We start from the raw sequence: 71,175 nt of genomic DNA, 5'->3' as shown, positions 1-71,175 counted from the left end.
CATTCCTTTGCTGACAAAGGTCTATCTAGTCAAGGCTATGGTTTTTCCAGTAGTCTTGTATGGATGTGAGAGTTGGACTGTAAACAAAGGTGAATGCTGAGGGATTGATGCTTTTGAACTGTGGTGTTGGAGAAGACTCTTGAGAGTCCCTTGGGCTGCCAGGAGATGCAATCGGTCCATCCTAAAGTAATCAGTCCTGAATATTCACTGGAAGGACTGATGCTGAAACTCCCATTCTTTGGCCATCTGATGTTAAGAACTGACTCACAGGAAAAGACTGGATGCTGGGAAAGATGGAAGGCTGGAGAAGAAGGGGACGACAGACGATGATATGGTTGGATGGCATCACTGACTCAATCGACATGAGTTTGAGTAAGCTCCCAGAGGTGAAGATGGACAGGGAAGCCTGGTGTGCTGCACTCCACGGGGTTCAAAAGAATCATACATGATGGAGCGACTGAACTGAACTGCCCAGACATTTCTATATTCTCCTCTGATTACTGACACACAGATTAGGACCCAGACTAACATGCATTTGGATTTGCATCCTCAGAAGACTAAATTTAGAGATTTGGGTTACATGTATCACAATCTAGGAGATAAAAGATCTGCCCCCATGTACACAAACATTTGTGCTAGGGGGGAGCTACACTTAATATTGAGGAATAGGCATTTGAAAATCAAAAATAAGTGCGATTATTTGGAAAACTGGGCTCTCCCATTTGACATCAGGGAAGGCAATTTTCAAGTACAAACTCACTTCAAATTATCTTCCTCTCTACTAGCTTAGATGATTCACGGCTGAGGGTCTGTTTCCTGGAACTTTTGTCCTCAGCGTCTCATTTGTACCTAGCTCATGTGAAATACATGTTTCAACTAAGGATGAACAAATAATGTTTTTGGATTTCAATAGTATGCATATTCAATGGAAATCGAATCAGCCAGACAAAGAAAAACAGTTGAGATGTTATTATTCTCCAGAACATGGAGAGACCTTAGTGCTATGATGCTGATGAATTAAGTCAGAGGCTGAAAGCAAAGACAAGAGGACTTCCCTCCTGGGTAGAAGAGTGAGAGCAAACAAAGAAGGAACAAACCAGAACAGTGACAAACACAGCAGAGACAAAGGTAACACACAGATGTGAGAACAGGCAGCGCACAGTAGGGAGGATGCTTACAGCATCCACTGGATCACCATAAAAGCAAGAGAGTTGCAGAAAACATCCACTTTTGCTTTATTGACTATGTCAAAGCCCTTTGATGGTGTGGATCACAACAAACTCTGGAAAATTCTGAAGAGGTGGGAATACCAGACCACCTGTACTGCCTCCTGAGAAATCTATATGCAGGTCATGAAGCAACAGTTAGAACCGGACATGGAACAATAGACTTGTTCCAAACCAGGAAAGGAGTATGTCAAGACTGTATATTGTCACCCTGCTTATTTAACATACATGCAGAGTGCATCATGAGAAACGCTGGGCTGCATGAAGCACAAGCTGGGATGACGATTGCCGGGAGAAATATTGATAACCTCAGATATACAGATGACACCACACTTATGGCAGAAATTGAAGAACTAAAGAGCCTCTTGATGAAAGTGAAAGGGGAGAGTGAAAAAGTTGGCTTAAACCTCAACATTCAGAAAACGAAGATCTTGGCATCTGGTCCCATCACTTCAAGGCAAATAGATGGGCAAACAGTGGAAACAGTGGTAGACTTTATTTTTGGGGGCTCCCAAATCCCTGCAGATGGTGACTGTAACCATGAAATTAAAAGACAATTGGTCCTTGGAAGAAAAGTTATGACCAAGCTAGACAGCATATTCAAAAGCAGAGACATTACTTTGCCAACAAAGGACCATCTAGTCAAAGCTATGGTTTTTCCAGTAGTCATGTATGGTTGTGAGAGTTGGACTCTCAAGAAAGCTGAGCACTGAAAAATTGATGCTTTTGAAATGTGGTGTTGGAGAAAACTCTTGAGAGACTCTTGGACGGCAAGGAGATCCAACCAGTCTATCCTAAAGGCGATCAGTCCTGGGTGTTCCTTGGAAGGACTGATGCTGAGGCTGAAATTCCAATCTTTTGGCTACCTCATGTGAAGAAGTGACTAACTTGAAAAGACCCTGATGCTGGACAAGATTGAAGTCAGGAGGAGAAGGGGATGACAGAGGATGAGATGGTTGGATGGCATCACAGACTCAATGGACATACACTTGTGTGCTGGGAGCTGGCATATTGCATAATGAGTGCAGCACTTTCACAGCATAATCTTTCAGGATCTGGAATAGCTCAACTGGAAGTCTATCACTGCCGGGAGCCAGCGTGAGGAACTCCGCCCATGGCAAAGGTCATGAGGAAGGAGGCTCGGCATACACAAAGGCGGGATCGAGCCTCAGGAGTCCCCCTGGAAATTCTCGAGCATCTACCCCCAAAACCAGAGTCTGCCTACTTTCTGCTTTGTGCTCTCACCTACACCTCTGACTTTACGGGGGGCTGTCCCCCACTACCTCTCTCTGAAAAAAAGAGTTAACTTACAGCTCCAGTTAATAAAGTTCCTGGGTGTGATAGTGTTTCAACCTACAAACTCCTTTGGAAGTCCTCTAGCCTGCCTGAATAGGTTGTTCCGGCCACATGTGATTGCTCAGAGCCTCCCAACTGTGAGAGGCAGGAGATGTTCTAAACTGTCTAAATACAGACTCCTTTGAGCAGTTAAAAGATTGATTAGAAATTGTATTGGTGAAGGGTTTTTCACTTGTTGGGCCAATGTTTGCTGCTAAGTCTCCATATCCCTTACCTGCTGTGTCCCTGGCAGTGTTTGTAACCTTGGACCCTTGAGTTAATTCTTTGTCTTGTTATAGCCCATCACACCTTTGCTCTGTAGGAATGCAACTTTATCTAATGCTTTTGGAGGGTGGCGCTTGACTAATCACCTTTAGAGAAAAATAAGTTTTCTGAAGAAAGGGTCTTAAAATGTTAACAGGCCTCCGGGCCAGAAGATGATGCAAATCACCTAAACTTTTGCATATGATAAGTTTGCAGGAAGAAAGCCTGGCTTACTGCATGACTCTTCCCCTTCCCCCATTATCCTCTATGCATAACTTAAGGTATAAAAACTACTTTGGAAAATAAAGTGCGGGCCTTGTTCACTGAAGCTTGGTCTCCCCATGTCGTTCTTTCTCTCACTTTCTGGCTGAATTATCCAGCCTCTTTTCTCCACTGAATTTCTTCACTGAGCTATCCTCATTCTATTACTCTTAATATCTTTGATGAATATTTAAATAAATAGGTCGCCGATGCCGTCTCTCCTTTGAATACCCTGGATCAGCCAAGGCTGGACCCCGGCACTTGTGGAAACTCCAGGAGTTGGTGATGGACAGGGAAGCCTGTCGTTCTGCAGTCCATGGGGTCACAAAGAGTCGGACATGACTGAGTTACTGAACTGAACTGAGGGAGGAAGCTTCAGGGAAGAAGGCAGGAGAGTCACGGCAGTCAAATGTGTAGTGTCAGTGAGAGAGGATAATCTGGGTGGTGAACATGAATAAGGTTCCAAAAGCTGAAATATAATAATGTACAAAAGGGCAGAGTCACTGCAGTCAGCATGACACGAGGTAGCCAGCAGGAACTTGCCCGCCAGAAGAATAAGAAAAGGCAGAGCAGCTCGGTTAAGGGAAAGCACTGAGCTGCTGGGACGATTGTTCCCCAAGCACAGGGACATGCAGATCACGCAGCAGAAGCTGAAAAAGGCAAAAGGGAAGGGGGAAGCCAAGTAGCTTTGGAGCTTTGTGTGCAACCCTCTTGCCCTTGGCCTGTGCACCTGAAGCCAGTGCCCCCACGCTGGGGTTTCCTGCCGCAGGGCTCCGGGCCCAGGACTGATGGCGTTCCCTTTGCCATGAGTCTGCAGTGAGTCCCTTTTGTGCTTCCTTCCCCTCAGGTAGCCTCTCTCCCTTTCAGCCACTCTCAGAGGGTGAGGGGGTTATACTTTCCCAGTCTTTTTTTTTTTTTTTTCCTGTGGAGGTCACCCCAAAGTTTTAAAATTAGCTTTGTAATTGCAAAAAAAAAAAAAAAGTACAAATGAAACATCTAATATTAACATCAATGTTTACTCAGTTTAAAAAATGAACCTTTAAAGTTCAAGACACCTTCCGCTCTTGCCAGGCCACACCACTACATAAGTTTACTATGGACTTTTTTCTGAACAATATGCTGAACACCAGCTTTAAAAAGCAAACCATCCTAAAATCCAGCTGTGCCCCTCCTCTCTGTAGAAGATGATCATAGAGGTGGGGGAGGAATGCTCTCACTGAGGGAGATGCAGCTTTGATGGTGGCTGAGACCAGTCAAGAAGGAAGGTCCCTTTCCCAGCTGACCTGAGGCTGCTCCAAGGTTGCATGAGCTTGTCGAGAGTTTCTTAGCCAAGTGACATCATCTATTCCCTTTGGTCTAACCACATCTGAAGACATGTGAAGAGAAAGAAATAATTCACAATCTCACTCAGGTGTGGAACACAAAAGACAAACAAAAAGAAAATAAGGAAAAAGAATTTTAAAGAAGACAACATGGATATGATAGCAAATACAAAGATACACAGACCTGAGTAAAGGAAATCAGAAGACAAGCCTCAAAGGAAATGGGGCAGCAGATACTAACAGAGGAAAACTGCAGTTTTTGGTGCTGAGAAGGTGTGTAGTTCACAGAAGCTGAAATGTATGGCGATGCACCTAAAACTTCACTAAAATTATATTGGAATAATACCAAAACTTAAAACAATTAAAATAAAATTCTAAAGAAACTAGAGAATCCGTCCCCGGCTGCCTAAAGCCACATCACTACATGATTTTACTCTTGTCCCATTTCCCTGAGGGACTAGCCAAACACGAAATTTAAACCACACAACCTGAAATTCAGCTGTGAGCCTCTGTCTGTCAGCAGATGCTCAGAATCATGAGTTCTGGACACTCCAGCTGAGGAGATGCAGCTTCCAGGGTGGCTGAGGAGGGTCAGAGGGGAAATTCCCCTTTCCCCCTGACTTGATACTCCCCTAAGGTCACATGACATTGATGAGGTTTTTCTTTCCTTTTTTTTTTTTTTTTTCTTTTTTGATGAGGTTTTCTTAACCAATCAACGTTATGTAGGCTGCAGCCCAGGTGGTCACAGGGAGTCAGACACAACTGAGTGACTGAACAACAATACTCACCCTGTATCTCTCAGTGTCTTGAAGACCCATTTAGAAAAGAGAAATACCTTGTGAATTCACTTTGATGTGGAACACTAAACAAAAATTTCAAAAGCAAATAATTCAAAACAAAAAGAAAGGAAAGCAAATGACACAAAAGCAAACATTCTCACAGAACAGAGCAGGGCATGTCAGACGATAGTGGCAAGGGGACGGCCAGCGAGTGAAACGGGTCCACAGGATGGTAACAAAACTCCCAAGTTGTTGGTGCTCACCAGTTTTATGATCTACTGGAATTGGAATATATTTTTTGTACACATAACGTTTAATCTAACAAATTCAATGAATCAGTCCAGTTCAGTCGCTCATTGGTGTCTGACTCTTTGTGACCCCATGAATCACAGCACCAGGCCAGGCCTCCATGTCCATCACCAACTCTCTGAGTTCACTCAAGCTCATGTCCATCAAGTCGGGATTGCGATGCAGCCTGCTCATCCTCTGTCTTCCCCTTCTCCTCCTACCCCCAATCCCTCCCGGCATCAGGGTTTTTTCCAATGAGTCAACTCTTTGCATGACATGGCCAAAGATTGGAGTTTCAGCCTCAGCATCAGTCCTTCCAATGAACACCCAGGACTGATCTCCTTTAGGATGGACTGGTTGGATCTCCTTGCAGTCCAAGAGTCTCTAAAGAGTCTTCTCCAACACCACAGTTCAAAAGCATCAATTCTTTGGGGCTCAGCTTTCTTCACAGTCCAACTCTCACATCCATACTTGACGACTGGAAAAACCATAGCCTTGACTAGACGGACCTTTGCTGGCAAACTGATATCTCTGCTTTTCAATATGCTATCAAGGTTAGTCCTAACTTTCCTTCCAAGGAGTAAGCGTCTTTTACTTTCATGGCTGCTGTCACCATCTGCAGTGATTTTGGAGACCCCCAAAATAAAGTCTGCCACTGTTTCCCCACCTATTTGCCATGAAGTAATGGGACCAGATGCCATGATCTTCGTTTTCTGAATGTTGAGCTTTAAGCCAACTTTTTCACTCTCCTCTTTCACTTTCATCAAGACGCTTTTTAGTTCCTCTTCACTTTCTGCCATAAAGCTGGTGTCATCTGCATATCTGAGGTTGTTGATATTTCTCTCGGCAATCTTGATTCTAGCTTGTGCTTCTTCCAGCCCAGCATTTCTCATGATGTACTCTGCATAGAAGTTAAATAAGCAGGGTGACCACAGACAGCCTTGATGTATTCCTTTTCCTATTTGGAGCCAGTCTCTTGTTCCATGTTCAGTTCTGTTACTTCCTGACCTGCATGCAGGTTTCTCAAGAGGCAGGTCAGGTGGTCTGGTATTCCCATCTCTTTCAGAATTTTCCACACTTTAATGTGATCCACACAGTCAAAGGTTGTGGCAGAGTCAATTAAACAGAAATAGATGTTCTTCTGGAACTCTCTTGCTTTTTCAGTGATCCAGCAGATGTTGGCAATCTGATCTCTCCTTACTCTGCCTTTTCTGAAACCAGCTTGAACATTTGGAAGTTCACAGTTTACGTACTGCTGAAGCCTGTCTTGGAGAATTTTGAGCATTACTTTACTGGCATGTGAGATGGGTACAATTGTGTTTGAGAATTCTTTGGCATTGCCTTTCTTTGGGATTGGAATGAAAACTGACCTTTTCCAGTCCCGCGGTCACTGCTGAGTTTTCCACATTTGCTGGCATATTGAGTGCAGCACTTTCACAGCATCATCTTTCAGGATTTGAAATAGTTCAACTGGAATTCCATTACTTCCACTAGCTTTGTCTGTAATGATGCTTTCTAAGACATACTTGACTTCACATTCCAAGATGTCTGGCTTTAGGTGAGTGATCACACCATCGGTGGCCCAGAGGAGCTACCCAACAGCCAAGGAGTGGTGGCTGCGTGGGTGCAGGAGGGCCGAGAGGAGGTACTCCACCTTCAAGGTCAGGGGGGCGGCTCTGAGGAGATAGCCCTCATCCAAGGTAAGGAGCAGCAGCTGCAATTTCTGGAGCAGCTGTGAAGTCATACCCCATGTCCAAGGTAAGAGAAACCCAAGGAAGACAGTAGGTGTTGCGAGAGGTCATGAGAGGGCAGACACACAGAAACCACAATCACAGAAAACTAGCCAATCTGATCACATGGACCACAGACTTGTCTAAATCGGTGAAAATAAGTCATGCCCTGTGGGGCCACCCAAGACCGGAGGGTCATGGTAGAGAGCTCTGACGGAATGTGGTCCACTGGAGAAGGGAATGGCAAACCACTTCAGTATTCTTGCCTTGAGAACCCAGTGAACAGTACAAAAGGCAAAATGATAGGACACTGAAAGGGGAACTCCCCAGGCTGGTAGGTGCCCAATATGCTACTGGAGATCCATGGAGAAATAACTCCAGAAAGAATGAAAGGATGGAGCCAAAGCAAAAATAATACCCAGTTGTGGATGTGACTGGTGATAGAAGCAAGGTCCGATGCTGTAAAGAGCAATATTGCATAGGAGCCTGGAACGTCAGGTCCATGAATCAAGGCAAATTGGAAGTGGTCAAACAGGAGATGGCAGGAATGAACGTCAACATTCTAGAAATCAGCGAACTAAAATGGACTGGAATGGGTGAATTTAATTCAAATGACCATTGTATCTACTCCTGTGGGCAGGAATCCCTTAGAAGAAATTGAGTAGCCATCATGGTCAACCAAAGAGTCCAAAATGCAGTACTTGGATGCAATCTCAAAAATCACAGAATGATCTCTATTTGTTTCCAAGGCAAACCTTTCAATATCACGGTAATCCAAGCCTATGCCCCAACCAGTAACACTGAGGAAGCTGAAGTTGAATGGTTCTATGAAGAACTACAAGACCTTTTAGAACCAACACCCAAAAAACATGTCCTTTTCATTAGGGGACTGGAATGCAGAAGTCGGAAGTCAAGAAACACCTGGAGTAACAGGCAAATTTGGCCTTGGAGTACAGAATGAAGCAGGGCAAATGCTGATAGAGTTTTGCCAAGAGAATGCACTGGTCATAGCAAACACTCTCTTCCAACAGCACAAGAGAAGACTCTACACATGGACATCACCAGATGGTCAACACTGAAATCAGAATGATTCTATTCTTTGCAGCCAAAAATGCAGACACTCTTTACAGTCAGCAAAAACAAGACTGGGAGCAGACTGTGGCTCAGATCATGAACTCCTTATTGCCAAATTCAGACTTAAAGTGAAGAAAGTGGGGGAAACCTCTAGACCATTCAGGTATGACCTCAATCAAATCCCTTATGGTTATACAGTGGAAGGGAGAAATAGATTTCAGGGACTAGATCTGATAGGCAGAGTGCCTGAGGAACTATGGACGGAGGTTCGTGACATTATACAGGAGACAGGGATCAAGACCATCCACATGGAAAAGAAATGCAAGAAAGCAAAATGGCTGTCAGAGGAGGCTTTACAAATAGCTGTGAAAAGAAGAGAAGCCAAAAGCAAAGGAGAAAAGGAAAGATATAAGCATCTGAATGCAGAGTTCCAGAGAATAGCAAGGAGAGATAAGAAAGCCTTCCTCAGCGATCAATGCAAAGAAAGAGAGGAAAGCAACCGAATGGGAGACTAGAGATCTCTTCAAGAAAATCACCCTACAAAAATCATGAAATGTAAACATTAAAGTATCCATACCCCATCGCCTAGACCACATGGGTACCTCTTTTGTCTACTGTTCCATTTCTCCTATGTACACACACCACCAAATTTAAATCAGCCTAAATCCCAGCCGCATACCTCTTACCTGTCAGTAAATGCTCAGAATGTTGGTGCTGGACACTCTGTGCACATTTGAAGGTGGCTAAGGAGGGTCAGAGGGGTCCTTTCCCTTTCCTGCTGCCTTTGAGTCTGCTCCCACATCACTTGACCTTGATGAGGTTGTATTAATCCAATCAAGGTTAAGTATCACTTTTGATCTAAAAACATCTTGCAGACATTTTCCGAAAAGAGATATACCTTATAAATTCACGCATATTTGGTGCAAAAGATTATTAATAGACAGCAAACAACACAAGAATAAACACAAATTCACAGAACAGAGCAGCGGGTGTCAGAGGGTGGCAGTAAAAGAGGCCCACAGGATGGTAAAAGAAAAATCCAGTTTTTGGTGCTGGTCAGTTTTATAGCATGCCAGAGTTGAAATCTATTTTTATAGAAATAAAACATGTACTATTGTAACCCAAAGATACCCTAGAAAAGAAGTACTTAAAAATGACATTATCCATGCCTCAGTGCATCCCTTGTGACTTAGTGGGTAAAGAATCTGCCTGCAATGCAGGAGACCTGGGTTCGATCCCTGGGTTGGGAAGATTCCTTGGAGAAGAGAAAGGCTACCCACTCCAATATTCTTGCCTGGAGAATTCCACGGACTATATAGTCCATGGGATCGCAAAGAGTCAGGCAGGACTGAACGACTTTCACAGTGCATAAAGCCACCTGTGTACATATTTTATTTTATTTTCTCTAATTTTATTTTATTTTTAAACTTTACATAATTGTATTAGTTTTGCCAAATATTACATATTTTATTTACGTCTCGTTTCTCTGGGGGATAAACTGAACACCAAATAAAAACAAACAACCTGAAATCCAGCTGGGTACTTCCCATCTGTCAGTAGATACTCAGAATGGTGAGCACCGGACTCTGTGCACTGGAGGAGATGCAGCCTTGGAGGTGGCTGAGGGTCCGTGGTGGAATTTCCCTTTCTTAGCTAACTTGTTACTGCTCCCAGGTCGTGTGACCTTGTTAAGATTTTCCTGACCAATCCAAGTCATATATTAGCTTTGTTCCTTCCATGTCTGAAAACAGATTAAGAGAGGAGAAACACCTATTGACTCTACTCATGTGTGAAGCAGGAAGAAACCAAGAAACAGAAAGAAAACAAGTGAAAAAAATCAAGGAACAAAACAAATCACACAAGAACACATACCAGATACTTGGAACTGAGTAGTGGATGCAGCGGGGAATTGGCAGGTGGGAGGGCCCAAGGGTAACACAGTCACGGAGAGTAAAGGAGGGAAGATAACGTGTTGGTGCCGAGCAGGTGCACGGTATGCAGGAGCTGAAATATATTGTTGCAAACCTAAAACTCATCTAATATTATAACAGAATACCTCAGAAAAATTAAAATTAAAAAAAAAATTAAAGAATCTTCACCCCATTGTCACCCACATCACTACATATTTTGACTGCTGTTCCATTTCTCTGGGGGTGTAGCTGAACACCACATATATTTCAAAGCAACCTGAAATCCAGGTGCACTCCTCCTATCTGTTCAGTAGAATCTCAGAAAAATGGGTGCTGGACAAACTTCACTGGATGACATGAAGCTACTCAGGAGGCCGAGGATGTGTCCATGGGGAAAGTTGTCTTTGCAAACTGACCTTCATGCTACTCCAAGGTCACACGACCTTGTTGAGCCATTTGTACCCAAGGAATTAAATGCATGACAATAGACAGGCAAGACAATTGGTTGCCCCTTACCCTTGCTCAGTTTTACCACCTGACTGTCCCCAGAATTCCTCGTGGAGATTTTGAAAGCTAATGATGGAGTCTCCCTGGTAGTTCAGAGGACAGGACTCCACCTGCCAGTGCAGGAGACATGGGTTCGATCCCTGGTGTGGGGAGATCACACATGTTACAGAGCAACTAAGCCCATGTGCCACTATTGAGCCTGCATTCTAGCACCCGGGAGACACAACTACTGAGTCCACGCACCATAGAGCCTGTGCCCTGCAGCAAGAGAAGCGATTGCAAGGAGAAGCCTGCACAGTGCAACCAGAGAGTAGCCCTGGCTCACTACAACTAGAGAAAAAGGCCTCATAGCAAAAATACCCAGCATAGCTAAAATTAAATAAATAACTAAGAAAAAAAGAAAAGTAGTGAGGTATCAGTACCATCCTTGTGTGTGTTTCTGTGATGGACTTGGGCCTTCTTGGGGAATTGTGCTGCTCTGGCAGGAACACACCTCATCCGAGTGGATATCTGGGAAGACTCTCCCAGGAGATATGGGTTCAGGATGGATATGTGTCAGAAGATAACTTTCCAAGTCCTACAGACAAGAGGGGCGATTTGCTTTGTGGTGACATTCATTTCTTTCTTTGGAAAAGGACATTGCACTAATTCTTTTAAAAACCTGCTTGTGCGATGGGTGATAGTTTTAGATATTTTATATTCTTGCAGATTTATCCCATGAGCTTATGTGAGGGTAACACGACTGGGTTTCTGTTGAGACTGCTGTGTGCATAATTCAGGAATCAGCTGAATAAGATAAAGAGTACAATCATGGAAGGAACTCTTCATCCACTTGGCTCAGTTCAGAGATTTGGGGACAAAATAACAAAGATTTCTGAGGTCCGGGAGGGTAGAGATCAGATTTCTGTCTCTTGAGCCCCAGGTGGTTTCCATCTGCTGACATAGGTTGAAGGCCCTCAAATAATATAAGACCAGATGTCTCTGAGACTCCTCCCAAGTCCTTGCTTGAGCAGGTCATGACATTCTGGGAAACCTTGCCAGTGGAGCTGAAGATCAGAGCTGTGTCACCCCAGGGCCTGAAGGGGTAGATAGGGTGGGGAGATGTTGAAATGAGTGGAGCTGAGATGTGTGTAAAGAGCAGTGGAGAAAGGGGGACTCAGAGAATGGGGCTGAGTCTCTGCCCACTTTCTCAGAGTGCAGACCTGCATCCTTGTGTTTACAGGGGCCCAAAGAAACCAGACTTCCCAGGTGGCACAACTGATAAAAACCCACGTGCCAGTTCAGGAGACATAAACAGACGTGAACTTGATCCCTGAGTTGGGAAGATCCCCTGGTGGAAGGCATGGGAACGCACTCCAGTATTCTTGCCTAGAGAATCCTATGGACAGAGGAGCCTGACAGGCTCTGGTCCATGGGATCAAAGAGAGCTGGCCATGACTGAAGCGATCAGCATGCCCACAGACAAAGCAACCAGACAGCAATACTGAGCTCCTTTGGCCACAAACGATTGTTTAAATATTTACAACTATTATTGTACACACAAATTTTAACTTCTTACAGAATTTTACATCCACGTCACCAGGTCTCTTCATTCTCCATTTCATGCCACGTTTTCATGAATAGGTCTTTCCCCAAATCACAATCTACTCACGTGTTTGCTGTTGTTGTTGTTCCACTGCTAGATTGTGACTAATTCTGCAACCCCATGGACTGTACCCACCCAGGTTCTTTTTTCCATGGGGTTCTCTAGGCAGGAATACTGGAGTGGGTTGCCATTTCCTTTTCCAGGGGATCTCCTGGACCCAGGGATCAAACCCATGTCTCCTGCATTGCAGGTGGATTTTTTTACCACTGAGCCACCAGGGAGACCTGATTGTATGTTACAGGATTTTTTAGGGGCTTGCACAAAGGATTTTTCAGGGGTTTGCCCTGCTACACAAAGAACCTGCCTGTAATGCAGGAGACCTGGGTTCGATCCCTGGGTTAGGAAGATCCTCTGAAGAAGGTAATGGCAACTCACTCCACTATTCTTGCCTGCAGAATTCCTTGGACAGAGGAGCCTGGTGGGCGACAGTTCGTGGGGTCACAAAGAGTCTGACACAACTGAGTGACTAACACTACACCTCTTACACAGGATTTTTTTTTTTTTTCTGATATGAAATCTAGCTGTAACTCCACTGTGATTTTAGGATTTCTGCATCCTCAGTGCAATAAGTTTGTGCTGACTGAGAAATAAGTGATCACCGAAAACTTCCCTTCCTTCATGACACTGACAGTATGTTGTATAGTCTGAGTACATGTGGACCAGAGGGGTTGCTCTATGGAGAGAGAATTTCTTAGAACCTTCTGTGAGTCATTTCTCTAGAATAAATTGTTCAGAAGTATGCTTTGGTGCTGCTTAATACATTTTAGTATTTCTCAAAGGTCTTCATCTTTGTTCTTGTTTTAGTGCTTATTTTTTTCATGGAATTTCTTGTGCACATCAAGCCTGGGGCTTGGACAAATGTTTGTTGACAGTTATCAAAGTCCTAGTGGTTCTCCACATGGAGTTGGCTCACGTTGAACAGTAATTATGAAAGAAAAACTAGGCATTCTTATCCTCTGCTCACATCCTCTAGGGTCTTTAAGAGTTGGGAGTTGATGTTGAAAACACCCATATTGTATTTATAGGGAGTTCTGCTAAGTTGGAGAAGGCAATGGCACCCCACTCCAGTACTCTTGCCTGGAAAATCCCATGGATGGAGGAGCCTGGTAGGCTGCAGTCCATGGGGTCTCACAGAGTCAGACACAACTGAAGAGACTTAGTAGCAGCAGCAGCTGCTAAGTTACCTGAGGTCAGGCCAACGACTAAAGGCTTTGCCACAGAGATAGTGCACATGTGGATCCATGTCCACAGGTGATTCGTGTCTGGACCGGGGAGTGTGATGCCTGAAGGAGCCTCCATATTGATTACAGACAGTTACTTCAGTGAGTGTGAACTTGATGAGTTTAAATGCTAATGCTATGGCTGCTGTTCCTCCCACATTCCTCATGTGTGGAATGTGGAAGGAACAGCATGTCACCTCAGGTGAGAAAGTCTACTGAGAGCCTTCCTGGTTTTCTCTCTGGTGCTGGGTTCCCTCATGTTGTCTAAGGAAAGAGCCATGACTAAAGCATTTCCCACAGAGCTGACACTCATAGGGTTGTTCACCCGTGTGTGTTCTCTCTTGCCTTCTCAGGTTTGCATATTGACTGAAGGTGCTCCCACACCCCTGACATGTATAGGGTTTCTCTCCTGTGTGGGTTCTTTTGTGCAGAGTCAATCCAGAACACTGACTGAAGGCCTTCCCACACACAAGACACACGTGAGGTTTCTCTCCAGCATGGATTCTCTTGTGCTGACTAAGGCCAGAGGTTTGGCTAAAGACTCCCACACTGACAACATTCATAGTGCTTCTCTTTGGGATTGTTTGTCTCATGTTTTCTAAGGTAAGAGATTTGATGAAAACTTTTCTCACACAGGTGAAATTTATAGGGCTTCTCTCCTGTGTGTTTTCTCATGTTTCAGGTAGGAACTTTGAAGAGTTTCCCACACAAGTGGCATTCGAATCATTTCTCTCCAGTGTGGACCCGGTTGTGGTTTCTCAGAAAATAGCCGTTTCCACAGAGACTGCATTTGTTTGGTTTCTCTCCCATGTGAATCATCCTGTGTCATCTGAGGTTAAAGTAATTATTAAAGACTTTTCTACATAGAGGACATTCACATGATTTTCCTCTAGTGTGAATAGGACCCTATGCATTAAGAAATGATCCTTGACTACATGATTTTCCACACTGTTTGCTGACATGTTACCTTCTTAAGTGAATTGATGAATGTTGAAGTGAAGATCTAGAAGCTAATTCATCTCTCAAATTAGTGCATGCAGCAGGATCCCCTTGCTGGTGAGAAACCTGTTTTGGGAAAGGAGATATGAGGCTGTTGCTGGTTTGCCCAGGTCTAGGCAGACACTTATTCTTCTACATGTTCACCCTAGAGCATCAACCAGGAATAGTCTCCTGGTAAAATGTCTCCCGTGTTAGTTGCAATCATGTTGTGGTACTCCCCTTCAGGCACAAACATTCTGTTTTATAGTTTCCAAACCCCAGATATCAGATTAATTTTGAAAACTTCAGTGTGTTCTAAAGACTAGGAGATGAACAATGTTCATGCTATTGACTTTTTTCCTTACATTAGTTTTAAGCTCATAATCAGTTAACCAATTTCAGACTATCCAAAAATTTGCTCTGAAAGAGCTTTATCTCAACTTACACATAGGCAACTGTGCTCAATTACCAACTTATCACACTGCTGGGTCTTTCATTTGGATGACTGAGGTTCCCACCCCTGAAACTTACTACTGACGTAGTAGAGGATATGTGCTTTCTGGAGACACTTCACATGAATATAATTTCTTGTTGTTTAAGGGATCGTTCACTGCCTAAAGAATGGAAAAAATATAGATTTTAGAATGGCATTAGGGAAATAAAATGTAGACAACCACTAAGATCATTGAGTATGTTTCAAATATTGGCACTCAGTTGGAGAAACTGTATATAGCAAGGAATTACTCAATGTAGTATTTGAAACAAATATTTTAAAAATCATTGTCTATTAGAAAATAAAAACAGAATGAAAATATAACAATGTAATGTGGGCAGGTGACATTGGGTCAGAAAATGGTGGAAAAAACATGAAATGGAAGGTTCAAGACAAGAATCACTATGTGAAAATTTAAGTGCAATAACTCCATAAGAAACCTCTTCCTTAAATACGAGAAAATGGCAGGAAGTAATATGAATTGTGATGATAGGGGCCCAGAATGATGACAACACGAGGAATATGCCCCAATGTCCTCACTTCCACTTTGGAATATATCCCTGCCTTCATCAGACTTTCATCTTGTATCTCCAAGAACTTAACACACCAGCTGAAACTGTTTTGCCCTGAAGCCCAGGCCCCTGACGCTCACCTGGACTCTGACCTTGGAGACCTCCTGCTCCTTCAGTCCACAGCTCTGTTCCTTGTTTCAGCTATGAAATCATATCTGATTTGCTAATTTGATATCCTGTTTGATTAAAAAAAAAAAACAAATGTGGATTTTGAGTGTGGACTAATTACCCTTTGCTATGCTCAAGTCATGGGTAAGGTAGTGAAGACAATAAAGAGATAATTGAAGGTTAGTGCAGGTAACATCTTCACCGGACAGAACAGTGAAGGTCCTTCAGCAGACCAGGAGGAAACCCAGAGCAGCAGCAAAAACAGTGAGGCTGTCTAAGGCTGATGCCCGTGCACCAGTTCAGAGAGAGGCCACAGAATCCTCATTCTTTTCCAAATGGGAAAGATCAAAAGACTCTACAGTGGGCTGAATATTCCTGTCAAACAGGATCCAGTAGTGATTCACCTTATAGGAAGAATCGAAATTATGTCATATACAGGACTCCGGTGGTAAGTCTTCATGGAGTGATTCGAACAGAAGAATTATTATTTTAAATATGTGATCCTTTTATTTATGCATTAAAATGTCCATTGAATCCCCAGTCCTGTTCTGAATGTTGAGACTAAGTACCAATAAAGATATGAAAGCGGGGGCTGGGCAGGGAGGTGCGGCACAGGCTGCATTGCTTAGAGTAAGGATCTGGCCTGAATACCCAGAGTGCTATCTGAGCGAAATAATTTAGGCTAGCAAACCAGACTGTGGGATATCTACCACGTGAAAAGCCAGCCCTAACCTAAGACACTGCCAGGCCCGCACATGGAACAAAGAACTAAACAGAGATAGCTGGCTGCAGACCATCCCCTTCTGGTGACAGGCAGCCAGAGCCAGAAGGGGGCAATTGCAGCCCCACAGAGACATTATCTATAAAACTGTAAGCAGGCTTTTTTGCTAACTAAAACTTCTTGGGGGTCTGGACAGTCAACATCCGCCTGAGAAGGTGCGCCAGTTGTACACCTAGATAACCGAGCAGCGGGGAGGCGATAAGTCGCAGCAATAGTGCTCGCCAAACACCTCATCACCTGAGCTGCTCGGACCTGGGAAGGGCACAAAAAGCAGGCCTAACCGAGTCTGCGCCTCTGAAGACTACCCAAGTGCCTGAACCTGAGCGGCTTGGAGCCGGGAGGTGCAAGCAGCCCAGGGCCAGCCACGGATGGTTCTGGGGGAACAACCTAGAGCCTGAGCAGTGTGGGCAGGGAGGCTACACGCGCCATGACTGGGGGCAGACCCAGTGTGGCTGAGGCACTGTGAGCACACGCCAGTGTTATTTGTTTGCAGCGTCCCTCCCTCCCCACCGCTTGACTGAACAAGTGAGCCTAAAAAAAAATAAAAGTGTCCACCACCGTTCCCTTTGTGTCCGGGCGGAAACCAGACACCAAAGAGACCAGCAAACAGAAGAAGCTATAACAGAGGGAATCGCCTTGCAAGCTACAGGCCATAGATTAAAACCTGTGGTTAGTACCGACTACATAGGAAGGGGCCTATAGATCTTGAGAAATATAAGTCGGACCAAGGAACTAGCCAAAAGTGAACTGACCCCACAATACTCACAACAAAACCAGAGAAAGTCCTAGATACATTTTTATATTTTTACGATCATTCTTTCTTTCTTTATTTTTTAATTAAAAAAATTTAAGTCCTCTATTATTCCTTTAATTTTCACTTTTATAACCTACTATTACTTTGCAAAAAAAAAGACCCTATTTTTTAAAGCAAACTTCATATATTTTTTTTTATAATTTTTGTGACTTTTTTTTAATTTTCTTTTCTTTAACATTGTATTTTTGAAATTCCAATCTCTACTCTAGATTTTTAATTTTAGATTTTTGGTATTTGTTATCAATTTTGTACCTATATTTTCGTTATAATTTTTGTGACTTTGTTTTTGTTTGTTTGTTTTCTCTTTTTCTTTTCCTTCTTCTTTTCTTTAACATTGTATTTTTGAAATTCCAAACTCTACTCTAGATTTTTAACTTTTGCTTTTATGTATTTGTTACCAATTTTGTACCTTTAAGAACCCAATCTTCAGTACCCATTTTTCACTAGGGAGCGAGATTACTGGCTTGACTGCTCTCTCTCCCTTTGGACTCTCCTTTTTCTCCACCGGGTTGCCTGTGTCTCCTCCCTAACCTCTCTCTACTCTACCCAACTCTGTGAATTTCTGTGTTTTCCAGACGGTGGAGAACACTTAGGGAACTGATTACTGGCTGGATCTGTCTCCCTCTTTTTCATTTCCCCCTTTTATCCTCCTGGCCACCTCTGTCTCCTTCCTCCTTCTTCTCTTCTCTGTATAACTCCATGAACATCTCTGAGTGGTCCAGTTGTGGAGTGCACATAAGGAAGCGATTACTGGCTAGCCCACTCTCTCCTCTATTGATTCCACCTCATCTCATTCGGGTCACCTCTAACTCCCTCCTCCCTCTTCTCCATGTAACACTGTGAACCTCTCTGGGTGACCCTCATGGTGGAGAAACTTTTCATCTTTAATGTAGATGTTTTATCAATGGTGTTGTATAGAAGGAGAAGTTTTGAAACTACTGTAAATATAAGACCGATAACTGGAAGCAGGAGGCTTAAGTCCAAACCCTGACTCCAGGGAACTCCTCACTCCAGGGATCATTAATTGACAGGAGCTCATCAAACGCCTCCATACATACACTGAAACCAAGCACCACACAAGAGACAACAAGTTCCAGGGCAAGACATACCAGGCAAATTCTCCAGCAACACAGGAACACAGCCCTGAGCTCCAAGACACAGGCTGCCCAAAGTCACCCCAAAACCATAGACATCTCATAACTCACGACTGGACACTTCATTGCACTCCAGAGAGAAGAAATCCAGCTCCACCCACCAGAACACCGACACAAGCTTCCCTAACCAAGAAACCTTGACAAGCCACCTGTACAACCCCACCCACAGTGAGGAAATTCCACAATAAAGAGAATTCCACAAACTGCCAGAATACAGAAAGGACACCCCAAACTCAGCAATTTAAACAAGATGAAGAGACAGAGGAATACCCAGCAGGTAAAGGAACAGGATAAATGCCCACCAAATCAAACAAAAGCCAAAGAGATAGGGAATCTACCTGATAAAGAATTCCGAATAATGATAGTGAAATTGATCCAAAATCTTGAAATTAAAATGGAATCACAGATAAATAGCCTGGAGACAAGGATTGAGAAGATGCAAGAAAGGTTTAACAAGGACCTAGAAGAAATAAAAAAGAGTCAATATATAATGAATAATGCAATAAATGAGATAAAAAAACACTCTGGAGGCAACAAATAGTAGAATAACAGAGGCAGAAGACAGGATTAGTGAATTAGAAGATAGAATGGTAGAAATAAATGAATCAGAGAGGATAAAAGAAAAACAAATTAAAAGAAATGAGGACAATCTCAGAGAACTCCAGGACAATATTAAACGCTACAACATTCGAATCATAGGGGTCCCAGAAGAAGAAGACAAAAAGAAAGACCATGAGAAAATACTTGAGGAGATAATAGTTGAAAACTTCCCTAAAATGGGGAAGGAAATAATGACCCAAGTCCGAGAAACCCAGAGAGTCCCAAACAGGATAAACCCAAAGTGAAACACCCCAAGACACATATTAATCAAATTAACAAAGACCAAACACAAAGATCAAATATTAAAAGCAGCAAGGGAAAAACAACAAATAACACACAAGGGAATTCCCATAAGGATAACAGCTGATTTTTCCATAGAAACTCTTCAAGCCAGGAGGGAATGTCAAGACATATTTTAAGTGATGAAAGAAAATAACCTACAGCCCAGATTATTGTACCCAGCAAGGATCTCATTCAAATATGAAGGAGAAATCAAAAGCTTTACAGACAAGCAAAAGCTGAGAGAATTCAGCACCACCAAACCAGCTATCCAACAAACACTAAAGGATATTCTCTAGACCAGAAACACAAAAACAGTGTATCAACAATAAAGTAAATGGCAATGGGATCATACTTACCAACAATTACCTTAAACGTAAATGGGTTGAATGCCCCAACCAAAAGACAAAGACTGGCTGAGTGGATACAAAAACAAGACCCCTACATATGCTGTCTACAAGAGACCCACCTCAAAACAGGGGACACATACAGACTGAAAGTGAAGGGCTGGAAAAAGAATTTCCATGCAAATAAGGACCAAGAGAAAGCAGGAGTAGCAATACTCGTATCAGATAAAATAGACTTTAAAACAAAGGCTGTGAAAAGAGACAAAGACGGTCACTACATAATGATCAAAGGATCAATCCAAGAAGAAGATATAACAATTATAAATATATATGCACCCAACACGGGAGCACCGCAATATGTAAGACAAATGCTAACAAGTATGAAAGGAGAAATTAACAAGAACACAATAAAAGTGGGAGACTTTAATACCCCACTCACACCAATGGACAGATCAGTTAAACAGAAAATTAACAAGGAAACACAAACTGTAAATGATACAATAGACCACTTAGACCTAATTGATATCTATAGGACATTTCATCCCAAAACAATGAATTTCACCTATTTCTCAAAAACACATGGAACCTTCTCCAGGATAGATCACATCCTGGGCCATAAATCTAGCCTTGGTAAATCAAAAACATTGAAATCATTCCAAGCATCTTTCTGACCACAGTGCAGTAAGATTAGATCTCAATTACAGAAGAAAAACTATTAAAAATTCCAACATATGGAGGCTGAACAACACGCTGCTGAATAACCAACAAATCACAGAAGAAATCAAAATTTGCATAGAAACGAATGAAAATGAAAACACAACAACCCAAAACCTGTGCGACACTGTAAAAGCAGTCCTAAGGGGGAAGTTCGTAGCAATACACGCATACCTCAAGAAACAAGAAAAACGTCAAATAAATAACCTAACTCTATACCTAAAGCAACTAGAAAAGGAAGAAATGAAGAACCCCAGGGTTAGTAGAAGGAATGAAATCTTAAAAATTAGGGCAGAAATAAATGCAAAAGAAACAAAAGAGACCATAGCAAAAACCAACAAAGCCAAAAGCTGGTTCTTTGAAAGGATAAATAAAATTGACAAACCATTAGCCAGACTCATCAAGAAACAAAGGGAGAAAAATCAAATCCATAAAATTAGAAATGGAAATGGAGAGATCACAACAGACAACACAGAAATACAAAGGATCATAAGAGACTACTATCAACAATTATATGCCAATACAATGGGCAACGTGGAAGAAATGGACAAATTCTTAGAAAAGTACAACTTTCCAAAGCTGGACCAGGAAGAAGTAGAAAATCTTAACAGATGCATCACAAGCACGGAAATTGAAACTGTAATCAGAAATCTTCCAGGAAACAAAAGCCCAGGTCCAGATGGCTTCACAGCTGAATTCTTCCAAAAATTTAGAAAAGAGCTAACACCTATCCTACTCAAACTCTTCCAGAAAATTGCAGAGGAAGATAAACTTCCAAACTCATTCTATGAGGCCACCATCACCCTAACACCAAAACCTCACAAAGATCCCACAAAAAAAGAAAACTACAGGCCAATATCACTGATGAACATAGATGCAAAAATCCTTAACAAAATTTTAGCAATCAGAATCCAACAACACATTAAAAACATCATACACCATGACCAAATGGGCTTTATCCCAGGGATGCAAGGATTCTTCAATATCTGCAAATCAATCAATGTTATACACCACATTAACAAATTGAAAAATAAAAACCATATGATTATCTCAATAGATGCAGAGAAAGCCTTTGATGAAATTCAACATCCATTTATGATAAAAACTCTCCAGAAATCAGAAATAGAAGGAACATACCTCAACATAATAAAACTATATATGACAAACCCACAGCAAACATTATCCTCAGTGGTGAAAAATTGAAAGCATTTCCTCTAAAGTCAGGAACAAGACAAGGGTGCCCACTTTCACCATTACTATTCAGCATAGTTTTGGAAATTTTGGCCACAGCAATCAGAGCAGAAAAAGAAATAAAAGGAATCCAAATTGGAAAAGAAGAAGTAAAACTCTCACTGTTTGCAGATAACATGATCCTCTACATAGAAAACCCTAAAGACTCCACCAGAAAATTACTAGAACTAATCAATGAATATAGTAAAGTTGCAGGATATAAAATCAACACACAGAAATCCCTTGCATTCCTATACACTAATAATGAGAAAACAGAAAGAGAAATTAAGGAAATAATTCCATTCACCATTGCAATGGAAAGAATAAAATACTCAGAACTATATCTACCTAAAGAAACTAAAGACCTATATATAGAAAACTATAAAACACTGGTGAAAGAAATCAAAGAGGACACTAATAGATGGAGAAATATACAATGTTCATGGATTGGAAGAATCAATATAGTGAAAATGAGTATACTACCCAAAGCAATTTATAGATTCAATGCAATCCCTATCAAGCTACCAACGGTATTCTTCACAGAGCTAGAACAAATAATTTCACAATTTGTATGGAAATACAAAAAACCTCGAATAGCCAAACCTATCTTGAGAAAGAAGAATGGAACTGGAGGAATCAACCAACCTGACCTCAGGCTCTACTACAAAGCCACAGACATTAAGACAGTATGGTACTGGCACAAAGACGGAAATATCGATCAATGGAACAAAATAGAAAGCCCAGAGATAAATCCACGTGCATATGGACACCTTATCTTTGACAAAGGAGGCAAGAATATACAATGGATTAAAGACAATCTCCTGAACAAGTGGTGCTGGGAAAACTGGTCAACCATTTGTAAAAGAATGAAACTAGAACACTTTCTAACACAATACACAAAAATAAACTCAAAATGGATTAAAGATCTAAACCTAAGACCAGAAACTATAAAACTCCTAGAGGAGAACATAGGCAAAACACTCTCCGACATACATCACAGCAGGATCCTCTATGACCCACCTCCCAGAATATTGGAAATAAAAGCCAAAATAAACAAATGGGACCTAATTAAACTTAAAAACTTCTGCACATCAAAGGAAACTATAAGCAAGGTGAAAAGACAGCCTTCAGAATGGGAGAAAATAATAGCAAATGAAGCAACGGACAAACAACTAATCTCAAAAATATACAAGCAACTCCTACAGCTCAATTCCAGAAAAATAAATGACCCAATCAAAAAATGAGCCAAAGAACTAAATAGACATTTCTCCAAAGAAGACATACAGATGGCTAACAAACACATGAAAAGATGCTCAACATCACTCATTATCAGAGAAATGCAAATCAAAACCACTATGAGGTACCATTTCACGGCAGTTAGAATGGCTGCGATCCAGAAGTCTACAAGCAATAAATGCTGGAGAGGGTGTGGAGCAAAGGGAACCCTCTTACACTGTCGGTGGGAATGCAAACTAGTACAGCCACTATGGAGAACAGTGTGGAGGTTCCTTAAAAAACTGGAAATAGCACTGCCTTATGATCCAGCAATCCCACTGCTGGGCATACACACTGAGGAAACCAGAAGGGAAAGAGACACGTGTACCACTATATTCATCGCAGCACTGTTTATAATAGCCAGGACATGGAAGCAACCTAGATGTCCATCATCAGATGAATGGATAAGAAAGCTGTTGTACAGGTACACAACGGAGTATTACTCAGCCATTAAAAAGAAAACATTTGAAAGAGTTCTAATGAGGTGGATGAAACTGGAGCCTACTATACAGAGTGAAGTAAGGCAGAAAGAAAAACACCAATACAGTATAGTAACGCATATATATGGAATTTAGAAAGATGGTAAAAATAACCCTGTATGCGAGACAGCAAAAGAGACACTGATGTATAGAACAGTCTTTTGGACTCTGTGGGAGAGGGAGAGGGTGGGATGATTTGGGAGAATGGCATTGAAATAGGTATAATGTCATATATGGAACAAGTCGCCAGTCCAGGTTTGATGCATGATACTGGATGCTTGGGGCTGGTGCACTGGGACGACCCAGAGGGATGGTATGGGGAGGGTGGAAGGAGGAGGGTTCAGGATGGGGACCACTTGTATACCTGTGGTGGATTCATTTTGATATTTGGCAAAACCAGTACAATATTGTAAAGTTTAAAAATTAAATAAATTTAAAAAAATAAAAATATGAAACCTGGCCAAGATAACCTTTCAGTGTGGTAATGAAAAGTGCCATGAAAAGGAATGTCTTCCTTTAAGTAATTATGAAGACTATCAGAGAATCAGGAAGCAGCAGGAGTAGGACACAGGGAAGCTGTTCTAAATGCTTGTTCAGTGAGTGATTGAACAGAATGGACACAGGTGCAGGCACATCCCTGTTGACAGACTCACCTACAGAGACCAGGTGGGTGACAGTTTCCAGCATCACATTTCTGAACAGGTTTTTCCGGGACTTGTCTAGCAGGCTCCACTCTTCCTGGGTGAAGTTGACTGCTACATCTTTATATGTCACCAATTCCTAAAAAACTGGATGTTCTGGTTCAGACAGAGCAGCCCTACCACTGTCCAGAATGGGCGGCTGAGCTGAGGAAGGATGGGGACTGGGTGCAGCTTCAGGAGGAAGCATCACTACTCACCAGGGGCTCCATCCTTAAGCTCAGTCACCGGGAGCCTTTCTCAGGATCTCACTCACAGCCGATCATGCACTAGGCAGGCCAACCTGAGGATGGAGAAGCCATGAGACCCCAGTCCTGTGCTTCCACACCCACCTGAATTCAAGCCCCAACCTTCACCTGGGTGTAGCTCCAGCCCAGCACTCAGAAACCGGTGGTGAGTCCAGGGAATACTATGCAGCTTCTTCTCTTCCAGATCCCATGTGAAGAGCTAGAGCTGCGGTTGCTAACAAAGAAAGTCAGAGTCTGCAAATAAGAACGTGCTAAGCGTTGACTTTGTTTTCATCAGCCCGTGGCACCCAGAATCGCTCAGTGTCCTCCTGGGTTCCCACCCTCGGGGACCCTGACTCTCGCCAGAGTGGATGATGGTTTACTGCTGTAGGTAAACACTCTGGAAGCCCCCAGATCATCTCCTGCCTTATGCGCCCACAGTGCTTCTCCAACAGCCCTGGCAGTCCTCAGGAAACACACTGCCTTCCAGCTCCCCTCAGCCCTGACATTAGTTCTGTCCCACAGGCACATGAGTATCAGTCCCCTCCAGTACTTTGGCCTCCTCATGCGAAGAGTTGACTCTTTGGAAAAGACTCTGATGCTGGGAGGGATTTGGGGCAGGAGGAGAAGGGGACGACAGAGAATGAGATGGCTGGATGGTATCACTGACTCGATGGACACAAGTCTGAGTGAACTGTGGGAGTTGGTGATGGACAGGGAGGCCTGGCGTGCTGTGATTCACAGGGTCGCAAAGAGTCAGACACGACTGAGTGACTGAACTGAACTGAACTGAAGGACCTATTTTAGATGGAGTTGATTCGAGGACTTATTCCATTTGGAGAAACCATAGCACCTATCTGGCCAGCCTCATCCTTAACATCCTCCGAACCAGAAGGTAGCCGGCACCTAGGAGTCACAGTGTTACTGTCATAGACTGTTGCAGTTCTCTAGATCAAGGATGTTAAAAAATATGGAAAAACAGGTTTGGGAAGAAATTGCTTTATTTGCCAATTTACCAATGACACCCAAAGATTCCAAAAACTTTAATATGACAGAGTTACACTAGAGGAAGGAGCAGCTGTCATTTAATTTTGCTCAGTCAGTGTTCTGTGATCAAATTACTTTAGGGTAACAAAGGTCTCCCTGGTTTTACTTGTAATATGACCTCTAACATTAGCAATCAGAAGAAGCTCCCTGTAATCTCTCTTCATGTTTATCACCCAGTTTGGGAGGAACCTCTCCATATATCCACAGTCGATCCCTTCATCACATCCCCTCTGTCTTGAAACAGAAATCTCCCTAAAGATATTTGCTCTCAGGCTCCTGCTCGCCAGTCCTCCATTCACAATCAAAATGAAAGCCTAGGGATCATTTCCTATCAGAAATGAATTCCTGGATCCATGCCTCTGCTAACTGTGGAGAGGAATCAAGTGTCTAGGACAAAGCACAAACCCCAAAATCCACTCAAGGAAGTGATTGAATCACTGATTGGATTACCCGTGGGATGGACTGTGTGTGCTTGCTAAGTCACTTTGCTGCTGCTGCTGCTAAGTCCCTTCAGTCGTGTCCGACTCTGTGCGACCCCATAGATGGCAGCCCACCAGGCTCCACCATCCCAGGGATTCTCACTTTAGTCGTGTCCAATTCTGCAACCCCATGGATCATGAGGGGCTGTCCAGGAAAACCGATCAAGATTTGCCTTTCATTTTGACTTAAAGATAATTTCAGAGTGAAGTGACATGTTCTTTTTCACTCTTAGAATTTTCCTTCTACTGATAAGAGGAACAGGTAAATTCCTATGATATGGAAGGAAGCCCCAGTCATATGCAAAAGGGCAGTCACACCAGTGGACACATTTCAAGAGACCTTCCATCTTGAAATAATTATGTCAACATAAAAATCTATCTCAAGTCACATAAGAAAGGAAGAAAATTGCTTGATGAAACCCATAAAAGGAGAGTAATTCAGAGAGGCAGAAAATGAAGTATTTAGAAACAAATTAGTAAAAACATCAGATGGAGATCAACAGCCAGTAGAACTTTCCAAGATGAAGGGCATGCTCTATACCAGCGTTGTATGATACAGAAACTGCTGTGCCACATGTGTATCATGACAAGAGACTTGAAATCTGGATGGCACTACCAACGATGTGAAAGTTAGCTATTCGGTTGCAGGAATTTAAATATTCCAGCCACATGGGGCTGTATTGGAGAGCACATGGCTAGGATCTTCGGTTAGGCAGATGAAATAATTAAATAGATTTAAGACAACAGTGTTGGAGTTGAAAAAAAGGGATGTGACCAGTCAAAATTTGGAAATGAGAATGGCAAAGAAAATGTTGACACAGTATGAGTCAGAGACCATAAAAGGCTGCTTTGACACCAGTGTCTAGAGACAGATAAGAAATAACATTTAAGGGAAAGGAACACACTCCTATCTCAGTTTGGAGGACTCACCAAAACCCCAAATTGCAGGAGCTGATGAAGCCAAGCGGATTCTGAGGGCTCCACAGCAAGCAGCTGATTTCTCTTTCTTCAAGGTCCCAAGCAGTGCAGCTTCTTCTTCTCTGAACAGATGCATCCCTCTGTTTGACTTCCTTTTATACCTGAATAACGGCCTATAATCCAATGTAGGCTATGGTTCACCTTATCAGGAACCCTCTTCAATTTGATTATTGCTTTTGCTTTGCCTTGACTCAGTCCTGTCCGACTCTTTTCGACCCCATGGACTGTAGCCTACCAGGCTCCTGTGTCCATGGGATTTTCCAGGCAATAGTACTGGAGTGGATTGCCATTTCCTTCTCCAGGGCATCTTCCCGACCCAGGGATTGAACCCAGGTCTCCCGAATTGTAGACAGATGCTTTACCATCTGAGGCACCAGATTAGGTTTCCCAAACTAATAGGAAAGTATAACCCTCAAGCATGTTGAAGAACAAGGATGTAATGACATTGTCCAGGGACAGTGAGATGATCCATTATTTCCTTCTTCATCCATAAATATTTTGAGTGCATTTTCTGCACCATGAACCATACTATGTCTTCAAAACAAGCAGGACATCAGATACACTGGGATTCTGGGAAAACGAAGCTGGGGTTCTCTAGGAGAAATTAAAAATAAAATGCAAAATGAAGAACTGAACACTTGAAAGATAAATACTGAGGTGACCATATAGGACCTACTGCTGGACTGCAGAGCATGACTCATTAAAGCACTGGCCACACAGGGCCTTTAAGAACATGTTAAAAATTTATTAACTGTGCACAGAAAATGGGAAGACAATTTTATCCTCTATTTGTTGGTTAGTGGGGAAATCAACAAAAAATTTTCCTACATAGTAAACTATTGTAATTTATTTTACTTCCATGCCATGCACAGTTGATTTCTATATTGGAGTAGAAATATTACCTGTATGGCAATGGTTCTTTAAGCTAAAAGTTCCTGGTTCCCAAATGGAAAAAATTACACCAGAGGACATAGTGAGTATTTCATTGTATCTGAGGACATTTTGCTTATACCCCATATAATGCCTGGGAATCCTATTATTTCATGCGTTTCAGTTCTATCTCCCATGTTCATTAAAGAAATTTCATCTGGGTTGCTTCCATGTCCTGGCTATTAAAAGCAGTGCTGTGATGAATATTGGGGTACACGTGTCTCTTTCCCTTCTGGTTTCCTCAGTGTGTATGCCCAGCAGTGGGATTGCTGGATCATAAGGCAGTGCTATTTCCAGTTTTGTTTTTTTTTTTTTTTTAGATGGACTGAATATTCTTTATTTATTTATTTTATTTCTATTTTATTTATTTATTTTTTAAATTTTATTTTATTTTTAAACTTTACATAATTGTATTAGTTTTGCCAAATATCAAAATGAATCCACCACAGGTATACATGCATTCCCCATCCTGAACCCTCCTCCCTCCTCCCTCCCCATACCATCCCTCTGGGTCGTCCCAGTGCACTAGCCCCAAGCATCCAGTATCGTGAGTCGAACCTGGACTGGCAACTTGTTTCTTACATGATATTTTACATGTTTCAATGCCATTCTCCTAAATCTCCCCACCCTCTCCCTCTCCCACAGAGTCCATAAGACTGTTCTATACATCAGTGTCTCTTTTGCTGTCTTGTACACCGGGTTATTGTTACCATCTTTCTAAATTCCATATACATGCGTTAGTATACTGTATTGATGTTTTTCCTTCTGGCTTACTTCACTCTGTATAATAGGCTCCAGGAATCTCCACACTGTTCTCCATAGTGGCTGTACTAGTTTGCATTCCCACCAACAGTGTAAGAGGGTTCCCTTTTCTCCACACCCTCTCCAGCATTTATTGCTTGTAGACTTCTGGATCGCAGCCATTCTGACTGCCGTGAAATGGTACCTCATAGTGGTTTTGATTTGCATTTCTCTGATAATGAGTGATGTTGAGCATCTTTTCATGTGTTTGTTAGCCATCTGTATGTCTTCTTTGGAGAAATGTCTATTTAGTTCTTTGGCCCATTTTTTGATTGGGTCATTTATTTTTCTGGAATTGAGCTGTAGGAGTTGCTTGTATATTTTTGAGATTAGTTGTTTGTCCGTTGCTTCATTTGCTATTATTTTCTCCCATTCTGAAGGCTGTCTTTTCACCTTGCTTATAGTTTCCTTTGATGTGCAGAAGTTTTTAAGTTTAATTAGGTCCCATTTGTTTATTTTGGCTTTTATTTCCAATATTCTGGGAGGTGGGTCATAGAGGATCCTGCTGTGATGTATGTCGGAGAGTGTTTTGCCTATGTTCTCCTCTAGGAGTTTTATAGTTTCTGGTCTTAGGTTTAGATCTTTAATCCATTTTGAATTTATTTTTGTGTATTGTGTTAGAAAGTGTTCTAGTTTCATTCTTTTACAAGTGGTTGACCAACAACCTAGATGTCCATCAGCAGATGAATGGATAAGAAAGCTATGGTACATATACACAATGGAGTATTACTCAGCCATTAAAAAGAATACATTTGAATCAGTTCTAATGAGGTGGATGAAATTGGAGTCAATTATACAGAGTGAAGTAAGGCAGAAAGAAAAACACCAATACAGTATACTAACACATATATATGGAATTTAGAAAGATGGTAACAATAACCCTGTGTACGAGACAGCAAAAGAGACACTGATGTATAGAACAGCCTTATGGACTCTGTTGGACAGGGAGAGGGTGGGAAGATTTGGGAGAATGGCATTGAAACATGTATAATATCATGTATGAAACGAGTTGCCAATCCAGGTTTGATGCATGATACTGGATGCTTGGGGCTGGTGCACTGGGACGACCCAGAGGGATGGTATGGGGAGGGAGGAGGGAGGAGGGTTCAGGATGGGGAACACATGTATACCTGTGGCGGATCCATTTTGATATTTGGCAAAACTAATACAATATTGTAAAGTTTAAAAATAAAATAAAATTTTTTAAAAAAGGAAATTTCATCTGAAGCTAGTATATTAAGGTAAATCCACTATATTTTAATTTTTTTTAAAAAAGAATATTTTTAACTTTCCCCATTACCACTCAATCTTCAAGGGCTCATCCTTTTCTCTATGGCTCATCAGACTTTGTGTAGACCATTTCCTAAATGAAATAGATCATTTGGGAGTGGACATTTTCCACCACAAGTTTTAAAGAACTCTTGTAGGATTATTCATTATTTATGCCATCTCCCACATAAAAGGAAAGGAATTGCCTTTCATCTCACTCGGGAATTTATTTCTCTACCTGTGTTTTCCCCTATTGTCTCCTGGCATCAGAATGTATGTTATGATTTAAAATGCATGCACTGTATTTTATTTTCATCTAGTTTTTAAAGATAGTTGATGTAAAGTATGATATTCGTTTCAGATGTAGCATGGTGATGCAGTATCTTATAGATTATGCCCCACTAAAGTTACTATAAAATATCATCTGTATTCCCTGTGTTTTGTAATATATACTGGCAGCTCATTTCTTTTATACAAGGCAGCTTGTTCATCTTAATTTCCAACCCCTAACTTGCACCTCCCAGCTCCCCTTCCCCAGTGATAACCACTGCTTTGTAGTCTATATCTGTGTGTTTCTGTTTTATTTTATTTCAGATTACACACATAAATGATAACACACACAGTGTTTGTCTTTCTGAGTTATTTCACTTGGCATAATACACAGTGCAATATTACTCAGCCATAAAAATGAAAGCAGTTTGCCATTTGCAGCAACAAGCGTGGACTGGAGGGTATTATCGGTTCACCTATGGATGGACACTTGGGCGCTTCCATATCTGGGCTTTTGTGAACAATACTAATGTGAACATGAGAGGTGCATGTATCTATTAGAATTCATGTTTTCCTCTTCTCAGATTTTACCCAGGAGAGGAATTTTGGATGATACAGTAGTTCTGCTTAGTACTCTGAAGAAGCTCCACACTGCTCTTCACAGTGGCTACACCAATTTGCATTCCCACCAACAGTGTAGGAGGGTTCCCTTCTCTCCATATTCTAGCCGACACCTACTAGCCATAGAATTCTGATGGTAACCATGTGATAAGGTGTGAGGTGAGATCTCATTGTGGATTGGACTTCCATTTCTTTGATTAACATTGTTGAGCATCTTTTCATGTGCCTGTGGCCAAGTGTATTTCTTATTTATAAAAAGGTTTGTTCAGATCTCTGCTCAATTGTTATTTGCTTTGTTTGGGTTTTTTTTTTTTTTTTTTTTTGATATTGAGTTGTATGAGTTGCAAACAAACCATATACACTTTAAACCACTCCTTCTCTCTGAACCCTCTTATTTGTATTCAGATATGTTATGGCATCACCCAACATGAAATTTTAAATGAAACAAAAAAATATATAAGCAAACAGTTTGGATTTCTTTTATTTCTAATGGTTTCCCTCTCATACCCTCTTTAATCTAGACTGAGGGTAGAGCTTTTTAGCATTTCTCCCCTCCTCAAACAATCTTGGGTTTTTCCTCATTAATTCATAGACATGATTCTTGCCAGCAAAGCTCATGTCGGATCAAAATTCAAGTCTCATGAGATGCCATCAGTCTCCATGTTATCTCCATCCTGAGCAGAAGTCTATTCCTTCTGTTGTGAGACCCATTTTCCCTGGAATCTTATCACTTTCGTCACAGTTTTGGATACCAGAGGGCAGAGGAGATGAAGTTTCCTGTGCTGAGTATTTATTTGGGAGTGATCTCAAGATAACCATGTTGGGAAAGGATGAGAAGGAAGAAATCCATGCAGTCAGGAAGCCCGGCTTCATCTCAGCCCAACAGCAAGTCCTGGCCTAGCACACAGTGACCACTGCACCTACATGGCCCTGTGTGTGTGTCCTTAGTCAGGCCACAATGTCCAGAGCTGACCTCCATCCCTGTGGTCAGCCCCAGGAGGGAGGATGTCACCTTGAGACAGGCACCTCTTTGCTGATGCGTCCCCGCCTGTGTGTGCTGACTGGTAAATTCCCCTGGGGAGTGTGGGCCCCATCACCCTGCAGCTCAGAGAGCTGTGAGGACAACACCCTCCATTCTCTGTGGTCAGAGTGGGCAGTCTCAACAACAGACCCTTGCAGGCCCAGTCAGGGCAGATGGCTGGAATTCAGCCACAATTAGTGGGGCAGGGGGAAACAAAACTAGGAACTGCATGTCCCAGGAGGCGGCCGCCCTGCCAGCCAGCTATCCTCACTCCAGAGAGCTGGTGGTGTCCTGTGGGGGTCCCGGACCAGGCCTCTCTGTGCCCAGAAGCCCCTCCTTCCATGGCTGGCAATAGGATTAGCGCCCCCATGCCTTCCTGTGGACATGGATTCCTTTCTCTTCCTGCTCCTAGGCTTTGCCCCAGAACATATTTCCCTGTTAAATCTAGACCTCTGCTGCCTCGAGGACTGATATCATGACCTTGTCACGGACTCGAGAAGCCTGTCCCTTCATTCCCTTTGCTATAGGTTTATCACCATCATTGATATAATAAGCACATCTCCCTCCACACATTGATCATCGTCCTCATTGTTATTTTGTTAATCTTCATTATTCCCATTATTCCCATTACTGTCTATTATAGTCCATTGTGGCTGTTAATATACAACACTGAGGGGACACGCTCTTTGGGGAAGTGTTTCCAGGAGCTTCCTGAAATACTCCAAACTGGCCTCCAGGAGCAGAATCAACACTTGATTCTACTAACAGATAATCAATGTATGAAACAGATAACTAACAGGGATGCAATGCACAGCATGGGGAATATAGCCAATATTTTATAATTATTTTATATGGAGTATGATCCATTATGGACCTCTCAGAGTCCCTTGAACAGCAAGGAAATCAAACCAGTCAAATTCAAGGGAAATCACCCTGAATACTCATTGGAAGGACTGATGCTGAAGTTGCAACTCCAGTATTCTGGTCATCTGATTCGAACAGCTACTGCTGCTGCTAAGGCGCTTCAGTCGTGTCCGACTCTGTGCGACCCCATAGGCGGCAGCCCACCAGGCTCCCCGGTCCCTGGGATTCTCCAGGCAAGAACACTGGAGTGGGTTGCCATTTCCTTCTCCAATGCATGAAAGTGAAAAAATAAATTGAAGTCACTCAGTCGTGTCTGACTCCTAGGGACCCCATGGACTGCAGCCCACCAGGCCCCTCCATCCATGGGATTTTCCAGGCAAGAGTACTGGAGTGGGTTGCCATTGCCTTCTCTGGATTCGAACAGCTGACTCATTGGAAAAGTCCCTGATGCTGGGAAAGATTGAAGACAGAAGGAAAAGAAGGTGTCAGAGGATGGAATGGCTGGATGGCATCACCAATGCAACGGACCTGAACTTGAGCAACTTGTGGAGATGGTGAGGGACAGAGAGGCCTTGTGTGCTGCAGTCTATGTCAAGAATAAAGACATACTCACAGAACAGAGCAGCGGGTATCAGAGGGATGCAGTAAAAGAGGCCCACAGGGTGGTAAAAGAAAAACCTATCTTTTGGTGCTGGTCAGTTTTATGGCATACTAGAGTTGAAATCTATTTTTATACAAATAAAACATGTACTATTGTAACCCAAAGATACCCTAGAAAAAGAAGTACTTAAAAATTACATTATCCATGCCTCAGTGCATCCCTTGTGACTCAGCGGGAAAAGAATCTGCCTGCAATTCAGGAGACCTGGGTTCCATCCCTGGGTTGGGAAGATCCCCTGGAGAAGGGAAAGGCCTCCCACTCTAATATTCTTGCCTAGAGAATTCCATGGACTATACAGTCCATGGGGTCCCAAAGAGTTGGACAAAGCTGAGTGACTTTCACTCAATTCACTTAGAGACAAGGGAGTGGTGACCCTCAGCCTGAGCGAGGGTAGATAAGTGCCTGGTTGGTCAGGGAGTTCTCCAACCACTCATGGTGGCCTCTGCTGGCCCATGTTGGTCCAGGAACAACAGTCCCTGACACTTGCCTGTAGCCCTCTGCTGAGATACTCAGAAGCCTGCTGTCTGGACTCCCAGGGTTCTGGAGGAAGAGCTGGCACAGGGCACCTGAGGATGAGGGCTGAGCTGATTCTGGGGCTTCCTGTGGCTGTAGGCACTCCACAGGCTGACCACATTCTCCAAGGAGGGGACTGACACGGGGGCATTGTTAAGGTGCATAAGTGGCCCTGAGGATCTGGGAGGCCCTGATTCTGTGTTTTTCATAAAGTCCTCCCAGGCTCCTCTTTCCCCTCCATTACAAGATCTGTCTTGAGTCAAAATAGTATTAAGATGATCATCAAGGCTTAGAGATAAAAACCACACACAAAATGTTTTCTATGGTAAAACGTTATTAAAATTCAAACTTTTTCATTGGTAAATTTTATAAAATTTGTGAGAGACAGTATATCAGTCCTACCAAAAGTATCATTCAGAAGCAAGGTGGAAACTGATTCCAACTAGTTTTTCATACCAGGATGACATAATAGGGCTTCCCTAGTGGCTCAGTCTGTAAAGAATTTGCCTGCAGTGCAGGAGACCTGGGTTCAATCCCTGGGTTGGGAAGATCCCCTGGAGAAGGGCACGACAACCCACTCCAGGATGCTTGCCTGGAGAATCCCCATGGACAGAGCAGCCTGGTGGACTGCAGTCCATGGGGTCCAAAAGAGTTACACACGACTGAGCCACTAAGCGTAGCATTCCAGGATAACAAAATCACATGATACATAATAACAAAATCAAAAATTTCCTGATGAGCATAAATACAAAAGATCTTAATAAACTATTAGCATATTACATTCAACAGTATGTAATTATATATACATATGAAATGGATCTTGACCTATTGCTGATTTGATTTAGGGCAGAAGGAAGGCCCTGCACGGTCTGGGTGCAGGGCCTGCCTGACCAGGGTGTTGAATGTGACCAAATGATCTTTCTACATCTCTTGAGAGGACTGTAATTTTTCTTGTTTATTCTGAAAACACAGAAAGAAATATTTCAAAGCAAAACTTTGTAGTAACATTTAATGACACTTGATAAGCACAGCCATGGGAATTTTCCCCACTGTGATTTATAGTGCAAGACTCCACAGAGACCACTAGACTTCTGTCAGGACAGGGCGTGGCTGACCTTCTGCAGAGCAGAGTCAGGCTCTTTAGGCAGGTTCCAAATGTTCAGATACAGATACTACCATCCAACACAGACACTACCATCATCAACTACAGATACTACCATCACTTCCTATCTACACAATGGTTGAAAGTCACTCCTAGAATTTGCCTCAATTACTCATACTAGTTTTAGGTTGACAGCTTGACATTCGGTTGGTTGAGTGCCATGGGACAGACTCGGATTCCATGAGGAGACAGGGCAGTGTGTGCAGCTGTGTGTCCCCAGGGTGGTCCAGTCTCACTGCTGTCTCGCCCACCAGGGTGGGGAGTCCTGCTTCACCGGGAACAGCTGCTCCCTCTAACACCCAGCCCACCCGCCAGAGTCACAGTCACGTCAGGGCACCAGGCACTGGAGGATGAGTCTCAGTTGCCACTGGTGTCTTCGTCCCAGTCACTTTCTTCTGAGGAAGAAGACACCTGGAGGTCATCATAGAGGGTGCTCGGGGGCCCGGGGACAGCGTGTCCATCTGGCTCCTGGTCGACGGACGGGCTCTGAGCAGGAGGGGCTGGCCGCTCCGCAGGCCGCAGAGACGGGGGCGCCATGTACCAGCAGCTCCAGCAGCCTTCGCCGTCTCTCAGGAAGAGCATCCTCAGAGGCTGGGCCGGGACGCGGATGATGGGTGGGGGGTCGGCTGCGGAGACGGCGCACACACTCCCGGAGGGAGATCTGTCCGCTGGAGGCTGGAGGTCAAAGTGCTGCCCCTGAGCAGGTGTCTCCATGGATACATGGGCGGCCACTCTCAGTCCACGTCCAGCTGTGCTAGGTGGAGGAAGGAGATTCAGGAAGGCCCCCAGATCTGCTGTCGGAGTGCTCTGTTGGGGAGTATGGACGGGGCTGAGTCTAGGTTTCTTTGGGGGGTTCACACGTGTCAGGCTGGGGGTCTGCACACATCTCTTGCCTGGAGCCTCAATGCGGCCCTTGGAGGCCGGGGCCAAATTCCTGTTGATGAGAGGCACCGCAGGGAGGCTGGATTTCACATCATCTCTCCTCGTGGGTGACCCTCTTGAGTGATCTGTTTCCTGGAAGGATTTCCTCTTGGATGTGTGGATAAGCACAGGCATGTTTGGGTGCTGTAAGAGAAGACCACACACAGAGAGGCCAGGTGTGAGAATCTTCTTTCCATTCAGTAAAACATCTCACAGGCATTAATTTTATATGATAAGATCCTCAACATCAGGATGCTCATGTGACCTTGATACATTTATATATCCAAAGGCAAATGGAAATGTTCTAACAATGTCTCTTGTTAAGTAAGGGGAAGCAAGTGTTTGGTAGACCTTCTTCTCCAGACTGTACACAGATTGGTGATTTGCAGGCGCCTTGATGGCAAAATGAGTTTTCATGTCCAGTTTTGGAGGATGAATCACAATTTACAGACTCCTGTTCTAACTTAAAGGATTCAACTCTGGAAGCTGCTGATAAAATCACTTCCATGTCCCTGCCAGCATCTCACCAGACATGAGTGTAAGAATGCAAAATCAAAGCACCATGAAAAATGGCCTCTGAAAAATAAATGATGACTTTGGTCAGGAAAGAACATGACCGTTTCCTCCCACAGACAGGACTAAGGCCAGTGGATTAAAGAGGGGGCCCAGCAGAAACTGACCCTCAGGCAGAGGCCAGGCTCCAGCTCCTCCTTCCAGCTCTGTGGCTGCCGACTGTGGGGCTTCCTGGGAAATCGCTTTAGGAGCTTCCTCTGTTGCTCCTCTTTCCTGCAACACAAACATGTCAAGTGTCAGAAATCCAGTGTCCTTGCCACAGTTGGGACTATCGGTGCTGTGGCCCAGCCCCTTTTCTAGTTTGGGAGAGACACAGGACCTGAACCCCTCTGCCTTTGTGCAGATCCCCCCACCCCATGTCCTTCGCCATCTCCAGAGACCCCTCCAGGGCTTTGAGGCTGGTCAGCTGCAAATTTGTGAGTGTTCCACACTCTCCTTAGTGACTTCAGGGCCTAGTGTAAGCTCCCGAGTGTGGCCACTGAGGATGTGGCTCCTGTCTCTGTCTCCCCAGTTTCCCTGTCCTTTCTAGAGATGGCTCAGCACAGTGTCGACAAGGAGAGGAACCTTCTCCAGATTACAGCACAGACCTTGTGTCCCACCTCCTTGCCGCTCACCTCTGCCTTTCCTCCTCCTCTCTCTCAGCCGTGTTAGGGGTCCCTGGGGTCGGTGGGTCCTGCAGCTTCCACGCCAGGTTCTCCTTATCGAATCTGGACCCAAAGGGCAGGGGGACCAGTGCCCCTTGCCAGCGCTTCATGGGGCACCTGAGGCTCCTTGCTGTGTGCCCAAAGGCTCCACAGTCCTTATACTTCTGGAGGAGAACCAGGCCAGTGAGTCATCAGAAGCCACAGGCACGAGGCCAAAGGGAATGAAAGGACGGATGGAGAGTGTTGCATGCTGGTTCTGGAGAAAGAACGTGGTCCCTCAGGTGCCAGGGTAGTTACAACCTTGTGATTCCCAAAGCCCTCATCCGGAGCATCAGAGGAGGAGGGGCTGGCGGTCTAAGGTGAACTGTAAGAGCCCCACTGAAAGATCTGGATGAAGCCAGGGCAGACATAACCCCGAGGAGCCCCAGTGGTCCCTCCCAGGCTCTGAGTGGCCCGATCTGCTGGGGAGGGAGGTCCAGGCAGCTATCTTTGGATGTGAATGCACTAATGAGTTATGGACCCAGAATATTCCAGGTCTAAACCCTGTCTCCGCAGTCCATGCCACCCACAGATTCCCTGCGGGTCCACGCCTCCACTCACCATGGAGTCTTTCTCCTGTGGTAGGGGAGCCATCTGCCTCCCAGGTCCCGGCTTTTGCTTGCTCACTTTCTGGTCTTGAAAGAGTCAGCAGGCTCTCAGCCATCCGTAATGACCAGCCATCTTCCACACCTACTGGAGATTCTCCTCAATCTTAATTTTTGGATCTCCTCTGTGAAAAGGAAGAAGAAACTGTCATTTTGATGCAGAGACACAGAGACATCCCTGCCTTATCGACCCCAAATGGGGATCATGACATTGGGACCAGGTTTCTGACAATTTGACTTCTCCTGTCCAGATTGTTCTCTTCACAGAAAGTGAAGAAGAACTAAAGAGCCTCTTGATGAAAGTGGAAGGAGAGAGTGAAAAAGTTGGCTTAAAACTCAACATTCAGAAAACTAAGATCATGATAAATGGGTAGGGAAACAGTGACAGATTTTATTTTGGGGGGCTCCAAAATCACTACAGATGGTGATGGCAGCCATGAAATGAAAAGGCACTGGTTCCTTGGAAGAAAAGCTATGACCCATCTAGACAGCATATTAAAAAGCAGAGACATTCCTTTGCTGACAAAGGTCTATCTAGTCAAGGCTATGGTTTTTCCAGTAGTCTTGTATGGATGTGAGAGTTGGACTGTAAACAAAGGTGAATGCTGAGGGATTGATGCTTTTGAACTGTGGTGTTGGAGAAGACTCTTGAGAGTCCCTTGGGCTGCCAGGAGATGCAATCGGTCCATCCTAAAGTAATCAGTCCTGAATATTCACTGGAAGGACTGATGCTGAAACTCCCATTCTTTGGCCATCTGATGTTAAGAACTGACTCACAGGAAAAGACTGGATGCTGGGAAAGATGGAAGGCTGGAGAAGAAGGGGACGACAGACGATGATATGGTTGGATGGCATCACTGACTCAATCGACATGAGTTTGAGTAAGCTCCCAGAGGTGAAGATGGACAGGGAAGCCTGGTGTGCTGCAGTCCACGGGGTTCAAAAGAGTCATACATGATGGAGCGACTGAACTGAACTGCCCAGACATTTCTATATTCTCCTCTGATTGCTGACACACAGATTAGGACCCAGACTAACATGCATTTGGATTTGCATCCTCAGAAGACTAAATTTAGAGATTTGGGTTACATGTATCACAATCTAGGAGATAAAAGATCTGCCCCCATGTACACAAACATTTGTGCTAGGGGTAAGCTACACTTAATATTGAGGAATAGGCATTTGAAAATCAAAAATAAGTGCGATTATTTGGAAAACTGGGCTCTCCCATTCGACATCAGGGAAGGCAATTATCAAGTACAAACTCACTTCAAATTATCTTCCTCTCTACTAGCTTAGATGATTCACGGCTGAGGGTCTGTTTCCTGGAACTTTTGTCCTCAGCGTCTCATTTGTACCTAGCTCATGTGAAATACATGTTTCAACTAAGGATGAACAAATAATGTTTTTGGATTTCAATAGTATGCATATTCAATGGAAATCGAATCAGCCAGACAAAGAAAAACAGTTGAGATGTTATTATTCTCCAGAACATGGAGAGACCTTAGTGCTATGATGCTGATGAATTAAGTCAGAGGCTGAAAGCAAAGACAAGAGGACTTCCCTCCTGGGTAGAAAAGTGAGAGCAAACAAAGAAGGAACAAACCAGAACAGTGACAAACACAGCAGAGACAAAGGTAACACACAGATGTGAGAACAGGCAGCACACAGTAGGGAGGATGCTTCCAGTATCCACTGGATCACCATAAAAGCAAGAGAGTTGCAGAAAACATCCTCCTTTGCTTTATTGACTATGCCAAAGCGCTTTGATGGTGTGGATCACAACAAACTCTGGAAAATTCTGAAGAGGTGGGAATACCAGACCACCTGTACTGCCTCCTGAGAAATCTATATGCAGGTCATGAAGCAACAGTTAGAACCGGACATGGAACAACAGACTGGTTCCAAACCAGGAAAGGAGTATGTCAAGACTGTATATTGTCACCCTGCTTATTTAACATACATGCAGAGTGCATCATGAGAAACACTGGGCTGCATGAAGCACAAGCTGGGATGACGATTGCCGGGAGAAATATTGATAACCTCAAATATGCAGACGACACCACACTTATGGCAGAAATTGAAGAACTAAAGAGCCTCTTGATGAAAGTGAAAGGGGAGAGTGAAAAAGTTGGCTTAAACCTCAACATTCAGAAAACGAAGATCTTGGCATCTGGTCCCATCACTTCAAGGAAAATAGATGGGGAAACAGTGGAAACAGTGGTAGACTTTATTTTGGGGGGCTCCCAAATCCCTGCAGATGGTGACTGCAACCATGAAATTAAAAGACAATTGGTCCTTGGAAGAAAAGTTATGACCAAGCTAGACAGCATATTCAAAAGCAGAGACATTACTTTGCCAACAAAGGACCATCTAGTCAAAGCTATGGTTTTTCCAGTAGTCATGTATGGTTGTGAGAGTTGGACTCTCAAGAAAGCTGAGCACCGAAGAATTGATGCTTTTGAAATGTGGTGTTGGAGAAGACTCTTGAGAGACTCTTGGACTGCAAGGAGATCCAACCAGTCCATCCTAAAGGCGATCAGTCCTGGGTGTTCCTTGGAAGGACTGATGCTGAGGCTGAAATTCCAATCTTTTGGCTGCCTCATGTGAAGAAGTGACTAACTTGAAAAAACCCTGATGCTGGACAAGATTGAAGTCAGGAGGAGAAGGGGATGACAGAGGATGAGATGGTTGGATGGCATCACAGACTCAACGGACATACACGTGTGTGCTGGGAGCTGGCATATTGCATATTGAGTTCATATTGCATATTGAGTGCAGCACTTTCACAGCATAATCTTTCAGGATCTGGAATAGCTCACCTGGAAGTCTATCACTGCCAGGAGCCAGCGTGAGGAACTCTGCCTGTGGCAAAGGTCATGAGGAAGGAGGCTCGGCATACGCAAAGGCGGGATCAAGCCTCTGGAATCCCCCTGGAAATTCTCGAGCATCTACCCCCAAAACCAGAGTCTGCCTACTTTCTGCTTTGTGCTCTCACCTACACCTCTGACTTTATGGGGGGCTGTCCCCCACTACCTCTGTCTGAAAAAAAGAGTTAACTTACAGCTCCAGTTAATAAAGTTCCTGGGTGTGATAGTGTTTCAACCTACAAACTCCTTTGGAAGTCCTCTAGCCTGCCTGAATAGGTTGTTCCGGCTACATGTGATTGCTCAGAGCCTCCCAACTGTGAGAGGCAGGAGATGTTCTAAACTGTCTAAATACAGACTCCTTTGAGCAGTTAAAAGATTGATTAGAAATTGTATTGGTGAAGGGTTTTTCACTTGTTGGGCCAATGTTTGCTGCTAAGTCTCCATATCCCTTACCTGCTGTGTCCCTGGCAGTGTTTGTAACCTTGGACCCTTGAGTTAATTCTTTGTCTTGTTATAGCCCATCACACCTTTGCTCTGTAGGAATACAACTTTATCTAATACTTTTGGAGGGTGGCGCTTGACTAATCACCTTTAGAGAAAAATAAGTTTTCTGAAGAAAGGGTCTTAAAATGTTAACAGGCCTCCGGGCCAGAAGATGATGCAAATCACCTAAACTTTTGCATATGATAAGTTTGCAGGAAGAAAGCCTGGCTTACTGCATGACTCTTCCCCTTCCCCCATTATCCTCTATGCATAACTTAAGGTATAAAAACTACTTTGGAAAATAAAGTGCGGGCCTTGTTCACCAAAACTTGGTCTCCCCATGTCGTTCTTTCTCTCACTTTCTGGCTGAATTATTCAGCCTCTTTTCTCCACTGAATTTCTTCACTGAGCTATCCTCATTCTATTACTCTTTATATCTTTGATGAATATTTAAATAAATAGGTCGCCGATGCCGTCTCTTCTTCGAATACCCTGGATCAGTCAGGGCTGGACCCCGGCAGGTGGCGCCCAAACAGGCTAATTCGAAGGTAGGTACCTCAGAAAAAGTGTTGAGAAAGTGTTGAATTTACGGGACGGATAGGCCCCCATCCAGGGTGCCACGGACCCCCCTGTAGGACAGACAGGGCGAGTAGTGGTGGGAAGTGTTAAAGAGGTTTGAGAGAAAACCCGTTTTTTATTGAAAGTGTTAAAGGGGTTTGAGAGAAAACCCGGTTTTTATTGAAAGTGTCAAAGGGGTTTGAGAGAAAACCCAGTTTCTAGAGTTAAAAGGTTGAAAGAAACTTGATCTTTGAAAACTAAAACTATATCTTCTACTATATTTAATTTTCTGACATGGGTAACACTGAATCAAATGAAAGACAGTTCTTTATAGGAGTAATTTTGCAGTTATTAAGTAAGAGAGGAATCAAAGTTAAAAAATCTACCATTCAATCATTTTTTTCATTTGTACAAGAACAGTGTCCTTGGTTTCCAGAAAAGGGTACTGTTAATTTAGAGACTTGGGTGAAGGTAAAAAAAAAACAACTAAAAACTTATCCTATAAATATGATTTAAAATGTTCTGGACCCTCGTCATGAGGCTGTGGGATAGCCTATGGGAGAGGCTATAGCGGTGGATGGTAGTGGGTCTCCACCTTCTGCGCAGATCATATTTTCTGCCCTTGACGAAGGAAAGGAGGGAGACTGTGCTCTACCACCCGAGGAAGGAGAGGGCTTACAGGACGCTGCGGCTGGGCTCCCTGACAAGCCCCCTCTTCCTCTATACAAATCTTTAAAAATTTATCCAACAATTTCTGATTTAAGGAGACTACCCCACCTCTGCTTGCACCTCCCAGGGCCTAAGAATTCCCCAGTTTACATCCAAAGTCTCCCAGAGCATTGCCTAAGGCTGAAAAAGATAAAAAAGATTTCTTTTAAACAAAAGAACTTTTAAAAAATACACAATATACAGAGCCTGCTCCTTGCAGAAAACCCCCTCAAGGGGGCCTCACCCAGGCGAAAAAAAAAAAAGAGAGAGAGAGAGAGAAAAATAAAAAGAAAAAAAAAGTGAAAAAGAAAAAAGGAAAGAAAATAGAGAAAGAGCTAAAGAGTGTAAAGGAGAGAGGAACAGAGAAGGAAGGTATCAGGGAACGCATCAAGATAGAGAAAGGAAGAAAGGAAGTTAGAAAAAGAGATACAGAGAGAAAGAGAGGGAGGAGGGAAGAAAAAGAGAGAAAGAGGGCAAAGGGAAAGAAACGAAGGAAAGAGAAGGGTAGCGAAAAAGGAAGGGGGAGAGAAAAGTGAGAAAGGCAGGAAGAGAGGGAGAGAGAGAGAGAGAGAGACTGTAAGAGATGCTGCGACCAGGCACCCTGGAGAGCTCCCTCCCCCTCTGCGCAAACCTTAAAAAAAAAAAAAAAAAAAAAACTTATCCACCACTTTCTGATTTAAGGCCATCGCTGCCGCCTCCGTTTGTGCCTTCCAGGGCCCAAGAGTTTCCCACTTTGCCCCCAAAGCCTCTCAAAGTGTTGCCTAAGCCTGAGGAAGATAAAAAGTTTTTTCAACTGTGGAGCTTTTAAAACAGACTGCATGAACAATATTCAGAGCATGCTCCTGGGAGAAAACCCCCACAGGGGGGTCTCACGAAGGCTAAGAGAAAACTAGAACGGTAAGGGGATTTAGCAACAATATTAACCCCTGACGTGCTGGTTGCTCCGATTCCAATGGGAGTGGCTGGCCCCCTGCCTTGTAAGATTTGTGCTGAGACATAGTTCGCTTTCTTTTCAAAAAATTTCGGTGGTGCATGGTGTAGTAGATTCTGATTATATTGGAGAAATTAAAGTTTTGATCTCGCCGCCTACCAAAACTGTGCAAATTAATAAAGGTCAAAGAATAACACAGTTTTTGCTTTTACCTTATCAGACAGGAAAAAACTTGACTTCTCAAGCTAAGAGCCACAGAGCATTTAGATCTAGTGATCTAGCCTTTTGGGTGCAGGAAATTACAGCTCCAAGGCCTTTAAAAGATCTTTTAATTCAAGAAAATAAAATGTCAGGGCTATTAGACACAGGAACAGATGTCTCAACATTGCTGGGAAAGACTGACCCAGCTCCTGGCCAACATATACTACTGAAAATGAGTTGGTGGGATTAGAGAAAGTGGTATGCGGGGTGGAAATGCTGTAGAGAAAAAGGTGAGGGAGAGTTTAAAACCTTGAAGAGTAGTGAGTTCCCCAAGTATTCAAGCAAAGATTAGATAGTTGCTTGTCATCTAAAAAGCTATAGACCAGATTTAGTTACAAAATGATAACTGGAGAAGCCTATAAAGATGTGCAACACCTCTTTACTTGCTTCTCATATTTAGGTCTGCCAAAACTTTTGAAAACTGATAATGCCCCTTTGAAGCTGTGGAGAGATTGTTTACTAACTTTAAATGATTTCCAAAAATTATTAGGGAACATTAATTGGATACGCCCACATTTAAAACTGACTACTGCAAATTTAAAGCCTTTGTTTGATTGCTTAAAAAGCGATCCTAATTTCAGTTCTAAGAGAAAGTTGACTAATGAGACAGAGCCGGCTCTTGTTAAAGTAGATGAGACTTTAAATGATCAGTTAATTAGGATTCATATTACCAGAAGATGAGATTTAATTACTCTTGCCACAAAACATACACCTACAAGGTGCTTGTGACAAAAAGACCCATTGGTTCCATCTACCAGTGACCCCAAGAAAAGTAGTTTTATCTTATCCCAGCTCGGTGGCACAATTAATTATAAAAGGAGGAAAAAAGAAGTGTGGAAGTTTTTAGAAAAGAAGTAGCAAATATAATAATTCCATTCAATAAGGATCAACTACAAGTCTTTTACAAAATAGTGATGATTGGCAAGTTGCCCTGATAGAGTTCAGGGGTCAAATTTTATTTCATTTGCCCTCAAGCCCCCACAGTAGTTAAAAGTTCAAAAATGTTAGATTGGCAGTTTGAGGATACCTGTGGAACTTTCCAACCCTATGTAGTTCCTACGGTTCCCTTTACCCTATGGGGGAGGGACCTGCTGTCTCAAATAGGAGATACTCAGAGAAGGGTTTTCGCAATTTCTTAGTTATCAACAGGAGGTACAATTAACAATACTTTATATATTGTTATAAATACATAATATAAATATATTTGCCTAATTACAGTTTGCCTAATTAGGTATGGATATAATAAAGGTATACCTAATTCTATTTATAGATCCATACTTAATTTGTATATAAATTAACATGTATACTATATATGCATATTATATATATACTGTATAATTAAATATATATTGCAGTAATATAATGTGTGTGTGGCTGATATTAATTGGTATGGATTGATGTGCTGTGATGATATATGTTCTATATACTGTATAATTATATTGTGTATGTGTGACATGTATTATTGCAGTACATTGGTTTGTGTTGGTTGGTATTAGCTGTGTACATGTTGTATTGCTGTAATATATGTTAATTAATATATTAATTATAAAGATTAATTCAAGTATATTGATTTATATATATAATATGTCAATAAGTTTATACTTGTTGCTATATATAAATACATATATAAATACATTTTGCATTTAGGTATATCTGTATACCAAACTGAGATAAGGAGGTTATACATTTATTATTTAAATTTATACAGAGACCTAAACTAAACATTAGACCTAAATTAACATATCTCTAAATTTATGTTGTTAAAATGTAAATTTTAAAAATTAAAAAAAAATTAAATTGACAACTGCTTGACAATTCCTTTGCCATAAAACCCCCATTGATGTAATTGGGGTAGCCAGTCAAAAAATTGGTTTTATGGCAAAACGGCCCCCTAGAGTGGGTCCATCTTCCTGCTCAAAGTAAAAAAGTAGCAGCTTCTTATCCAGGATTGATATCTACTTTGATATTAAAGTAAAAAAGCAGAGCATTGAATTATTTGGTAAAGAGCCATCAGAAATTGTAATTCCATATAATAAGGAACAACTTGATGTTCTTCTAATGTTTGAAAATTGGCAGATTGCTATTGGAAACTATTTTGGTCAAATTTTTGCATCATTTGCCTTCACATGTTTTGCTGAATTTTATATCCAGACATCCAGTTATTTTTCCTGTCGGATGTAAACAATCTCCTATTCCAAATGCTCAAATAGTTTTTACTGATCGGTCAGCAAACGGTAAAGTCTCCATAGTTACTAAAAATCACCAAAAGGTTTTAGAAACACAGGAAACTTCAGCTCAAAGAGCTGAAATAACAGCAGTCATAGAGGCTTTTGCTATGTTTGCAGATGAGGAATTTAACCTTTATTCTGATTCTCAGTATATTGTCAGGTTGTTTCCACACATTGAAACTGTGGTTTTGCCTGAAAATAAAACTACCATATTTCATTTGTTAACTAAATTACAGCAACAAATTTGGAAAAGAAATACAATATTTTTCACTGGACACATTCGGGCTCATTCCGGATTGCCCAGCCTTTTAAATGCCTTTACTGATTTGGCTGACTTGTTAACCAGAAATAAAATGGCTACTGTGATTGAGGAGGCCAGAGCCTCTCACTCACTTCATCATCAATATGCTACTGCTTTAAGATATCAATTCCAAATTCCCAGAGAGACTGCTTGAGAGATTGTGCGTTCTTGCTTACACTGCCCCACTGTTTATAATAGTCTACCTATGGGAGTTAATCCTCGCGGTCTCAAACCTAATGTACTCTGGCAAATGGATGTAACTCATGTTTATTCATTTGGAAAACTGTCCTTTGTTCATGTAACTGTAGACACCTTTTCTCACGTTATTATTGCAACTGCTCGTACAGGGGAAGCAATTAAAGATGTAATACAACATCTCTTTACTTGTTTTTCATATTTGGGCCTGCCAAAAGCTTTGAAAACTGACAATGCTCCTGCTTACACTTCTAAGTCTTTTCAGGAATTTTGTATAAAGTTTCAAATTAAACATAATGCAAGCATCCCTTATAATCCTCAGGGACAGGCCATTGTTGAAAGAGTGCATCAAACATTAAAAATCCAAATTCAAAAACTAAAAGAATGGGAGTTTAAGTATAGTTCTCCCCATCAAATCTTGCAATGTGCTCTTTTCGTAATAAATATTTTAAATACTGATTCAGCCGGAACTACTGCAATGCTTCACCATTGGTGCCCAGAGGAATTGAATGCAAAACCATTAGTCAAATGGAAGGACCTCCTCTCAGGACAATGGAAGGGTCCTGACCCATTATTAACTAGTGGTCGAGGATGTGCTTGTATTTTCCCACAGGATGCAGATTCTCCAATTTAGATCCCAGACAGACTGATTCGCCATGTTGCAGTCCCCCAGACATTCGGTTGCCCCATTGCTTTGATCACAAAAGAGGAGCCCACCGGAAGGGGAGGCAAGTTTAACATCGAGATCCCCGCGAGACCGACGGGGCTGCTGCAGCACGAACTCCAACCAGAAAATAATTCTACTTATGCTGTTTTGGCTTGTCTACCCTCTCCTTATGTTTTTCTCTTTACCAACGATTCTGGAAAACTTAATGTACATATGACTTTCACTGGTGGACCCAATGTAGTGACTTGTGAACAATGTATGCTCTCATCTTGTTTAAACCCTCAATGTAATGTTTGCTCCTTTGTAGTGTTACAACATCCACCTTATCTTATGATGTAACCACTTATTGATATAACTATAGTCTTGCTGTGTTACAACAACTACAAGATTTAATGTGATCACGACGATTTGTGGGCTTACTTATTTTAGGAATATCAGCTTTAATAGCAGCAATTACTTCTGTTACTGCGGGAGCAATATCATTGACTCAACAAGTGCATACTGCCCAATATGTTGATACCATGTCTAAAAATGTTTCTTTAACTCTAGCAACACAGGAAGCTATAGATAGAAAGTTGGAGATGAGGGTAGATGCCTTGGAAGAGGCAATAATGCATATTGGGACTGAGTTACAGGCTTTAAAAGTGAAAATGGCTCTGTCTTGCCATGCTGATTACTGGTGGATATGCGTGACATCTTTAAAGGTAAACGAGACAGATTAAATGGGAAAAAAATTACAAATCGTATTTCAGGTGTTTGGAACAACTCTGACATTGGCCTGGACTTAGGAAAACTTCATAATCAAATACAGACCCTGGAACACTCTCGACTGGATTTTACCGCCGCTGGAGCAGCTAATGATTTTTTTCACACTTTCTCTAACTTCATTTCAGGAAAAAACATCCTGTATAATATCCTTGTGTATGTCACTGCTGGTGCTTTAATTTTGCTTCTCATAATCATTCTTCCTTGTATTGTCAGGATTCTTCGGCAGAACATTCAGAAGCTCGCGACTGAGCTGCATCTGGCTGTTTTAAGAAATAAAAAAGGGGGAGATGCTGGGAGCTGGCATATTGCATATTGAGTGCATATTGCATATTGAGTGCAGCATTTCACAGCATAATCTTTCAGGATCTGGGATAGCTCAACTGGAAGTCTATCACTGCTGGCAAAGTAATATCTCTGCTTTTCAATATGCTATCTAGGTTGGTCCTAACTTTCCTTCCAAGGAGTAAGCGTCTTTTACTTTCATGGCTGCTGTCACCATCTGCAGTAATTTTGGAGACCCCCAAAATAAAGTCTGCCACTGTTTCCCCACCTATTTGCTATGAAGTGATCGGACCAGATGCCATGATCTTCGTTTTCTGAATGTTGAGCTTTAAGCCAACTTTTTCACTCTCCTCTTTCACTTTCATCAAGACGCTTTTTAGTTCCTCTTCACTTTCTGCCATAAAGCTGGTGTCATCTGCATATCTGAGGTTGTTGATATTTCTCTCGGCAATCTTGACTCCAGCTTGTGCTTCTTCCTGCCCAGCGTTTCTCATGATGTACTCTGCATAGAAGTTAAATAAGCAGGGTGACAACAGACAGCCTTGATGTATTCCTTTTCCTATTTGGAACCAGTCTCTTGTTCCATGTTCAGTTCTAACCGTTACTTCCTGACCTGCAAACAGGTTTCTCAAGAGGCAGGTCAGGTGGTCTGGTATTCCCATCTCTTTCAGAATTTTCCACACTTTAATGTGATCCACACAGTCAAAGGTTGTGGCAGAGTCAATTAAATAGAAATAGATGTTTTTCTGGAACTCTCTTGCTTTTTCGATGATCCAGCAGATGTTGGCAATCTGATCTCTCCTTACTCTGCCTTTTCTGAAACCAGCTTGAACACTTGGAAGTTCACAGTTTACGTACTGCTGAAGCCTGTCTTGGAGAATTTTGAGCATTACTTTACTGGCGTGTGAGATGGGTACAACTGTGTTTGAGCGTTCTTTGGCATTGCCTTTCTTTGGGATTGGAATGAAAATTGACCTTTTCCAGTCCCATGGTCACTGCTGAGTTTTCCACATTTGCTGGCATATTGAGTGCAGCACTTTCACAGCATCATCTTTCAGGATTTGAAATAGTTCAACTGGAATTCCATTACTTCCACTAGCTTTGTCTGTAATGATGCTTTCTAAGACATACTTGACTTCACATTCCAAGATGTCTGGCTTTAGGTGAGTGATCACACCATCGGTGGCCCAGAGGAGCTACCCAACAGCCAAGGAGTGGTGGCTGCGCGGATGCAGGAGGGCCGAGAGGAGGTACTCCACCTTCAAGGTCAGGGGGGTGGCTCTGAGGAGATAGCCCTCGTCCAAGGTAAGGAGCAGCAGCTGCAATTTCTGGAGAAGCTGTGAAGTCATAACCCACGTTCAAGGTAAGAGAGACCCAAGGAAGACAGTAGGTGTTTCCAGAGGTCATGAGAGGGCAGACACACAGAAACCACAATCACAGAAAACTAGCCAATCTGATCACATGGACCACAGACTTGTCTAACTCAGTGAAAATAAGTCATGCCCTGTGGGGCCACCCAAGACCGGAGGGTCATGGTAGAGAGGTCTGACAGAATGTGGTCCACTAGAGAAAGGAATGGCAAACCACTTCAGTATTCTTCCCTTGAGAACCCAGTGAACAGTACAAAAGGCAAAATGATAGGACACTGAAAGGGGAACTCCCCAGGCTGGTAGATGCCCAATATGCTACTGGAGATCCGTGGAGAAATAACTTCAGAAAGAATGAAAGGATGGAGCCAAAGCAAAAATAATACCCAGTTGTGGATGTGACTGGTGATAGAAGCAAGATCGGATGCTGTAAAGAGCAATATTGCATAGGAACCTGGAACGTCAGGTCCATGAATCAAGGCAAATTGGAAGTGGTCAAACAGGAGATGGCAGGAATGAACATCGACATTCTAGAAATCAGCGAACTAAAATGGACTGGAATGGGTGAATTTAACTGAAATGACCATTGTATCTACTCCTGTGGGCAGGAATCCCTTAGAAGAAATGGAGTAGCCATAATGGTCAACCAAAGAGTCCAAAATGCAGTACTTGGATGCGATCTCAAAAACCACAGAATGATCTCTGTTTGTTTCCAAGGCAAACCTTTCAATATCAGAGTAATCCAAGCCTAAGCCCCAACCAGTAACGCTGAGGAAGCTGAAGTTGAATGGTTCTATGAAGACCTACAAGACCTTTTAGAACCAACACCCAAAAAACATGTCCCTTTCATTAGGGGACTGGAATGCAGAAGTCGGAAGTCAAGAAACACCTGGAGTAACAGGCAAATTCGGCCTTGGAGTATGGAATGAAGCAGGGCAAATGGTGATAGAGTGGGTTGCCATTGCCTTCCTCATATTCGAACAGCTGACTCACTGGAAAAGTCCCTGATGCTGGGAAAGATTGAAGACAGGAGAAAAAGAGGGTGTCAGAGGATGGAATGGCTGGATGGCATCACCAATGCAATGGACCTGAACTTGAGCAACCTGGGGAGATGGTGAGGGACAGAGAGGCCTGGTGTGCTGCAGTCTATGGGGTCACAAAGTGTCGGACACGACTGGGCAACTGAACAACAACATGACCCATTATCATCATCCAAATATCAAAGTACTAAATTGTACACCTGAAAGTAATATCCTGTAGGTCAATTGTACTTCTACTTTTTAAAAAATCAATAAAAAATAAGAGGTTTAAAAACAAATCAAAAAGAAAAAAACAGAACCCAAGAAATGAATGAACTTTATAAACTGGATTGTGTCCCCTCCCCCAAATTCATATGTTGAATCCCTCACATTGAAGAGACCAGAATGCGACATCCCTGATGGGGGATCTAGTGGTTAAGACTTCACTTTCCCATGCAGAGACAGCAGGTTTGATCCTTGGTCAGGGAACTAAGATCTCACATGCTGCAGGGTGTGGCCAAAAATTAAAAATAAATAAAGATTGAAGAGACCAGAATGGGGCTGTCTATGGGGAAGGGACAGATAAAACACTGATTAGGTTAAAGTCATCCCCTGAAGGTGGGTCCCTCATCCCAGCAGACTGATGCCCTTAGAAGAAAAGCAGGAGACCCCAGAGCCTAAGGAGGGGCAGGCCAAGAAGGACGCAGTAGGTGAGTGGTGTCCACACTCTAAGGATGGCAGCCTCAGGAGTAAACAAACCCACCTACACCTTCATCTAGAAACTTCCTGCCTCCAGGACCGAGCCTCTGGCAGCAGTTGGAAACTTTTTCATGCTACCTGCTAAGTCGCTTCAGTCACGTCCGACTCTTTTGGACCCCATGGACTGTAGCCTGCCAGGCTCCTCTGTCCATGGGGATTCTCCAGGCAAGAACACTGGAGTGGGTTGCCGTGACCTTCTCCAGGGGATCTTCCGAACCCAAGGATCAAACTAGAACGTGCACCTCTAAATTCAGCCTGGGGGAAGGTGCAGTTTCACATCAAACCCCTCAGGATATATTTTCCATTTCTCTGACCCAGAATGATCTGGTTCTCACTGGCTTCTCCTTCCCAGGAGAACTCGTGTCCCAAGGACGCACAGGTACAGTGACAGAGGAGACTGCCCCATGTTTTTTACGGTCTTCGAGCTGACAGTCGGGTTTTCCCACAGTCAAGTAGCCAAACAGACCTATTAGCTTCAAAGAGCTGGAGGAAGGTGAGCTCTGTATTACATTCATCATTAAACAGCCTCCAGGAATACCAGCAACTGTATTTTTTCCCCTTTGACCATGTGTAAACGAAAGGTCTGTTTCTTGGGTGGGTAATTATGGTAGCACAAGTTTTAAAGTGAAGTGAAAAGTGATCTCAGTCCAGGCTCACAGAGGAGGATTATACTGTCAAGGGCAGAGCAAGGTCACCAAAGGCAAGGGCACGATTTTTACGTTCTTTGCAATTTCGCGTTTCATATAATAAGGTCGCAGGATTGTTGTATGGAATGACAGTCATCCTCACACCTGGGGTTTCTGCCCTGAAGTCTCCACCCTAGCAAGAATGGGGCCACTTTTCCCCACTAAGAGGAGCAGCTCAAAACTGCTGCATCAGGCAAAGAGCCCAAGACACTTCCTTTGGGCAGGTCTGTGGGGCCTCACCCGGCTCCGGTCAGGCGCCTCCACCTGCAAGGAAGCAGGTGCCCCTGGGTCCGGAGAAAAGCAGCTCACCTCTGTGAGGGTGAAGGGTCAGTGCAGGAGGGAGAGGTCTGGGTATGTCTGCGTTCATGCCTCTGGCTTTCTGGAATCTGCTAGAAAGTCTCTTAGTGAGCATGTAGATTTGTAGATAAGTTTCCTCTAAGCAGCAAAGCATGTTTCTGGTCAACTGATGTGTGGACCACAGTGGGGCATATCTGAGGGTGGGCTAGGTTGGGCCCCGGGCCTGCCCTGGATCTCTGTGCTCTGAGGCCTCCCCTCCCACGTCAGATGAAAGCATCTGGACACTAGGTTCATATCACAGTGTGGTTTGGAAATTAAACCAGGAAAAGTGAGGGGTGAAAATCCTTTGTAAAGTCCTTCTATAGGATAAAAAAAAAAAAAAGACTCAAATAACAGACCTAGGCTGCTGCAGGCCCCTAGATCCAGTTTAACAGGTTTTTCAACTCGCTCTAGAGATTGCAGACAGCAGGGTCCAGAAAATGGACAGAAATGTCTGTCAACCTCTTGTTTTAAAAGTCTGCAGGTGGCCGTGATCAAGGCCTCACACAGAACCAGCCTGCAGGCCGACTGAAGAGGTCAGTGCCTAGTGTCCCCTGGGCCAGTGTAGACAGCCAGTGACACACACTCAGCAGGGGGAAAGAAGCCTGGGATTGGAAGGGGAAATTACACACACACACACACACACACACACATATTCACACGCACACAGAGACATCTGTGCATGTATACCTACACTCACACACATACCTGTGCACACATGCATGCGCACGCAGGCACACATACACACCTGGAGCACACAGATATCCGTGCCTGTATACCCACATGCACACACACACACACATATTCACACACACACAGCCCTGCACACAGAGACATCTGTGCATGTATGCCCACACTCACACACATATCTGTGCACAGATGCATGCACGTGCACGCACACACACACCCACACACCTGGAGCACACAGATACCCGTGCCTGTACATACACACACACACACATGTGCACACACAAACACATGTGCACACACACACACCTGGAGCACACAGATATCCGTGCCTGTATACCCACATGCACACATATACATATGTGCACACACACACATGCATACACCCTGAACTTACATTTTTCTGTTGAATAGTAGCAGGGCTGAGGCATCTCTCATGGGAATCTGTTTCCACTCAGCTGGATTAGGGTTACTTAGTCTACTTTCCGGAGAAGGCAATGGCACCCCCACTCCAGTACTCTTGCCTGGAAAATCCCATGGACAGAGGAGCCTGGTGGGCTGCAGTCCATAGGGTTGCTAAGAGTCAGACAGGACTGAGCAACTTCACTTTCACTTTCCACTTTCATACATTGGAGAAGGAAATGGCAACCCATTCCAGTATTCTTGCCTGGAGAATCCCAGGGATGGGGGAGCCTGGTAGGCTGCAGTCTACGGGGTCGCACAGAGTCAGACATGACTGAAGCGACTTAGCAGCAGCAGCAGCAGTCTACTTTCTGGGCCACCACTCAACCCGGGGAGCTTTCAGGACTCAACCTTTAGATTCAGTTGAGTTTGCCTGTCTCAGTTGTGCAGGCAAGGGGGTGTCCTTCCCAGGGCCTGTGTTTGCGGGGGTGGGGGAAGGGGGTCTCCTCTCTGGCCAGACCCGTGTCCCTTCTTCCCTGTCGATCATTCTCTGGGTCCTGGTGACCCCAGAGTTACTGATCACCAAGAAGAAAGCGCACTGTCTCCGTGAAGGAGCGCAGGAGACCCTTGGGGTGATGCGTGGTCTGGAGGGTATGACAAAAGGGAGGGGGTGCCAGCCAAGACACCCGCACTCCTGTCCTGGCCCATCCAGAGGGACTTTCAGGAGTCCTAGGACTCTGTCCCACCTGGCTCTCCAGGTTGCTGTGGATGTGTCTTTGTTCCAGTAGGGGGAAAGGACAGGACATAGTTTATTCAGCTAGTTTATTTGGCAGTTTAATTTATAAAAGTAAGTATTAGTCACCTGTCACAGGAGCCTCTGTCTGTGCTCTTCCCAGAGCGCAGGAATATTTGGGGCACTAGGTTTCCTCCAGGGAAAGTGAGTCACCTCCAACCAGGGCAGGACTCAGCTTCCTGCCAACATCAATGCTGGGACGCAGCTCTAAGAAAATCCTGGGCTCCAATTGCCTGAGGCTGCGAACCTCAGGCCCTGTTGTTTCTCCTACAGCCTCTCACTCCTCCCTGTGACGGGCTGCCAAGGGCCAGCGGGAGAGCGGCTTCCCACCAGGATACCGCATTTCTGCTGCTCTGTCTAATCTCTGAACGCAGCTCTGTCCAGAGAGGCAGACGGTCCCGCCCGGAGCAGCCCCAGCCCTCAGCCCCTGTTCCAGGGGACTCAGCCCTTGTCCTGCGGGGCCACCACGAAGGGAGGCTCGGATCTCCTCTTGTTCAACAAAAACGCGGCCCAGGACCACACCCCCGGAGGCTGGAGCAGAACAGACCCGGCGAGACCTCCCTGACGGCGGAACCGCGGTCCAGACAAGTCTATGGCCTTCAAACCTGACATCTGGGAATCCATCAAGTCCCTCAGTCGTCTGAAATACGTTTCCTCGAGGTCCTGAAGAAGAGGTTTTGGCAAGTTGGAAAACGGAGACTGGAACAGTCAGAGAGCTGGCTTTGACTACTGAGAAGGTCCTGTGCCAGAAGGTGCCAGCGGCCCTGGAGCCCGCCCTGCCGTGCACGCCACGAGGCGGCGCCGGAGAAGGGACCGGGCGGTCCACGTTCCGGGCGTCAGGCGGGACCGGACTTCTCTTGAACGCGTCTGCAAAGAGCCTGGACAAACGGACTGTTAACGGAGAGACGCAAGTGCTCACTGACACGGCGGAGTGAGCGCCAGGCGGAACTTGAGATCTGCGGTCCTCTTTTGAAAAGTGCGAGAGGCGGGCTCTGTACATGGGGGGACCGGACGGGGTGGGCGCAGAGCCGCGGGGTCGGCCAGACGCCCCGGACGCGGGGCTCACACACTGCGGGCTACCCGGCAGCCCTCAGCTCCCCTCGTCCTTTTCTTGGTGCAGTGGAGCCTGGCTGTTCACTGGGAAGAGCAGAGAGCAGGAGAGGACTCGGAGACTCACATCCAAACCCACAGGGACGACTTGGCTCCGGAGAGCAGGCTCCGCGACCAGACCTGCGCTCCGCTCCTGTGAGATGGGCGCGCTCGGACCTGCTCCCTCCCGGACGGACCTGGGGGTGCCTGGGGCTCCGGGCGTCCTCCTCACAGGATGGCGCCTGAGGGACAGGGCTGGGGGGCGGAGGTGACCCTGCGGCTGAAGGGGCTTCAAATACACACAAACATATGGAATCCCAATATTCCTATTTCCTAGCTTTGGTATTTCTCAACATTTTACAAATTTTTCACTTCTGTACTTGTCATGTCTTTCTCTCTCTCTTCTTTTTCTTTCTTTTTTTTGACTGAAATGGGAAGTGTTTACTCTTTAATTTTCATTTATGTATTCATTTATTTTTTAATTGGACTGTAGTGGCTTTACAACCTTGTGTTAGTGTCTGCTGCTGCTGCTGCTAAGTCGCTTCAGTCGTGTCCGACTCTGTGCGACCCCTGAGATGGCAGCCCACCAGGCTCCCCCGTCCCTGGGATTCTCCAGGCAAGAGCACTGGAGTGGGTTGCCATTTCCTTCTCCAGTGCATGAAAGTGAAAGTGAAGTCGCTCAGTCGTGTCTGACTCTGAGCGACCCCATAGACTGCAGCCTACCAGGCTCTTCCGTCCATGGGATTTTCCAGGTGTTAGTCTCTACTGTTGGAGAAGGCGATGGCACCCCACTCCAGTACTCTTGCCTGGAAAATCTCATGGGCGGAGGAGCCTGGTAGGCTGCAGTCCATGGGGTCGCTAAGAGTGGGACACGATTGAGTGACTTAACTTTCACTTTTCACTTTCATGCATTGGAGAAGGAAATGGCAACCCACTCCAGTGTTCTTGCCTGGGGAATCCCAGGGACGGTGGAGCCTGATGGGCTGCCGTCTCGGGTCGCACAGAGTCGGACATGACTGAAGCGACTTAGCAGCAGCAGCAGTCTCTAATGTACAGCAAAGTGAATCAGCTGCATGAATGCATGTATCCCTTCTTTCCTGGATTTCCTTCCTACTGAGGTCACCACAGAGCATTTTCCCTTTCTTTTTCTTTTTGCTAGACTGTTTTGAAGCAAATCCAGGGTACCCTGTCATTTCACTGCTCAGCCCTTCAGTGAGCTTCTTTAGCTGATGAGGCCCTTTCTCTTCCAACATAACTGCCACATTGCTGGTACCTTAATCAAGTCTATAAGAAGCCTCTGATATTACCCAGTCCATATTCAAACTTATCTGGCCCTCTCAAAAATGCTTTCTTGTAACTGGTCTCTTTGTTACAGAATCCCAACAAAGCCCACCCATTGGTTGTTTTGCCTCTTTTCTCTCTAATCCTTTCTCCTCAGGCCATTGTTTTTGTAAACAAAAAATAGTTCGTTTTTTCTGTGCAGCATCTCATGTTCTGACTTTGACTTATTGCTTCCTTGAGCACTTGTTTTACTTGTTTCTCTAACTTTTGCATTTCCTGTAAATTGTTGGATGTAGAAACTTGATTAGTTTCAGGTTCAACTGCTGGTGAACCCTGAGGAAACTCAGGAAGGAAACAAGAAATATCCACTATCTAGTAGCCATCAGACTGCAGCCACCCCTGATAGTGCAGCTTGAGGAAACTCAGGATGAGAAAACACAGGATCCTGGCCCAAGAGAGCCGAGGAATGATTTCAATGAGCCCAAACTCTTGGATCTTACCATACCTAGAAAAGTGCTAAATTCCTTAACTGGAGATATCGGTTTTTCTTTTATTACCAGTAACCTTTTGTTCTCACTACGTGTTGTTATCGCAAAAATTCCTGTATATCCTGGCATATATACTGGGTTCACCATTTCCTTTTCCAACAGTTTTATCTGAGAGGCTCTCTCCCTAAAACTACCGGCCGAATAAACATAATTCTCAACTTTTAGGTTGTGCATTTTTTTTCAGTGGACATGCTTTTGGCCAGAATATTTCTTGGGTGGTGGTGTGCACTTCTCTGAATCACAGTAGGAGGTCCATGAACTTAGAGTCTTGTAAGCTTACAGTGAGGACAAGGTTGATCATTGAGTTGAGTTGGTCTCAGCCTTAATTTTCTATCATCAAATTCCCTGCCAGGCTTTCCAGTGCATGTTTTAAAGCCATCCAATGACATTGTTTTAGTTCTATGATTTCATTCAGGGGTGAAAATGGTGATTTTCCAATTCTATTATCCATTCTTCATTTATTAGCTGGAATTTTCTATAAATATTTCACTCATATAATGGTTGTTTTTTGACTGCAGCCATGAAATTAAAAGATGCTTACTCCTTGGAAGGAAAGTTATGACCAACCTAGACAGCATATTAAAAAGCAGAGGCATTACTTTGCCAACAAAGGTCCGTCTAGTCAAGGCTATGGTTTTTCCAGTGGTGATGTATGGATGTGAGAGTTGAACTATAAAGAAAGCTCAGTGCTGAAGAATTGATGCTTTAAAACTGTGGTGTTGGAGAAGACTCTTGAGAGTCACTTGGATTGCAAGGAGATCCAACCAGGCCATCCTAAGGGAAATCAGTCCTGGGTGTTCATTGGAAGGACTGATGTTGAAGCTGAAGCTCCAGTATTTTGGCCACCTGATGCAAAGAGCTGACTCATTTGAAAAGACCCTGATGTTGGGAAAGATTGCAGGCAGGAGGAGAAGGGGACGACAGAGGATGAGATGGTTGGATGGCATCACCGACTCAATGGACATGAGTTTGGGTAAACTCTGGGAGTTGGTGATGGACAGGGAGGTCTGGCATGCTGTGGTTCATGGAGTCACAAAGAGTCAGACACGACTGAGTGACTGAACTGAACTGAATGGTTGTTTACCCTAAAATACAGTTTCTACAAGAAGGGCAGAATAAATGCTTAATCTTTTCTCTTATATACCAGTTTCCAGAGTGATAAGTTGGCACCTTAACAAACTCCAAGTGTAAATAGTATTGTTTTTTAAGTATCAGTAGGACCTCGTGGATTTTTCTATATTTGGTGTTTAAAATATAATTTACTGTTATATTTTTGTGTATTTAATGTGTTTATATATTATATATTTAATCAGTTATAGTCATAATTCTCTGCCAGGATGGAAAATGCTCCATCCTAGCCTAGGGAGTCCCTCTCAGATTGGAGCCAGTGTTCTCTGGACATTCACCAGCCTTTTGTAGCTTCTCTACTATCTAGCACGATGAGACACCAGACTCATCTTGTCCATCTCATGCTCCATACTTGGAACCTGCCACTTCTATAAGACATTGTGGTTCTTTCTAGTGGCAAAGGTAACGACCCATGGCCTGTGTGCTAGGGGTGCTCATTGCTACTTCACTCTCTCTGCATTTGTAGGGGTGGGGCTGAGAGATATACACTTGTTAAGAGGGGAAAAGTCCGGATTTTATACTAATACATCCAATTCAAATTTAAGGCTATAGGATTTTAATATAACCTTTTAATTTTATATGAATCTTTTCTTACGTCAAAACTCTTGGTTCTAATGATGTTTCTCATCTTCCCCCCAACCTGACTTTCATCTTGAGAAGCTTCAGATGGACACACAGGCAAGATTAGTACAGTGCGTATTCGTATATCCTCCCTCTGGATCCACCAGTTGTAATCGCTTTGCAAATTTAATTTGCTTTGAGCAATTACAGAGGAAGTTGCCAGCTTTGTGACATTTCAGCCAGCCCTAAATGCTTCAGCTCATACCTCCTAGGAACAGGCCATTCTTCGGCAAAATGTCAGTGCAGGAAACAACTCAGATGCAAATCTCGTAGATACTGCTCTGAGGAGGGGCACTGATCATGGCGTGTTCAGATTACTTTGGCTTTTTCACTGGACAACAGTCATGTTTTGCATCTTCAAAATATATGTTCTCCATGCAAACTCTGCATACATTTTACACAAATATACATGTATTTTGTGAAAACAAAATTCTTCAACAGTACTTAACAGGAAGCCACTGCCTTTCAATGTTTTTCACATTCACCTCTGCTCCTTCTCTGAATGACATGCTTACCCCTCTTATTTTCACTTATCAACTTTAAACACCATCTGTTGTCTCATAAACCACAAGGACTTAGTTGATACTACCCACTCCCCTAACCACTGCACCACCAGGGAATTCCCCCACATTTTTATACTGCTTGATTTTTATGTGTGTTTGTGACTGATCAAAGTGGAATGTGGACTTGTTCTTGACAGATGAAGGAGAGGACAGTGTGTGTATCATCAGGAGTTGTAAGAAATTTATTGGAGAAAAGGGAAGGCAACCCTCTTTCTCCCAGCAGTGGGTGTCTACAGGCCTCGTGGTGCAGAGATGACAAAAGGCAGGGGCAGTGGTCCTGGAGAATGCTTCTGTGAGTGATGTGTAAGTAGATCATGTGACGGTGCCTGAGTTAGAAATGGTCCTCCAGGAACCAGCTATTAGGCCTCCTTACTCGGGATAGGTTTATGGTCCTAATGAAAGTTCTCAAATGCTAAGGTTAACCAACCCACAGCCCACTGTCCCAGCCCAGGGAGGAGCAGGGGCAGCAGTTCTGGGCTCAGCAGATGGACAGGCTGCTGAGATCGCTGGGTCTGGGATGAGCTTCTGCTACGAATGAGGGGGGCCTGAGGCTCTGTCATTTATCGCGTGCTCTCTGTCTCACCTGGACCCCCTGCATTGCTCACCTGTAGATCTGGTGATGAAGCAGAGTGGAGGTGGCACAGCTCATGGCCTCATCAACATCCCCCAGTCCCATACTCGGTGGGCTTTGCAGCCTGGCCTGTCTGCCCTTTCAAACTTCAAACTTTCTTAATCTCTTCCAAAAGGAGATACAAGACTCATTCTAGTCTCAAGGACGTCCACCTCACAAAATCCTTTTATTAAAACAATGGTTACAAATACTCCACGTGGCTCCTGAGTGCCCTCTGCCGTCGCTCCCAGCTCAGAGTCAACGGATGCAGCACTTGGCTTTGCCCCTGTAGCAGGTGCCTTCGACCCTGTTGTAGAGGGGGCAGGGCGATAGGTTGCAGGTCCCCCCTTTCCTGGCACATATGTAGCTGTCAGACCGCTGGCCGAGAGCCGTAAGCTGGCCGGCACCTGAGAGAAGGGAAAAACAACCATGTCAGACTCCTGGCTTGTGGCCACAGGGATTTCAGGGGAAAGCAGGACAGACAGCCCTTTGCAAAGCACATCACAGGGGTTTCCCTTGCAAGAGCTTTACACCAAGATGACTTGTGGAGCTGCTCATGAAACATGGCATCTGAAGAGCCCCCTCAATGCTGGTGGGTTATGGTGTCTCCACCCTTAGTGAGCCCTCATTTTTTGGCATTATCTTTGAAGATTTAGTACATTATAGGGCCAAAAAGGAATATCAACATATCTCATCAGAGTGCTTTGGTTACGTTCCTTATTCTAGAATGAGTCTGTGTGATTTTTAGCAAAGCACTCAAACATTCTGAACCCCAGTTCTCAGATTTAAAGTTAAGGAGACTAGATTATGTGATCTCAATCATTTTCAAGATTCTGAGGCTGGTCATCTTTCTTTTGGTGGGGAAATAGCACTTTTATGGTTACTTTTTTTTTTAATTTAAACTTTTTCTTTTATATTGGAGTATAGCTGATTAACAATGTTGTGATAATTTCAGGCGGACAGCAAAGGAACACACCCATACATGTACATGTATCCATTCTCCCCCAAATGCTCCTCCCATCCAGGCTGGCATGTAACATTGGGCAGAGTTCCATGTGCTATACAATATGTCCTTGTTGGATGTATAGTACTTATATATACCATTTTATATAAACCATTTTATATATAGCAGTGTGTACATGTCCATCCCATTATGGCTGCATTTAATTCTCCAAGAAATGTATCACTTTTTCCTAACTAACTGACAGAGGAATAGAGATTAAATGTTCTCATTATCTAATCAGTCAATGGTTATATTATGTTAAAAGATGCAGGAAAATATTGGAAAAAATTCAACATTGATTCATGATTGAAAAAAAGAAAGAAAGAACTCCTACCAAGTAAGGAACTGGAGTAAACTTCCTTAACCTGATAAAGAGTACTTACAGAAGCCTACAGCACACTGTACACTTAATGGTCAAGCACTGAAACATTCCATGAGACGGCAATCAGACGAGTGTAACTGCTAGTCATTATCATTCCACATTGTACTTGAGGCACTAGCCATGGGAATAAGATAAGAAAGAAAGAAACAAAAGGTAGAAGCATTGGAAAGCAGAAAAAAAAAACTGTCTCTATTTGCAGATATTATGATTATATGTAGGCAGTCTAAAAGGAATTAAAAGGAAAGCTTAGCAAATTTGCTGTCCATGAGATCATATACAAAAAGAAAAAAAAAGAATTTTACTTCTGCAATCAATAGGAAAAAAAAAGAAAGAAAGAAAAACACCTTATAGAAGAGCATAAAACATGCCTGGTTACAAATCTAAAAAATAATGTGCAATATCTCTATCTGTAAAGAATATAGTATTTTTTTTGTAATTTAAAGAGGCCCTAAATAAGTAGAAATACTATGCTTAAGCATTGGAGGATTAATTATTTTTAAACTTTTAATTTTCCCCCAATTAAGCGACTTCACTTTCAATTTTCACTTTCATGCATTGGAGAGGAAATGGCAACCCACTCCAGTATTCTTGCCTGGAGAATCCCAGGGACGAGGGAGCCTGGTGGGCTGCGTTCTATGGGGTCACACAGAGTGGGACACGACTGAAGCGACTTAGCAGCAGCAGCAGCAAGCTGCAGTGCTAGCCCAAAACCATGAAAATCCCAGGAGATACTTGCAATGAAACTTGAAGAGCTGATTCTAAAATTTTTGTGGCAATTCAAAGGACCAAGAATAGCTAAGGCAGTCCTAGCAAAAAAGGCAGGAGAACTTGCTTTACTGGATTTTGAGACTAATTATAGAGCACAATGGCAACCCACTCCAGTATTCTTGCCTGGAGAATCCCATAGATGGAAGAGCCTGGTTAGGCTGCAGTCCACGGGGTAGCGAAGAGTCGGGCACGACTGAACGACTTCACTTTCAACTTTCATGCATTGGAGAAGGAAATGGTAACCCACTCCAGTATTCTTGCCTGGAGAATCCCAGGGACAGAGGAGCCTAGTGGGCTGCCGTCTATGGGGTTGCACAGAGTCAGACACGACTGAAGTGACTTAGCAGCAGCAGCAGCAGCATAAAGCCACTGTAATTAGACCAGATGGTGAGGATACAAACATACCAACTGAACAGGGCAGACGAATATACAAACAGAATAGCAGAAGATGCCCAAGGAGATCCATGCAGATACTGAAAGTTGAACAACAGTGGCTCAGCATAACAGTGGAGGAAAATGGCCTCCTCCATGCTTGGTTCTGGAACAATTAAATATTCATAATGGAAAAAATAAACCCTTTACCCTTAGTCACACTATACGTGCACATTAAAAATCACTGCCAGATGATTATAAACCTAGATGTAAAAGGAAAATCAATAAGCCCTCAGAAGACAACACTGAACACTCTTCATGCCTTTGGGCTAGAAAAAGATTTCTTAAGGCATCAAAGTACTAACGCTAAAGGAAAAAATATGACAAACTTAACCACCTTAAAATAATATGGAAAATTCAGAGAGTGAAAAACTAAGGCACAAGGTGAGGGAAGATATTTGTCATGCTTACAGCTGACAGGGCTGCTATGTAGAATATATAAAAAACTACTCCAGATTACAGGGCCTCTCCTCTGTCCAGCCTCCACACCCAGGAGAGCAATCACTTAAAGGAGCCATGTCTGGGGCACCCCTGGCCGTCCAGTGGTTAAGAATCTGCCTTGCAATGCAAGAGACATGGGTTTGATCCCTGGTCCAGGAAGATCCCACATGCCTCAGGGCAACTGAGCCCCACGTGCCACACTACTGAGCCTGTGCTCTAGAGCGTGGGATCTGCAACTGCCGAAGCCCATGTTCCGGAAAGCCCGTGCTCATCCCCGAGAGAAGCCACTACAACAAGAAGCCTGCACGTGCAACAAAGAGTAGCCCCCGCTGCATAGCTAGAGAAGGTCCTCACATCAACGAAGACCCAGCACAGCCAAAATGAAGAAATAGATCCTTACAAAGAAGAAGAAGCCATGTTTGATTCTGTGACACTCTGGTTTGAAAGCCTCTGGGGCCCACCTGAACCCAGATGGGGTCTCCTGCTGCCTCAGGCCTGATTGACCTGTGCTTCCCTACATCCCTGGCTCCTCTCCTGACCCCTCACCCTGGTCCCAGCATGCTTTGTGCCTTGACAGCCCTGCAGTGTTGGAGCTGATGGCCTGGGTTTGACAGAGTCGCTGCTCTGTCTGTTACCAATCATGTGACTTTAGCCAAGTTATTAAGCCACAAAATGGGGGTAATGATTCTTCCTCCCCATAGCAGAGCTGGGAGGACTAGAGTAAGTGTGAGAGCTCTGTGTTTGTTTTTTTTTTTTTTAATTTATCTGGATGTCTGGGCTTTCAAGGGGATCCCCTGGTTGCTCAGATGGTAAAGAGTCTGCCTGCAATGCAGGAGACCAGGGTCCAATCCCTGAGTTGGGGAAGATCCCCTGGAGAAGGAAATGGCACCCTACTCCAGTATTCTTGCCTGGGAAATCCTATGGATGGAGGAGCCTGGCAGGCTACAGTCCGTGGGGTCACAAAGAGTCGGACGCGACTGAGCGGCTCGCCCACCTCCTGGGCTCTCACACCAGCTCTCCTTCCATGCGGTTTGTCCTTGCCCCCTCTCGTTTTGACAGAGGCAGATGAAGAGGCAAAATAGGTGATGAAATAGTTAATCCCACTAGGGGACTGAAAGCAGAAAAATATGGGAGACCCCTGTAAGTTAGTGATCACTTGAGAGCAGGCTTGCTTAACCACAAAACCAAGCAGGCTTCAGTTCAGTTCAGTTCAGTCGCTCAGTCGTGTCCGACTGTTTGTGACCCCATGAATTGCAGCATGCCAGGCCTCCCTGTCCATCACCAACTCCTGGAGTTCACTCAGACTCACATCCATCGAGTTGGTGATGCCATCCAGCCATCTCATCCTCTGTCGCCCCCTTCTCCTCCTGCCCCCAATCCCTCGCAGCATCAGAATCTTTTCCAATGAGTCAATTCTTCACATGAGGTGGCCAAAGTACTGGAGTTTCAGCTTTAGCATCATTCCTTCCAAAGACATTTCAGGGCTGATCTCCTTCAGAATGGAGGTTGGATCTCCTTGCAGTCCAAGGGACTCTCAAGAGTCTTCTCCAACACCACAGTTCAAAAGCATCAATTCTTCGGTGCTTGCTTATCAACAAAACCATGCAGCAGAGGCACGAGGCATGGCTCAAAACAGTAAAACAACGGCGGCATGAGACCCACGTCTGCCCAGTGAGCTCAGTGAGTCAATGACCCCCAGACATGGTCTCTGCACACATAGTAAAATTAATTTGTGGACCTAGCTTGACCAGGAAGGGAGGAGAAAACACCCCTGCTCAACCTGGAGGAGGAGCAATGTTGGAAGCATGATGCCCACCTAAGAAAGTCAAAGAAGTTCTTCTCCCCCTCCCCACTTTTCCATTGCTTATAAATGAAGGCAGTAAATTTTTGGGGTGCAGCACCCCATTGTCTGCCCACTTTTAAATCTCACAAATGTCATATTCTAATAAATCACTTCTATCACTTTGCCTCTCATTGAATTCTTTTCTGGGCTGAGATATAAAGAACTTTGGTACTAGAGCTCTTCAGAAACACCCCTGGCCAAAAATGACTCCAAACAGTTTCACTTTCACTGGTTTAATTAAGCTGGGGCTGAAAATCCAGATTCCCACCTCGGCCAGGCAAATAACACAGCTGTGTGAAATGGGCTGAGGTGAGGCAGTAGGGACTGGTGGGGTCTGCAGTGTCCTGAGGAGTGCATCCTGTGTGGAGGCAAAGCCACTCTTGAGCTGCAGCTCACTGCTGCCATGCAGGAATCTGCCACATCTGTTGTGTCTTTAGGAGAAGATAACATGTACACAGTGCTATATTTGATGTGGATAACCAAAGGCCTTCCCTGGTGGCTCAGCACATAAAGGATCTGCCTGCAATACAGGAGACACAGGAAACTTGGGTTCAACCCCTGGGTCAAGAAGATCTCCTGAGGAGGGCATGGCAACCCATTCTAGTGTTCTTACCTGGAGAATCCCATGGACAGAGGAGCCTGGCGAGCTACACTCCATGGTGTCACAGAGACAGACTTTGACTGAAGCCACTGAGAATGCAACCAAAAGGACTTACCAAATAGCACAGGGAACTCTGCTCAATATTATGTAACAACCTAAACTGGAAAAGATTTGAAAAAAGAGTAGACACATGTATACATACAACTGAATTATGTTGCTGTACACTTGAATATAACACATTTTTCGTCAAGTATACGCCAATATAAAATTAAAAGTTAAATATAATTTTAAAACTTTTTTAAGAAAAGAAGATAAAAATCTGATTCTTTTTGTGACATATCTTGACTTTTAATTGGGAGAGAGTTAAAAGAACTATTATTTTTTTGAAAATTCCATGAACTCAAAAATGACTTTCATCATTCCCTCACTTCTCAGCATCCTCAACAAAGCCTTCCCGGCTCCTGGAGACCCTGACAGCTCTCACCATCACGTGTTCCCCTAGCACTGTGCCCTTAACAGCATTTCACAGCACCACTGTCATTAGCTAAGGAATTCTGTAATCGGTTTGCTTGTGCTCTGCTTCTCAAATGTGCGACCATGGATTCCGGGGCTGTTCCCTGATGCGTCCCCTCATCCCGGGGCAAATCCTGCCTGCAGCAGCTCTTCGCCAGATACTCCTTGAACAACGAGGACACAGCCTCACCCTTTCTCAGCACCTCTGCTGGGCTCCTGTCCAGCTTCTGCAGGGACCTGGGTGGCCTTGCCACTGTGACATTACTCCATGTTCACACAAAGACCATCCGTGTAAGCTAACAGTGGGCAACACAGGCCTTTTTCTCTGACCAGGATGAAAACTGCCCAGGAACACCAAGTCTTAGGATCTCCTGCAGTGACCATAAACGTTGGTTCCCCGGGGCCTTGCAGGCCTCGATTCCCCACCTGTGAAACGACCTGGTCTGAGGGCTCTTCCAGAAAAGGAGTGAACCGACCCTGTAGGGGTTCAGGGTGGCTGAGTAGTGCGGCCTCCCTCCCTGCACTAGCCCCAGGCCTCTGGCATTGGGGCAGCCTGCTGGCAGGGCGGGTATTGCAGGGGCGGCTGCAGCAGCTGCAACAACCAGCACACAGCAACGAACACGCAACCACAAGGAGGGGAAACACCCCAGCTGAGTGCAGGGCACCTCGACCCTGGGACACAGGCTGGGGACCACAGTATGTTCTGACGCAGAAAACACCTGGGCTCTTCCTCTCCTCCAGAAGTTTTGCATCCCCCAGAAAACGTGGTGTCGAGCTTGCCCTTCCCTGCAGCCCTTTTCCTGGTGTGAGAATCTCAGGGCTCAGAGGGGGTGCTCCACCTGCACGGACCCCGCTGCTCAGGACCCCTAGCTCCAGCCCAGAGGTGGGGAGGACCCCACTCCACCCCTTCTAGAAGAGGAGTTGGGCTCGGCGAGCAGTCCTGAAGGTCCCCATCCTGAGGCCCTCTTTGCTGCTGCTTCTGTGCAGACAGGGCTTGCGTGTCATCCAAGGGCAGTATCTAAGCCAGTCCAGTTTACGCTGGGCACGCCATCAGATCAGCTGCCATTTCTGGAAGGAGTGATTAGTAAGCGCAGTTCCTCCTGCATGTCCTCGGGAACACCCTTTTTCGAGGCTTTGGATGAGATGCTTGTAATCCTACTTAGATGTCACAGACTGAAAACAACTCTTCATGTTAATATAGTGGCTTTCAAACATTTTCAATGTAAACTGAGCTGCAGTAAGAGACTTTGCATGGCTGTTTATGAACTCATGTGCTGTGAGATGAGTATGATAACAGCAGGACACTGCATGGATTCTCTGCCTCTGTTAAGGGTCCCGAGTGGAAACATTAAAGTTCTGTATTGGAATACTTTGGAACCCAGCTGTCCGAGGGGAGCTCTGAGGAACCCCTGGAGTAAGTGAGGCCCAACTAACTGCACAACGACGTGCTGGCCTGGAGGAAAGCACAGCGGGGCTTGCAGAGAATTCCAGAGCTTAAGGCTCTTAGAGCCCTCTGCCGCAGCCCACTCACTCTGCCAACGAGGAAACTAACAGCCAGAAGAGGTGACTGGCTGGAGATGACCTGGGAGTGAGTGGCAGGGATGGGATAAACTGTGTTCTTGATTCTTCTGGCAGGCAGGGGCTCGCCTTCTCTTACACCAGGGGCATTGCTGCTTTGAACCTGAGGAACTGGCATCCCCTGGCCTGACACAGAGCCCCCCTGTGGTGCACTGGGGAATGGGCCACCCTGGAGGATGTGAGCGGATTTCTCAAGGAAGGTGGATCCCTGAGTGTCTGCACACAGGTAAGTCAAAGACTCCGGTGGAACTGGTCTTGTGGGCAGGGCAGGTGGCACCTGCTTGCAGGAGAACACCTGGGAGGGCCCACCCCGGGCCCTGGCAAGAGATGAGGTGCACCTCTGGGCTGGCTGGGATGCTGCGCCTCTCGGGGGTAAGGGGGCATCCTGCAGATGGAGTAGGGGTCCCCTTCACAGAGGATACTTTCTGGAATCCCAAGACAGAGACAGGGCTTAGGGTGTGGGGGCTGCCTGGCACCTGACATCCCCGCCAAGGGCAGAGGGAAAGGAGCCCTGAGGGAAAGATGAGAGAGAGACAGGAGGGCCCTCCTGCCGCTCAGCTGCCCTCAGGCTCCTGGGAGAACTAGCCCAGGGAGGCTCTAGGCAGGCAGGTGCACTCCTTGCACTCAGGATGGCCTGGACCCCTCGGTCGGACCACCCCGGGCCGTCTGCCCCCGACAGGCAGCTTAGCCCGGAGAGGCCTTCCTGCTGCCTTGGGCTTGGGTTGCAGAGAAGGTCAACCTCAGACGTGTCCCCGAGTTCCAGCCCCAGGCGCTGCAGGGTCCCGGCTCACCTGGGCCCAGCTGGGAGAGAAGCAAGCCGAGAGCCAGCAACAGCAGGTGGAAGACCCTCATGGTGGCCGCCGGCGGCCGGAGGCCCGGGGAGGGAGGCTCAAGGGCGGCCGGGCTCCAGAGGCTTCAGAGGCTCCAGTGGCTGCAGGGTCACCGCCTTTATAGGGCTGGAGGATTGCACAATCGCACACACCAACGACGTGAAGGGCGGCGTCCAAGGCCAGGGAGAGATTCTAATAAATAACCCTTCACCGCAAGCCCTGAGTTGTCGGGGAGTCACGTGGACGCGCGTCTCCCTTGGCTGCAGCAGCTGGATCCCGCGCTTGGCTTGCAGGCCTGGAGGCAGCCCCTCCCACCTGCTCTGCTCTGGGTCCCCACAGAACCGCTCAGATGGAGTTCCCAGGACAGGAGTGCACACTCAAACCCCAGCTGCCAGAGGCTCAGGGAGTGGAGAGGTGGCCCCGGGGCACTGAGCCAGGCAGCTGCCCAGCTGGCAGCTCGTGCATCAGGCCTCTAGGGGAGCTGCGCTCTCCACGCGGTGCCCCAGACTTCACCCTCGTCCCTCACAAAAGCCGGGCTGTTGCCTTTCCTCCAACCTTTAGGGATGGAATTTTCTTCTAGTTTTTGGCTGGTGTTGCTTTTTTTAAATCAAAATATCTCTCAAATCTTTTATAATCTAGGAGCTTCTTCTGTCACTTAAACTTTTTTTTTTTTTTTTTGGTCAAGACAAATTTTTTGGAGCAGTTTTAAGTGCACAGCAAAATTTAGGGGAAGGGACAGAGTTCGTCGTATTCAAACATTTATCCTTTCACTCACTGACTCAAGTGTGTATATGTGGTTCCTGTTCTGTGTTACGTGATGTTTAGGGTCTTGGCGCGCACTGAGGACCAAGATTTATGTTGGTTTCCTGCAAAAGTCTAGTTGAGATGGACGAGCAGATGGGCCGTTGCCATGGCACTGGATAGGCGCTCTGATTGGCAGCAAGTGAGGACCACAGAACAAGGCCGGGATCTGAGGAAGCGTGTATGAGTTTGGCTTTGGTTTCCTCCTTAGGCAATAGGGAGGTCTGGGAAGAATTGAATCAGGAGAAATACACAAGCCAGTTGCCATTTTAGAAACCGTCTCAGGGAAGTGTGGGTGGAGAAAGCAAGACTGGACTTGGGAGGCCAAGGGAGGAGCTGGTGGACCAATGAGGGTCTTAACTAAGGTCGTGAAGGGGGGAAGGAAGGAGACATGGATTCAGGGATGTTAAGAAGGAAAAGTCTCGCAGACACTGGAGACAGACTGAGCTCCATTCCTGGCTCTGTCTAGGTAAAAGGTGATGCCCCGGACCAAGGTAGCATAACCAGGAGGAGGAGGTGATTCGGGGAAATGGTGGTGAGTTGCATAAACATTTCTGCAGAAGGAGTGTCCTGGTTTGGGTTTCCTGAGATGCAGAATGTGAGCCCAGAACGTGACTGAAGGTGGAGTGCTGAGAGAGTAGAGGGGGGAAGGCAACTAGACGAGAAGGAAGAGGACAGAGACGTGTGCCTCCAGCCTGCGGTTCCCTTCCTCATCAGCAGCAGGGCTCCAGGCTCCCACTTTCTCTGCGGAGCTGCGGGGCCTGTGGAGCTGCTGGGCCTGGCACCACGGCCGGGACAACCTCTTGGCTGGACTTGCCCCATCTGTGAACCAGGGAGATTCAGACAGAGCCCGTCAGGTCGGCACAGCTGGTGGTTGTGGTGTTTACACAGATCAGGGGAGGGACTGGCGGTGCACCTGTGTGCGGCGCTCCTGAGAGTAAGAACAGCCACTTTCACTGACAGCTCACAGGCCCCGGGCCAGGCCACGTGCCCTGCGTGACTACTGAGCATGGAGCGCTCTGCAGCAGAGATGGACTCGACTGCATTTCAACGATATTTATGACATAACCACCATGTGCTGAGCGCCACAGGAGGGAAGAAGGCGCCCTGCTCCTGGGGGCTGGCGGCTCCTGTGGGTGAACCTCTCTCTTGTTTGCCAGCCACCTCCTCTGAGAAGTCCTCCCTGACCTTACCTTGTCCAAAAGTGCCTGGTACTTCTGGGCTGCCCCTTTTACAGCCTCCTTCCTGTCGTGTTCTTGGCATGCTGGCTGCTTCCCCCGACATCAGTGGGGTCTGAGGGAGGGGCCGCATGGAGACCCCCATCATCTCTCCTCCCAGGAGAGTCTGCTGTCGGTATAGATGACCAGTCGCTGGAGGAAATGAATGAAATGAGTGCTGCCATGGACTGAATGGTGTCCCCCAGTTGCCCATGTTGAAGCCCTGTGTTGGGAGGTGGGGCCTTTAAGGAGGTAATTAAGGCTGAAAGAAGTCACAAGGCCCCATCCCTGTAGGACGGGTAGTCTTATAAGCAGAGGAAGAGATTCATTGCTCTCTTTGCCATACGAGCACACGGTGAGAAGGCCGCCTCCAGAACCACAAGACAGGAGCTTCTGCCCTTCAAGCTCAGCCTGTGTGTTTCGTTACAGCAGCCATCCCCACTAACACACGTGTCTGCACCTCGGTTAACTCTCCGTCTCCTAGGACCTCAGAACTCCCGGGACTCCACTCCTGAGAGCTCCCCAAACTCTTGACACCCCAGCGATGGCCCTTCTCTAAATGCCACAGCCCACGTTTGTGAAAGGATTTCAATCTGAAATGGAACCAGAAGATATAAAATGGAAAATCTTATGCATGTGCCCTCAGAAAAATAAAACTTCAGGACTAGAAACAGAATTTCTGTAAATGCCTGGTTCACAGAAAAGAGATAATATTACAGTTTTCTTAAATGAGAGGGCCTTGGTCATAGGTTGCCTCATATCAGCCTTGGAAGGTTTGCTTACGGTTCCAGAGGTGAGAAAAAGAAATGACCTGGGTTAGGCTCATCTGAGCTTTGTTTGCCTGCCTGGGCTGGTTTTGTCTGCTCAGGGAACTTTCAGGCCTGGTCTTTGTACTTTTTTAAACTGATTTTTAATTT

General features: G+C 44.6%; 2 protein-coding genes, 3 long non-coding RNA genes and 1 pseudogene across 8 annotated transcripts in view; 1 reads left to right on the top strand and 5 right to left on the bottom strand.

Moving 5' to 3' along the window:
- Positions 1–9,594, bottom strand: part of LOC147343467 (uncharacterized) — a 13,064-nt gene extending 3,470 nt beyond the window's left edge. For both annotated transcript variants that reach the window (XR_015156025.1, XR_015156026.1), the window contains exon 1: positions 8,966–9,594. This is a non-coding gene — a long non-coding RNA (uncharacterized LOC147343467). The remainder of the gene's footprint in view (positions 1–8,965) is intronic.
- Positions 9,595–13,492: 3,898 nt separating this feature from the next.
- Positions 13,493–14,380, bottom strand: LOC147343466 (uncharacterized; annotated as a pseudogene).
- A 480-nt stretch (positions 14,381–14,860) lies between these two features.
- Positions 14,861–27,820, bottom strand: LOC147343465 (uncharacterized). Of its 2 annotated transcripts, XR_015156024.1 has the most exons (5): positions 26,767–27,820; positions 24,284–24,545; positions 24,039–24,173; positions 15,685–15,780; positions 14,861–15,153 (listed from the first exon to the last, which is right to left on the bottom strand). It is a non-coding gene; the product is annotated as an uncharacterized LOC147343465 (long non-coding RNA). The 2 variants fall into 2 exon arrangements; XR_015156023.1 differs by having other exon boundaries at positions 24,039–24,545.
- A 6,938-nt stretch (positions 27,821–34,758) lies between these two features.
- On the bottom strand, positions 34,759–37,793 carry LOC147343464 (protein FAM90A15-like). Of its 2 annotated transcripts, none has more exons than XM_086381054.1 (3): positions 37,665–37,793; positions 36,528–36,633; positions 34,759–35,991 (listed from the first exon to the last, which is right to left on the bottom strand). In XM_086381054.1, the coding sequence occupies exon 3, from the start codon at positions 35,980–35,982 to the stop codon at positions 35,284–35,286; it is 699 nt and encodes a 232-aa protein (XP_086237180.1). In that variant the 5' UTR covers positions 35,983–35,991; positions 36,528–36,633; positions 37,665–37,793; the 3' UTR covers positions 34,759–35,283. The 2 variants fall into 2 exon arrangements, with proteins under 2 accessions (XP_086237180.1, XP_086237181.1); XM_086381055.1 differs by lacking the exon at positions 37,665–37,793 and adding an exon at positions 37,035–37,284 and having other exon boundaries at positions 35,168–35,991.
- Positions 37,794–54,849: 17,056 nt separating this feature from the next.
- On the top strand, positions 54,850–55,473 carry LOC147343463 (uncharacterized). Its single transcript, XR_015156402.1, has 2 exons — positions 54,850–54,985; positions 55,130–55,473. It is a non-coding gene; the product is annotated as an uncharacterized LOC147343463 (long non-coding RNA).
- Positions 55,474–60,013: 4,540 nt separating this feature from the next.
- Positions 60,014–68,532, bottom strand: LOC147343462 (beta-defensin 1-like). The gene is made up of 2 exons (XM_086380572.1): positions 68,202–68,532; positions 60,014–60,256 (listed from the first exon to the last, which is right to left on the bottom strand). Exons 1-2 carry the CDS (start codon positions 68,260–68,262, stop codon positions 60,108–60,110), a joined length of 210 nt encoding a protein of 69 aa, XP_086236698.1. The 5' UTR covers positions 68,263–68,532; the 3' UTR covers positions 60,014–60,107.
- Positions 68,533–71,175: the final 2,643 nt, after the last annotated feature.

The sequence above is a fragment of the Bos grunniens genome, chromosome 27 (assembly GCF_055505025.1).
Source record: "Bos grunniens cultivar Pamir isolate PY7600 chromosome 27, Bosgru_T2T1.0, whole genome shotgun sequence".
Classification (NCBI taxonomy): domain Eukaryota; kingdom Metazoa; phylum Chordata; class Mammalia; order Artiodactyla; family Bovidae; genus Bos; species Bos grunniens.
The sequence above is the reverse complement of the archived record's forward strand: the minus strand, read 5'-3'. Positions and strand labels throughout refer to the sequence as shown.

What these genes read in the sequence shown, in the direction of transcription:
- LOC147343462 (XM_086380572.1), bottom strand. Translation starts at nt 68,262, where the DNA reads ATGAGGGTCTTCCACCTGCTGTTGCTGGCTCTCGGCTTGCTTCTCTCC. An exon ending in TCTCTCCCAGCTGGGCCCAG is followed by an intron (nt 60,257 to 68,201) that starts GTGAGCCGGGAC and finishes CCCTTCTCTCAG; the next exon opens with GTGCCGGCCAGCTTACGGCT.
- LOC147343464 (XM_086381055.1), bottom strand. Translation starts at nt 37,174, where the DNA reads ATGAAGCGCTGGCAAGGGGCACTGGTCCCCCTGCCCTTTGGGTCCAGA. An exon ending in GAGGAGGAGGAAAGGCAGAG is followed by an intron (nt 36,634 to 37,034) that starts GTGAGCGGCAAG and finishes TTTGTGTTGCAG; the next exon opens with GAAAGAGGAGCAACAGAGGA. An exon ending in AGCCTGGCCTCTGCCTGAGG is followed by an intron (nt 35,992 to 36,527) that starts GTCAGTTTCTGC and finishes CTTCTCTTACAG; the next exon opens with CACCCAAACATGCCTGTGCT.